At 44.8% G+C, this 60948-nt stretch overlaps 1 protein-coding gene across 1 annotated transcript; it reads right to left on the reverse strand.

The window, feature by feature from the left end:
* Positions 1-25443: 25443 nt before the first annotated feature.
* LOC115480930 (insulin gene enhancer protein ISL-1-like) lies at positions 25444-60159 on the reverse strand. Its single transcript, XM_030219914.1, has 5 exons — positions 60021-60159; positions 45857-46049; positions 35651-35907; positions 26708-26988; positions 25444-25656 (listed from the first exon to the last, which is right to left on the reverse strand). Exons 1-5 carry the CDS (start codon positions 60157-60159, stop codon positions 25444-25446), a joined length of 1083 nt encoding a protein of 360 aa, XP_030075774.1.
* Positions 60160-60948: the final 789 nt, after the last annotated feature.

Below are 60948 nucleotides of genomic sequence, written 5' to 3' on the forward strand. Positions count from 1 at the left end.
GGAAACATTCAGAGTGTGTTTAGAAGCTTTGGTTGAAGTGCTAACGTTTTAGGTTAAATGAGGTTTCAGTAGAAGTTGTTTCACCTAATGTGTTCTATTAGGAGAAGGCATTGCAAGTGCATCTTTATGGGGTGAACTGGGGAACTCACCCCACAGCTTTGATTGTCTGAGGTGACTGGATCCCAAATGTAATCGTCTCTAATCTCCATGGAGAGAGGAAATTATATGGAGTGGGCCCTTGACTAAGAGGGACTCATGACAGTGCATATGTGCAATGTGTCTGGGACTCATCCTAGAAACTAGTAAGTGTGGTTTTCATATTGACAGCAAAGAACAGCTTCAGCTAAGTGAAAAATCTAATAACCGAGACCTTTCCAGACCCTGATAACACTGAGTGCAGAATGCAACTGACTTCAACAACAAATTGCATGGTTTAGTGATATTATCTGATCAGATGGAGCTAGAGGAGCAGGGGGGTAAATTATTTCTGCACAAGCAATCTATATTCTCAGGAAAGCATAAATGATGAAAACAAAGAACTTGATTTTAAATAGTTTCCAACATGTATGCTTGGCTGGTTCAGAGCTAGGTTGCTCTCTGCTGGGAGAACATAGGAAATGCTGCATCCTTCTTGCAGATTACTGGTGCTTGATCCAAGCAACGAAATCTCTGTGTTCTATTCACAACATTTCTCAGGACTGGGCTCTGGAAATTAATACACACTCTTGAAAACATGATTGCGCGGCAGGTAAAACAAAACGAGAATTGGAACAAGTGGTATTATTGTTGAAAGGATGAGAGCTATTGATGCTTCGTAGGTCTCCACACATTACTACTGTCTGGACAAAATGAACAGCTAGGACATCCAATTCTTAGACTGCAAGTTTGGCTCATGGAAACATGAGGTAAAATGGTTGATAAGGACATGAAGTCCATACAGCCTGTCTAGTTGATCCCCTCTCACGTCTTCAAAACTAGAGACCCTCTATGCTTATCCCAGGCTTTCTTGCATTTTTTTACTGCTGCTTCAACCACCTTCTCTGGATGCTGTTCCACTCATCCACTAGCTTTTCTACTCCTTGGCACATCATACTATGCTATTTAACATATATTTATAAATGATATGGAAATTGGAAAGACGAGTGAGGTGATTAAATTTGCAGATGATACAAAAATATTCAAGGTTGTTAAAACACATGTGGACTGTGAAATATTGCAGGAAGACCTTAGGAAATTGGAAGATTGGGCAACCAAATGGCAGATGAAATTTAATGTGGACAAATGCAAGGTGATGCAATTTGGAAAGAATCAGAATCATAGTTACCTAAGGGTCCACCTTGGGGGTCAGCACTCAAGAAAAGGATCTGGGTGTCATTGTAGATAATACGCTGAAATCTTCTGCTCAGTGTGCGATGGTGGCCAAAAAGCAAACAGGATTCTAGGAATTATTAGGAAAGGGATGGTGAATAAGACCAATAATAATATAATGCCTTTGTATCACTCCATGGTGCGTCCGCACCTTGAGTATTGCGTTTAGTTCTAGTCGCTGTATCTCAAAAAAGATATAGCAGAATTAGAAAAGGTTCAAAGAAGAGTGACCAAAATAATAAAGGGGATGCAACTCCTCTCATATGAGGAAAGGCTAAAGAGGTTAGGGCTCTTCAGCTTGGAAAAGAGACTGATGAGGGGAGATACGATTGAGGTCTACAAAATCCTGAGTGGTGTAGAATGAGTAGAAGTAAATTGATTTCTTTTTTTTTTTTTTACTTGTTCCAAAAGTACAAAAACTAAGGGACACTCGAGGAAGTTACATGGAAATACTTTTAAAACAAATAGGAGGAAATATTTTTTCGCTCAACGAATAGTTAAGCTCTGGAACTCTTTGCTGGAGGATGTGGTAACAGCGGTTAGCGTATCTGGGTTTAAAAAAGGTTTGGACAAATTCCTGCAGGAAAGGTCCATAATCTCCTATTGAGACAGACATGGGAAGCAACTGTTTGCCCTGGGATTTGTAGTATGGAGTGTTGCCACGATTTGGGTTTCTGCCAGGTACTTTGTGACCTGGCTTGTCCACTGTCTGGAAAACAGGATACTGGGCTAGACGGACCATTGGTCTAACCCAGTATGTCTACTCTTATGTTCTTATGACCTTTGTTTTATAACTCCTTTCTATTGAAAAAAGGTCTGTTTGTGAGGTCTCTATCATATCCCCCATCAACTCTTTTCTAAGATATGCACATTTAGGCTCTTCAGTCTCATGTCACATGTTTTTTTGTGTAGATTCTGCACTCCTTTGGCAGCCTTTCTCTGACCTGCCTCCTTTGTGCCTGTATCCCATTGGAAGAGTGAGAGAAATACTTCAGGTAAGGCTCACCAGCAATCTGTGTAGGTTTGGTGAGCGTGGCGATCCTGCTTCACACCAGTTTGAGTGTGAATGTTTCAGAGAGAATGGTGTTCAGCTTGGCAGATCTGATGCCAGCTAGGACTGGCTTTTATCCCACTGATGTGCTGTTACCATGGACACTTCCGAGAGTAAGAATCCAGGATGAGAGGTGGAGTCTGTAGGTGTGCTGGTTCCAAGCACAGAACAAAAGAGAATCCAGGTGTTGGAACAGTACAGAGCCCATGAACAGAAAACTGTTTTGTAAATATTCCTGGGCTCCACGCAACATTCAGCAACATACTAAAACCATTCATGGGCATAAATGAGCACATTCCCTAAACCTTTCTTAGCTGCTTCCAAGAAACTAGATTACTTTAGGAACCTCTGCACATAATCGTGTCAATAATTTATTTGTTGCAAACTGTAAAACAAAGAAGCTTGGCAAGTCTGTTCACTGTCTGTGTCTGCATCTCGCATCAGAGACACCTTAAAGCATGTCTGCATTACAGTCACCATTTACTGCTGTTGCTTTTCAGGAGAGAAGCTGTTTAAACCAGTTGGTGAAATTTTCTGTCAATACCACTGGGCACTCGCAGTATTTGGCCTCCTTCAGCATTTTGAGATTTGGCTATCTCCATTGTTTGTTTGTTTGTTTTACTTTTGGATTTCAATGACCATTGCAGGGATCCCTGATGCAGGCGGCATCGGCGAAACACGGGCCGTGTTGGGTCTGTTCAATAAAATTTTGAGTTGATGCCCCCACTCCTGAAGGATCCTTGTGCTTTTGTTTTTGTTCCTGTGTGAGCGTACTTTGGTTTCCCACTCCCGTGTTTCTTGCACTATGGTCAAGGCAGTTCGCATAGCTGGGTTTAAAAAGGGTTTAGATAAGGTCCCGGAGGAAAAGTCCATAATCCATTATTAGCAATGTAGACTTAGGAAATCTACTGCTTATTCCTGGGACTGAGCAACAGGAATTGAATCTACTTCTGGAATGGCTACTATCCGAGACAGACATCTTATGTACTTATACACAGCGCTGCTCATTCACTATAACAGTATCTTCTGGTGCATTAGTTTACAGGATTAAATGTGCCCCCCCCCCCCCAAACACACAAGCAAGAGCAGAAAGAGAATCTGAGATTCTGAAGAAAGTCAAGCAACCATCACTTGGAAAGGATCCAGAGAAGGAAACAACCAAGATGCTAAATGTTGCATCTCCGGTGTGGATGGTGAGGGCAGTAGGAGGCCAACTTTTGACAGCTGTAAAAGAAAGCATCCTCTGCCTCTGCAGAGTCAGGCAGCTTCCGCAGAACCTGCAGCTCTACAGATGTGTCTAAGAATAGAAAGCACTGCGTGTATCCCCTAATTCCACAGTGTTATCAATCCTCTGTAATTAAAATCCACATGAAGTACACATGTCCGCTTTGCATGGAGCCGATGGGCACTGTGGTGGACTCTCTGGTAATTTAAGCTCCTTGGCTATATTGTATTCCAGGTCTTTTTTCATGTTTTGTTTTGTTTTATATATTCTCTCTCTCTCTCTCTCTCTCTCTCTCCCCCCCCCCCCCCCCATTCCTATGGGTTGACAACCCCTTCTCTTTCTGCTTCCCCTCCCCTACACCATAAATGTAATTGCACCTTAATGAAATTCTTATTCTCCATCTCAGATCAAACAGCCTTACCCCCTTCTCCAGCAGCTTTCTCTGCTCCAACTCCCAAGTATAAGGATATCTAATGGGTCATTAACAAGAGATGATAGTCATATAGGACTGAAACACTTGGGGGACAATGACATAAAACAGTGGCAATGGGAAAGAAGCAAGATGATTGTCATGACCCCCCCCCCCCAATCCACCTGTGGACGGGCAGGATGTCAGGGTCGGCTCCTTGGTCACCCAGGGGCAGAGTTCTGGGTCAGAGCATTGGTCTGGCTGCATTCTGTTGCTCCGCTGCAGGGATGCTCCCTTCTGGCTTGTGGTGCCAGCAGACACTAGTTTCCTGGGGCATTAGCGTGTGTGCTAGAAGCATCTTTAATGCCTCGGTTCAAGGACGGCAGTGGGATGCCCTCCAATGATGTCAGGCTTCCCAGACCAAATTGGGCAGTCTGCCCCTTTCCCTGGCACCTTTGCAGCTGCTGCTCTTGTGCCCAGCTTGGCCTCCAACTCCCTAGTCCTGCCTTATCTCCAGCTTCCATCTCTGCCCTGCCTCCAGCTCCTAATCCTACCTTGTCTGCAGCCTCCAGCTCTACCCTGTCTCCGACCCTAGACCCACCTTGTCTCCTGCTTCCAGCTCTGTCCTGTCTCCAGTTCCAGTGTCCAGTCTTCCGCTCTGCAGTTCCTGCCTCTGGTTCCAGTATCCAGTCTCCAGCTTCTGTGTCCCAATCTGGTTCCAGTGTTCCAGTTCCCCTGTTCCAGTCTTCAGTTCCAGTGTCCGCTCGATTCCTCTACTCCTGAGTGATTCATCTGCCATCTATCAGGATCCTCCTAGCCTCCGAGTTGGGCTCACCATCCAGATCTCTGACAGTGACCCATCATAGAGTAAGCAACTGGTAACAACATTTATTGGTTTATACAAACATACTCTCCTTAACTGTTGAATATTACTATAAGAATGATTTGACCACACACAATTTTCACCTGCCCTGATCCAGTGACCTAATTGCAGAGAGCCACCCTACTGCTTAAACTTCCATTTCTGCAGAGATTGAGCTGTCCAGTAATAGAGGAGCGGAAGGGATGTTGCAGCCATCAGGAAAGCCAGCACCCACCAAAAAAAGAGACATTGGGTTGGACTAACAGCATAGCTGTCTGGGAGGCTACGTCCCACCTCACCATCCAGGTTTCCCCTTAGACACTGCCAGACTTTTCTACTGTGAAGAAGGAAAGGAAAACCTGAGCTCAGAGCACCACGAATAAGAAATCCTAGTGACATGGACAGCTCTGCCATTGGCTAGGCAGGGCACCCAGGAGGCAGAAGGCTCTTGCGAGGACCTTACTAGTATGGGTAACAAATTACAGAACTATAGAGCTTTGTAATTAGACATGGGAAATGTGAAAGGTTGGATGAAACAAAAGTGTGGGGGGGGGGGGGGGAGGGATTGGGAGGGATCCTCTTGGGTTCTCTTCAACCCAAGATGGTGGAATACAAAACAGGAAGAGAAAAAAAATTGTCCTGGATAATGAGGGATCTCTATGGTTGGCAGCTATGATATATCCTTAGCAGTGTGGCCTGAATAATTATACCTGTACCTGAATGTAACTGGTCTTGAGCTACCACTGAGAAAGGCATAAGCTAAATCCAAAAATCCCTTCCATTATGAGTAATCTTACTTCTGTTGCAAATCGTGCTGGTACATTCTCTCTAAGGAGAAATCAGTTTCACAGTGGAAAAAAAATGATCTCCTTCCTTCCTTTCTCTCTCTCGCTTTTCTATTTCAACTTAACCCATAAATTTATAACATGGAAAATTTTCATGACAATAAAGTTATCTGAATCTGCATTTAAGTCAGTTAACCCTATTCATTTTCAGGAAGGGGGTGGGGGTCGGATTTTAATGGCAACAGAGGTTATCAGTGACCTAAGGTAGAGATTCCTTATAAATCAGCTCTGTTTTATGAAACAAAGCCATACAGTGACCGCAAAAGATAAAATGTGATGATATCCATAACAGGCAAAGTTCCCTGAGATGCTCCAGCGGTGAGGGCATGAGAATCTACATTATGAACAGAGCCAAAGAGAAGCATGCTTTCTATACCTTTACATCAGTCCCTAGGACTCTGTCTGCATCCACTCCTGCACCCTCCTCCCTAAATAAGGTATTTAAGGTCTTGTTCTGGCTGAAAAACTTGCTGCTCTTACACACAGATCTTTGAGAATCAGAAATCTCGGTTTGGGTTTGTTCGGGCAAATGCAAGCTCTCTACAGATCAGCTGCCAGCGGAGTATAGGAAGGAAGCTACATAATCACCTGGCTGTGCAGTGGGACCGAGATGCTAAGCCGTTCTTCCCACAGAGAGAAGAAGCATTCAGACACCCTCTCTAACTCTCATGGGCCATGCTGGTCTTTATCTGTCGTCATTTACTGCGTTTAGCAAGCACTGAATTGTATGAACAGCGATCAGGGGGGGAAAAAACTGCCTGAGCCTCTTTTCTCAAAATACATTCAGCTGAATTACCTTTTGTGGTGCTTAAAACCTCAGTTACTCAACCAGAGAAATGTATCCTTCAAAACAAAGAAACAGCCTAGGCTACATAGAAGGTTTGGATTTGTTTTCTAAAACAGCAGTTTGACATAAAGAGCAGAGCGCCATCTAGTGGGTATTGTTTAGTATGGCGTTTCTTTCCGGAGGACTAAGATGGGAAGAGATATTACATTTTCACAATTAACTCATCCAGGAGCTTAGAACCGAAAGGCTAATCTGTAGATTAGAAAACACTATAATAAAGAAAAAAAAAACCCAATATTACTCTATTGGTATTCCTTTAGTGATATGAAATCGTGAGGGTAAACTTTGGGTTTTCACCAAGTTAGGCAGAGCTCAATAATGTACTAGGTTTTGTATATGGGGAGAGATTTCCCTCTTTCTTATGTGTGAAAAATCAGACTCACTATAAGACAAGGGTGATCCATACTCTAAAGTGCCATAGACTCAGTCACTAATGGTTGAAGGCACGTTCTTACCTATTTAACCCATCTAAGACATATTGTCTCAAGAAACCCAATGACTATTTCATATGCACTAATATTTATTGTGCCAACCACTGTAAAACACAGCATCATACAATCTTGTAAATGTAATTGAATCAATGTAATCTCTAACAACTGTTAAATGTAAGCCACATTGAACCGAAACTCATTTTTGGATAATTGTGGGATACAAGTATAAATCAATCAATCAATCTCCCTAGGTCCAGGGAAAAGCTCCAATAACATACTGTCAGGACTCTGAGCTTACAGTGTGGGCCCTGGGTCAGCTGCTAGTTTTTAAGCTATGCCTGATCTTTCTCATTCCTACCGGAATAGCCATAGTTACTCCTGAGGTAATTTTGCTCCCCCCAAAAACCCTAAAAGTTGTATCGTGCAAAAATGGCAAAATTCTGAAGCATTTATTTGTTTGCATAGCACTAGTTCTAGCCGGTTAAGCAAGCAAGGAGCAAAATGTGGCATGCACAAAAGGACTGTCTCCTATCAGACAACTAATAAAAATCGTCACATCTTCGACCCCAACCGAACCCCACCAACTAATACACATGGGTTATATAAATGCCAGATCGGTAGTTAACAAAACCACAACTCTAACCAATTGGATCACAACAGACAATCTCGATTTCTTATTTAGCGAAACCTGGATCCATGACCTCAAAGACCCCATAATTTTAGAGCTATGCCCTCCAGGGTACAAAATTACCCACTGGACAAGGAATGGAAAAAGAGGAGGAGGCATAGCTATAATCTATAGATCCCAATTCACCGTCACAACAACAGCCGAATCCATGCTTCCCCAACTCGAAATTGCTTCAGTTAGAATCAACCACCTAAACATTTTCCTGTTCTATAGACCACCAGGTAATTGGCAAGACTGCCAAACACATTTTATGGATTTCATATCAAGCACATATGCTTCTACCCAAAACCTTCTCATAGCAGGAGACATCAACCTTCACCTTGAGGATACTAACCTAACAAATGTATGTGAATGCAAGGACTTCCTTCACCTATGGGAGCTTCACTGGCCAAATATACAACCCACCCATATTAAAGGACACACATTAGACATCATTACACACAAATTCTCAACAGAACTAAATTTCGCACTAACAAATACAAAATGGACAGCTATACCATGGTCCGATCACTACAAAGCTAATCTTACCCTCTACTGGCGAACAAAAGACTCACAACATAAACAAGAACAACTAACCTACACCACGAGAGGCAAAATAGACCCGCTAACATTTTGGCAACAATTCTACAACAACGAATGGACATCACCAACAGACTCACCCCAATTTCTCCATGAATGGGACAACAGATGCAGAAGCATATTGGACAACATAGCACCACTTCAAACCAGAACATCACACAGAAAGAACTCGATACCATGGTTTAATGAAGAACTAAAAGAATTAAAAACACAAGTCAGAAGATTAGAACGAGCATAGAATAAGAAAAGAGATGATTCTGCACTCAACGACTGGAAACAACTACAAAGAAAATACAAATACACAATCAGACAAACTAAAAGATCATATTATAAAACTAAAATTGGACCAGACTAGAAGGATACACATAAACTCTTCCAACTCATAAACAAACTACTAAATACCACACCGGTTACCTCTAACAACATAGACACCCCATCAGCAAACAATCTTGCGAATTACTTCAAAGAGAAAATTATAAAATTACGACTCATGATACCCACCAATGCAACTGACTATGTAAACCTCCTTGAATGTTTAGATTCATTACCTGGAGAATTTCCAGCAGACCGATCATGGACCAACTTTGACACACTCTCGATCGATAACATCTCCCAATCACTTGGAAGATACGCCAAATCGCAATGCAAATTAGACATCTGCCCTAATAACCTCATAAGATCTGCCCCTCAACAACTCAAAACAGACCTAACGAGTCACCTGAACTACATGCTACAAAATGGTCTCTTCCCAAAGGATAAAGGAAATATTTTGCTTACTCTGCTACCTAAAGACGCAAAGAAAAATACAAATGACTTAACCAATTATCGTCCAGTAGCATCTATCCCACTGATAACCAAACTTATGGAGGGCTTGGTGACAACACAGCTCACTAACTACTTAAATAAATTCTCAATTCTTCATGAGTCTCAATCAGGATTTTGGTCGAACCACAGCACTGAAACAGTACTAGTGACTTTGATGAATAAATTTAAACAAACAATTGCAACTGGTAACAACATACTTCTCTTACAGTTTGACATGTCCAGTGTCTTCGACATGGTCAACCACGGAATATTACTCCATATCCTAGAATACTTTGGAGTCAGAGGTAACATTCTCAATTGGTTTAAAGGATTCCTGACCACAAGATCATACCAAGTAACAGCCAATGCGGCTATATCTGCCCCATGGACACCTGAATGCGGAGTTCCTCAAAGATCCCCCCTCTTGCCAACCCTCTTCAACCTAATGATGATACCCTTAGCCAAGCTACTAGCCGATCAAAACCTCAATCCATACATATATGCAGATGATGTCACGATCTACATCCCTTTCAAACATGATCTAAAGGAAATCACTAACGACATCAACCAAAGTTTCCAAATCATGCACTCCTGGGCTGATGCATTCCAGCTAAAACTTAACGCAGAAAAAACACAATGTCTTATACTCACCTCACAACATAATACAAGTAAACTCACCACCATAAATATACCAAACTTTTCCCTTCCCGTCTCAAACACTTTGAAAATTCTTGGAGTTACCATTGATCGAAATCTCACACTCGAAAACCACGTGAAGAATACAACAAAGAAGATGTTCTACTCCATGTGGAAACTCAAAAGAGTAAAACCTTTCTTCCCAAGAGCCATTTTTCGAAACCTGGTACAGTCAATGGTACTAAGTCACCTGGACTATTGCAACGCACTCTACGTTGGCTGTAAAGAACAGACCATCAAGAAACTTCAGATGGCCCAGAATACCGCAGCCAGACTCATATTTGGAAAAACAAAATATGAAAATGCAAAACCCCTAAGAGAGAAACTACACTGGCTCCCACTAAAAGAACGTACTACATTCAAGATCTGCACGATGGTTCATAAAATCATTTACGGTGATGCCACGACCTACATGCTAGATCTTGTGGACCTACCTCCCAGAAATGCTAAAACATCTGCCCGCACATTTCTTAATCTACACTTCCCCAACTGTAAAGGATTAAAATACAAACTAACACATGCATCCAGCTTTTCCTACATGAGCACGCAGCTGTGGAATGGACTACCAACTAACCTGAAAACAATTACGATATAACCCACTTTTGCAAATCTCTGAAAACCTATCTCTTCAACAAGGCCTACCACAATAATCCATAGCTTAATTATAACACTTCACCATTCTTCCCTTATTCTGAACGTCTTCCTTCTATACTGTTTGCCTAGCTCTTTTTTTGTCATCCTCTTTGTAACACCAATTGTATCTTTACCCTGGAATGGCGATGCCATAACAGATCTCTGTAAGCCACATTGAGCCTGCAAATAGGTGGGAAAATGGTGGATACAAGTGCAATAAATAAATAAATAAAATAGAGGGGAGACAAGGAAAAATATAGTAACATAGAGGTCGATATTCAAAGTGATTTAACTGACTAGAAACGGCTCCTGGTCAGTTAAGTTGCTTATTCAGAGCTAACTGCTCATTTTCAGTGGCACTTAACCTTAATGCTGCTGAAAAAGTCCGGTTAGTGCCCAACTCAAAACCAGCTATTTGGGGGGGCGTTCTGAGGGTCAGTGGTGTTCCTTGGTCGGCTGCCACCCGGAGTGGATCACTGCTGCGCACCCCCCCCCCCCCCCCCAGGTGCAGCATCACCCCCCCCCCCCCCCCCCCGGTGCAGCATTGTCCACCCCTCCCTGGTGCAACATCAACAGCCCCCGGGTGCAGCGTTGCCCTCCCTCGGCACATCACCTCCAGCCCCCCCCCCCCCACACTCAGGTGCATTGCTTTTACCTCCTGGGGTGCTGGGAGCAGCTGCGTAGCTGTCGGCTCCGCCGGTTCCCTGTTCCCTCTGCCCTGGGACAGGAAGTAACATCAGAGGGAGCAGGGAACTGGCGGAGCTGACAGCCGTGTGGCTGCTCCCTGCACCCCTCCTGCAGTGTGCACCCAGGGTGGACCCCCCTGCCCTCGATACACCACTGCTGAGGGTGGAGTCAGCACTTGGCTGGTTAAGTGCCAATATTCAGCACTTAACCAGCCAAGGCAACTGCAAGTTTCAGTCTGTGTTTATGCAGTAACCCATGGCTGGTTAAGTGCTGAATATCACACTTAGCCAGCTGTGGTTTCGCCAGCTCCATAAACCTGGAAAATCAATGCTCGGATATGGCCTGGCATTGAATTTCCGGGGATAGTGCTAGTAGATTATCGTCTCCATAGTAAATGACAGCAGATAAAGACCTGCACGGTCCATCCAGTCTGCCCAACAAGGTGGCCAGAGCCGGCCCGCTTCTACATGCAGGTTATGCTCCTTCATGATTGAATACTGGCATCATAAACGGAGCAGTTGGAAATTTAGCACCATACCATCCACATATATGCAGTTATATATGATAGAATCTTAGAACACAATACACAGTACTATGGCAATAGTCTGAAGAATGGTTTTATTATTATGCCTGCAGCATAGTCACATTCATTATTCAACAATATTGCAAATGACATTTTACTCTTTAATTTCAACCATAAGATGTCTTCCGCTCCCCCACGGAGATACACAGCAGCCGCACTCATAGCTTGTGATATGAATGTGATATAAACTCTGCTTACTTGATCCTGTTCTGTCTTTGCCATTTTCATGACACAGACTGTAGAAGTCTGCCCGGCACTGGCCTTATTTCACATCTATTGGCATTTCCACCTAAGCACTGCTCCTGCCCATCATAACACGTCAACAGACATGAGGCCATTTAAGTTTTGTGTTAAATGCCATCCTCTTTCTTATTTAGGGATCCTCTGTGTTTATCCCTTGAATTTTTGAATTCTGTCACTATCTTTGTCCCCACCATCTCCACCAGAAGAGTATTCCAGACATCCACTACCCTCTCCATGAGGAAGTATTCTCTGATTTTACTCCTAAGTCTACTACTCCGCAACCTGAGTTCATGTCCTCTAGTTCTGCTGTTCCCCTGTCTCTGAAAGAGATTTAATTAATTTTGTATTAATACCTTTCAATATATCCTCTATCCCTCCTTCAAGTCACTTCTCATAGGTCTTTCGGCACAAAACCCATACCATTTTGTTGTCTTCCTCTGAATTTCTTCACATCTTTTCCTGTCCTTAGCAAGATATGGCCTCCAAAACTATACACAATATTCCAAGTGGGACCTCACCACCAACAACTTGTACAGAGCAGCCCTGGATTAACCCAGTAGCGTAGCCAAGGGTGGGCCTGGGCGGGCCCAGGCCCACCCAGTAGCAGCACACCTATGGTGTAACTGGCAGGGATTCCCAAGCCCCACCAGCTGAAAACTCCCAACAATTGTCACTCCTACATACCTTGTAAATAGCAGATGGCATGCAGGTGAGACAAGGAGAGACCAAATCACCTGTGGGACAGGGAGGGGTTCTTCTGCCCACCCATCTTGTGTCCAGGCCCACTCAAAGTTGGGTGTCTGGCTACACACCTGGATTAACCATTAAGCAAAATAAGCACATGCTTAGGGCACCAAGGGAAGGGGGCGGGGCACCAGAGTTTTTCTTCCTAGTTATCATGCCGCAGCTGTTTCACTGCTGTCTGCCACATCCATATCCAACATGAATTTCAGTGTTTTTCTAATCATTATAAATATTTATGATGTTTTGTTTCATACAATAATGATATATCATCACTTATTGAGTCTTAGATGAAGATGATCAAATGCCCTGCGCTGTTCCAAACAGCACTCTAAAATTAGTACTGGAACAGTGTAGGGCAATAATGTCCCTATGATCAAAACCAATAGCATGCAAATTTATGCTCACTATTAGCTCTGACCATAGGGGTATTTCTGCAGGAGGATTGTGCCTGTTAGGGTAGGGAAGTCCTGCCCAGCGCATCCAGGATGCACTGGGCAGGGCAGGGTGCCACCATTTTGGAGGCAGCGCTGGGAGTGCTATTCCATCTTCCCTCATTTGAAGGTATAGGGGAGGTTTGGGGGGGTCGCTAGACCACCAGAGGGAGGGGGCGTTAGACCACTGGGGAGAGCTGGAGTTCTATGTTATGTTATGTCTATGTTATATGTTGGGGGCAGGGGGACCAGGCTGTTGTGGTGGGGTGGGGGGTTTGGGACAGGCTCAGGGCAGGGGGTTGGGTCTACTGTTGGGTTGAGCTGTTCTTTTGGGGGGGTCACATTCAGGCTCATTTTCGAAAGAGAAGGACGCCCATCTTTTGACATAAATCGGAAGATGGACGTCCTTCTCCCAGGGTCGTCCAAATCGGTATAATCGAAAGCCGATTCTGGACATCCCCAACTGCTTTCCGTCACCGGGACGGCCAAAGTTCAAGAGGGCGTGTTGGAGGCATAGCGAAGGCAGGACTTGGGCGTGTCTAACACTTGGATGTCATTGACCCATAATCGAAAGAAACAAGGACATCCCTGACGAACACTTGGACGACTATACCTGGTCGTGTTTTTCTTACGACCACAAAAAGTTGCTCGATATGACCACCAGAGAGAATCGGGGATGACCTCCCCTTACTCCCCCAGTGGTCACTAACCCCCTCCGACCCTCCAAAAATATCTTTCAAAATATTGATTGCCAGCCTCAGATGTCATACTCAGGTCCATGACAGCAGTATGCAGGTCCCTGGAGCAGTTTTAGTGGGTGCAGTGCACTTCAGGCAGGCGGACCCAGGCCCTTCCCCCCCACCACCTGTTACACTTGTGCTGGTAAATGTGAGCCCTCCAAAACCCACCAGAAACCCACTGTACCCACATCTAGGTGCCCTCCTTCACCTGTAAGGGCTATTTTAGTGGTGTACAGTTGGGGGTGGTGGGTTTTGGGGGCCTCAGCACACAAGGAAAGGGAGCTATGTACCTGGGAGCAATTTATGAAGTCCACTGCAGTGCCCCCTAGGGTGCCTGGTTGGTGTCCTGGCATGTCAGGTGGACCAGGGCACTACAAATGCTGGCTCCTCCCACTACCAAATGGCTTGCATTTGGTCGTTTCTAAGATGGACATCCTTGGTTTCCATTATCGTCGAAAATCAGAAACGACCAAGTCTAGGGATGACCAAATCTAGGGACAACCAAATTTAAGGATTTGGATGTCCCTGACAGTATTTTCGAAATGAAAGATGGACATCCATCTTGTTTTGAAAATATGGGTTTCCCCGCTCCTGTAATGGGACGTTTTGCGAGGACGTCCATATCAAAACATGGACGTCCCTTTCAAAAATGCCCCTCATTGTGTCACATTGGGCTCTTCTGTAAGGGGACAAGGGTTGGGTCATCTGGTGGTGGGGGGGCTGTTCAGGTGGGGGGATGGGGGCCTGCTAGCATGCAGATGCATCCAAGCTAGTTTGGTGAGCTGCCTGCTGAGCATTGAAGAAATACAGATGTCCCTGTTTTGCATGCATTTGAATGCTATTGTTGTTCAAAGCTGGCGAGCACATTGTTACACACAATGGCTGGCTCTGATCATGGGACACAGGCAAACGCGGGCACTGGTCCAGCACTAATGGCCTCTAGTGGCTGCATTTGCTTTTGATCATCTGGGCCTTAGTGTCTTGTCAGTTAAGAAATGGAAGGGCTGAGGGGTACCATTGTTGAGCTGTGCTTAGGGCCAGGGCAGCAGAGAGGGGGGGCAGGGGGGACAAAATTCCCTGGGCCCAGGCCTCCAAAGGGGCCCCGGTGCCGGGGTCAGGCCGCTGGCGCTGCAGTCCCCAGTCTCACCTGCCTGCCTCCTTGGCTCCGGGCCCCCTGCATTCGAAGCGACAGTCACAGATTGCCTTGCTTTGGGCCTTCCCTTCCTGTGTCCCGCCCTCGCGGAAAGTGGAAGCTACATCAGACAAGGGCAGGACACAGGGAGGGAAGGCCAGAAGAGAGGCGATCTGCGACTCAAGAGAGGCAATCTGCGACTGCCGCTTTGAATGCAGGGGGCCTGGAGCCGTGGAGGCAGGCAGGTGAGACCGGGGACGGCAGCGACAGGGGGCGGCAGCAGCAGGGGGAGCGACGGGGGGTGGCAGCGGCGGGGGCGGAGGCGGGGCGGCCTTGCTCCGGGCCCGGCCTAGTCTCTCGGCGGCCCTGCTTAGGGCATCAGTTGGCCTTAATTTGGCTCTGGTACAGGGTATTGACACCTCGTTTCTTCTGCTCATTATGCCTCTTTGAATGTAAACTAGCATCCTTCTGGCTTTGACCACCAACTCTTCACATTGTTTTGTCAGCTAAAGATCCTCAGATACTATCCCCCTGATAGTCAGCTGGTGGCGGTCAGCGTTTTAAAAAAATGCTGGTAATCACCGGCTAAATTATCCCTTGATATTCAGTGCTGGGCCATGTTTGGGCACCAGCACTGAATATCGAGGAATAATTTTGGGCAGGCTGGGCTTTGGAACTTTTGTAGGCCCGGCCGATATTCAGCCAGGAGGACACTCATAAGAGTTATGCGGCTTGGCTGAATATTGAGCTGGGACCCACATAACTTTTTTTAACAATTTTTTTTTAAAGGTCTCCAAGCTCCCTCCTGCCCTCTCTGGTCAATGACCCCCTCCTTCCCACCCCACTCACCAATAAGAAGCTCCCCCCCAGAACCCTTCAACTCCCCCATTGTCCAGGTAGGCCCCTGACTCCCCCAGGGCTACCTGTATCCCTGGTGGTCTAGTGGTGGTTCTTGGGGGGCAGGAATGCAGCCCCCTTGCTCCTGCCCCTTGCAGCGCCAATGCAAAGTGGCAGCTGCTTAGCTATCCAGGTGCCAGCATTGAATATTGCTGGCACCCGCTTAACCTTGGGCTCCTCCCCAGTGTCTCCCCCAGCGCCACCCCTGACCTGCCCACTTTTTGTTTGGGCGGTCTGTGGGGATATTCAGCAGCACTCTCCGGCTCCTGCCTGCTTAAATCGCTTGGAATATTGGACCGTATCACCCCAAGGTCCCTTTCCTGGTCTATTCATATCAGCCTCTTGCCCCTTAATTCATACAGCAAATTTCTGCTCCCAAGTGCATCACTTTCTACTTCCCAAATGCATCAGTCTGTACTTCTCTGCATTAAATTTTAATTGCCAAACATTAAACAGAAGAACATAAGAGACAGTCTTCTAGCTTTGGTAGATCTCTTCCTTCATGTTTTCTACTCCCTCCAGGGTGTCCACTCTGTTGAAAATCTTTGTATCATCCACTAAAAAGCAAACTTTTCCTTCTAATCCTTCAGCAATTTTACTCACAAATATGTTGACTAGAATTGGTCCCTTTACTGATACCTGAGACATTCTGCTACTCACCCTTCTTTCCTCTGAGTGAACTTCATTTACCGTCGTCGTCTGCCGCCCTATTAGTCAACCAATTTCTGATCCAGTTTACCACCTTGGAGCCCATCCCTAAACCATTCAGTTTATTTATGTCTGCTATGAGCAGTGCTTTTTTTGTGCCGGTACGCACCGGTATGGTGTACCGGCACCTTTTTTCTGACATCCGGCTCACCTGCCCGCTCCCTTCCGTTCGTGCTCCGTGCTCCATGAGTTGAAATCTTTTGTTTACCCGAAGTCACGGCAAACCAGCAATGAAAGCAGCAGGCAGGCAGGCTCGTCTCCTCGTCGCTTCCCTTCCCTCAGCGTGTCCCGCCTTCCTCTGATATAATTTCCTTTCCGCAAGGGCGGGATGCGCTGAGAGGGAAGGGAAGCGACGAGGAGACGAGCCTACCTTCCTGCCTGCTGGTTTCACTGCCAGTTCGCCGAGACTTCGGGTAAACAAAAGATTTCAGCTCAGGGAGCACAGGAGCACGAACGGAAGGGAGCGGGAAGGCAGGGAAGAGAGAATTGCTGGACATGGATAGGAGGGGAGGGCAGGGGAGAGAGGAGAATCGCTGGACATGGATGAGAGGGGAGAGCAGGGGAGAGAATCGCTGGACACGGATGGGAGGAGAGGGCAGAGGAGAGGAGAATTGCTGGACATGGATGGGAGGGGAGGGCAGGGGAGAGAGGAGACATGCTGGACATGGAGGGGAGGGGAGGGCAGGGAACAGAGGAGAATTGCTGGACATGGATGGGAGGGGAGGGCAGAGGAGAGAGGAGAATCGCTGGACATGGATGGGAGGGGAGGGCAGGGGAGAGAGGAGAATCGCTGCACATGGAGGGGAGGGCAGGGAAAAGAGAATTGCTGGGCATGGATGGGAGTGGAGGGCAGGGAAGAGAGGAGAATCACTGGACATGGATGGGAGGGGAGGGCAGGGGAGAGAGGGGAATCGCTGCACATGGAGGGGAGGGCAGGGAAAAGAGAATTGCTGGGCATGGATGGGAGTGGAGGGCAGGGAAGAGAGGAGAATTACTGGACATGGATGGGAGGGGAGGGCAGGGGAGAGAGGAGACATGCTGGACATGGAGGGGAGGGGAGGGCAGGGAACAGAGGAGAATTGCTGGACATGGATGGGAGGGGAGGGCAGAGGAGAGAGGAGAAAAACTGCACATGGATGGAGAAAATAGGCAAAAGCTGGATCCACGTTATACCTCCTCTAGTCAATTCCACTGAGGACCCAGCTTTTACTTATGGATGTAGGGCAAGAAATGAAGAAGAAAGGAGGAAAGTAAAGAAATAAATGGAAAGGAAGCCCTGGAAACTGAGTTAAGAGAACAGATAGAGAGCAGCAGAACCAGAGACTGGGACCAATATGGATAGAAAAACAAAGTCACCAGACAGCAAAGGTAGAAAAAAAATCATTTTATTTTCATTTTAGTGTTTGGAATATGTTCAATTTGAGAATTTACATCTGCTGTCTTATTTTGCACTGGGTATACTGCAGCTGTAACAGCTTACAGAAAATATTTATAATGAAAAAAAAATCACATTTTTTTCTCCTATACTAGTATAATATTTTCAGTGATGTCTGTTTATATGCGCCATGGCTTGTATAAGGGGTGTGGCTAATGTGGGTGTGGCTATCATAGGGGTGGAGCCATATGTGGTGACCCCGCCCATAATGAGAACCGGCACCCTTTTTTCTACAAAAAAAGCACTGGCTATGAGGAACAGTATCAAAGGCTTTGCAGATATCTAAGTAGACAACATCCAGCGCATACCCTCAATCCGGTTCTGTGGTCACCCAGTCAAAGAAATCAATCAGATTTGTTTGACAAGATTTGCCTTTGGTAAAGTCATGTTTCCTTGGATCTTGTTACTCATTGGATTGTAGATATTTGGCTTTTCTTTCCTTCAACAGCATCTTGGGTTCACTGGTCAGTAGCGTCCCACCTCTTCTCTATTACAGCCTTTGTGAAGATGGATCACATCAGCCTTTCTCCCATCCTGTGGTACATCTCTAGTTTTCAAGGATCTATTAAACACATCCTTTAGCAGACCTGCCAAAGTAATAATGAGCACTAATTGCCAATTGAGTTTACGCACATAACTCCCTAAGCATATTCTGTAACGCACTGCACCTAAATTTTAATGCGGGTAGGTAAAAAGGGGCATGGTTATGGGCAGGGAAATGGGCATTTCGTGGTCGTTCCAAAATTTATGCACATTGTTATAGAATATGGCCCTCTGCACCTAAATCTATGTACCGGGATTTACGCCATGTTTTCATTGGTATAAATGGATGTGCATAGTTTTAGGTGCTAGGATGCCAACTAAGTGTATTCTCAGTGGTGTGCTGGAGCCGGCTCGCTCCGGCTCACAAGATCCGGTTGTTAAATTTTGCTCGGACTTGCGAGCCGGTTGTTGGAAAGGGTGAGCCGGCTCTCCCTCCCTCCTCCCTCCGGATTCGGTCCCTCACCGACCCTACCTTGGCCATTGAATTCTTTGGGGCAGGCAGTGTTGCCTGCCCACTGACATCGCTGACTCTCCCCCGCTGCCTGTTCGCGCTTTAAAAATGGTCACCGAGACTTCCAGAGGCGGCCTCGCGAGACTTCTGTAAGTCTCGGCGGCCATTTTGAAGCGCGATCGGGCGGTGGAGGAGAGTCAGCGATGGCAGCGGGCAGGCAACACTGCCTGCTCCGAAGAATTCGATGGCCAAGGCAGGGTCGGTGAGGGACCGGATCCGGAGGGAGGGAGGGAGGAAGCAGGAGAATTTGCTGAACAAGTCGGGAGGGTGTGGAAGGGGAGAGAAGGGAGCCGCTGGGCATGGGTGGATGGAGGGGAGAGAAGGGTCGCTGGTGCATACAGGGCAGGGGAGAGGAGAGGAGGGTCACTGCTGGACATGGGCAGATGGAGGGCAGGAGAGAGGAGGGTCACTGGGTATGGGTGCATGCAGGGCAGCGGAGAGGAGGGTCACGGTATGGGTGCATGGAGGGCAGGGCAGGGGAGAGGAGGGTCACTGCTGGACATGGGTGGATCATGGAGGGCAGGAGAGGGTCACTGCTGGACATGGGTGGATGGAGGGCAGGGGAGAGGAGGCTCTGGGTATGGGTGCATGCAGGGCAGTGGAGAGGTGGTCACTGGGTATGGGTGCATGGAGGGCAGGGCAGGGGAGAGGAGGGTCACTGCTGGACATGGGTGGATCATGGAAGGCAGGGGAGAGAAGGGTCGCTGGACATGGGTGCATGCAGGGCAGGAGAGAGTAGGGTCACTGTTGGACATGGGTGCATAGAGGGCAGGGGAGAGAAGGGTCGCTGGACATGGGTGCATGCAGGGCAGGGGAGAGGAGGGGAGAGGGAAGAAATGCTGGACATGGATGGAGGGACGGGAAGAGTGAGGAAGGAGATGAGATGAGGGAAAAGGAAGAGAGGAGAAAAACTGCACATGGATGAAGAAAATAGGCAGAAGCTGAGGACCAGAAATGAAGAAGAAAGGAGGAAAGGAAAGAAATAAATGGAAAGGAAGCCCTGGAAACGGAGTTAAGAGACAGATAGCAGCAGAATCGGATACTGGGCCAGCATGATCAGAAAAACAGTCACCAGACAACAAAGGTAGAAAAAAATCATTTTATTTTCATTATAGTGTTTGGAATATGTTCACTTTGAGAATCAGGTGCTCAACATTAAAAGTTTATATTTATTTATTTACTTATTTATGGCATTTTATCCCACATTAAACATGAATTAGATTGGAACCTGGGATCATTTAATTTTTTTTCCTGGCGAGAGTAATGTATTGCGCCCCCCCCCCCTCCCCCCGGCTATAGCCAGCTCTGCAATTTTGGGGGGGCGCAGAGGTGGACGGGGGGCGCTGAGGTGGATGAGGGGGCGCAGAGGTGGACGGGGGGGGGGCACCGAGGTGGACCGGAGAGAGAGCCTGTTGTTAAAAATTTACCAGCACACCACTGTGTATTCTGTATACTGCGCCTAACTCTAGGCACTGCTTATAGAATACTAGTGGAACCATGCTCGTTTCCTCAACAATGAAATGGGCCCTAGGTAGGCTGTCCTGCAAGCTTTTTTCTTCTATTTCCCCTGCCCTCCCCTCCATGTCCAGTGATTCTCCTCTTCCCTGCCCTCCCATCCGTGTCCCGCGATTCTCTCCTCTACTGTCCTCCCATCCCATCCATGTCCATCAATTCTCCTCTGCCCTGCCCTTCCCTCCCCTTTCCTTCCTTCCTCCATCCCTCCCTCCCTCCCTCCCCTCAATGTCCCGCGATTCTCTCCTCCCCTCAATTTGTACCTGAATGTTCTCTGGCTGGCTGGCACTGGCTTCCGTTCCATTCGTAACATCCCTCCTGATGTCAGCTTGCCTCCAGCGTTCCCTTCCCTCTCATTGTTCCGCCCTCTGACGTCATTACATTTTGACGTGAAGGCAGGGCAATGATTGGGAATGGATGTTACGAACCCAGGCATCCAGACGTAGAACATTGGAGGTGCAAATTATTATATAGGATGCTTAGTCAGCACTGATTTCCGTGCAGATTATTTAGGTGTCATATATAGAATCTCCCCCTATATATCTAAAAGATGCTGGAATGATGTGCCCTAAGGACTAGATTCTATATATCATGCCTACAAAATTGGCTCTGAAATTAAAAAAGCCTAAGCATATTCTAGAAAGTACACCTTAATTTAGGTGTACTTTATAGAATGAGCCTAAATTTCCACTCAGTTTACAGAATATACTGAGCACCCATCAACATCACTAAATTTAGTCACGACCGGTTATGCCATGTTTTACAAATGGTGTAAATGCCGAGGCCTAAATTACGTGCGAAGCAGATGTATTCTATAACAATGCACATAGATTTTAGAAATGCCCATGATCCGCCCAGTCCATGGCCACACCCCCTTTTCAACTGTATGGCTTAGAATTTACACGCATCATGTTATAGAATACGCATAGTCAGTTTTGCGCGTAAATTATAATTATTGCCAATTAGTGTCAATTGCTTGTTAATTGGCAATTATCAGTACTGACTGGCCTGTTAACTAATTAATTTGTGTGTGCAAATACAAAATATGACAGTATTTGCACACGCAACTTAAGTCGCACTACATAGAATCCAGAGGAAAGTGCCTATTCTATATCAGCAATTGCCATTATGGAATATTAATGTAAGTCCACAGTTACATAGTAACATAGTAAATGACGGCAGAAAAAGACCTGCATGGTCCATCCAGTCTGCCCTACAAGATAAACTCATGTGCGCTACTTTTTGTGTATACCTTACCTTGATTTGTACCTGTCCTTTTCAGGGCACAGACCGTGTAAGACTGCCCAGCACCATCCCCGCCTCCCAACCACCAGCCCCGCCTCCCACCACCAGCTCTGGCACAGACCGTATAAGTCTGCCCAGCACTATCCCCGCCTCCCGCCACCGGCTCTGCCACCCAATCTCGGCTAAGCTCCTTAGGATCCATTCCTTCTGAACAGGATACCTAACTTTAGGCATATGAACTTAAACTACCTTGATGGTTATGTAAATGCTCATGCCTAAATGTAGGCAGTTAGACACATAACTGCTAGGGTTCTAGGCACACCCCCTGACCCACCCATGTCCCTCCCAGGTCTACGCCCCCTTGCAGTTAGACACATAACTGCTAGTGTTCTAGGCACACCCCCTGACCCACCCATGCCCATCCCAAGTCCACACCCCTTTGCAATTGCACAATTGGCAGAATCTTAATAAGGAAAGTTATGCACGTAACTTGTGCCAATTAGCACCAAGTAACACCAATTATAGCCAATGATTTGTCATTAATGCCAACTAGCAGCTAATTATTAAATTGTTATGCACATAATTGACAGTATTTTATAACCGATGTGTACAACTTTGCATGCTAAGTGTAACATTTTGCACACATGTTTATAGAATTAGGAGGGTTACATCTACTTATTTCATACCCAGAATCCTTTGCAATTAGATTACTGTAACTCTCTCCTTTCAGGTCTCCAACTCTCTCAAATCTGATGCTTACAAATGAATCAAAATACTTCAGTAAAACATTTGTATGGTAAGAAGCCATTTGACAGAACATTGGCTCCCATTATCTTATTATAGTCCTTTTAAAGTCCTTACCATCACACATCAAACATACTATACAGGTGTCCCCTTGTTTCTTCATAATTCACTCATTCCATATGCACCAACTCTTCAGTCATCTCAACAAAATCTCATGATTATCCCCACTTACTCAGTTTTTGGTTCGATTCTAATCATTGTTTCTGTCTTAGTGTGGTGGCCCCCAAATTCTAAAATCACCTCCCCTTAGGTATCTGTCTACATGCTTCATTCCAGAGGTTTAAAAAAGCTTTGAAGGCCTATTATTTTGGCCAAGCTCTTCCTCCAGATTGACTCCTTTCCTATTCTGACAGTGTTCCTTGCCTCTGATCTTATTTCTTCTGGCCTCAGTCCTGACGGTGACCACATGCAAGTACCCTTGCCTTTCAATTGTCTGAGTTTTTATGCATGTACACGGACCCAATATCAGAAGGATCTCATGGGGATTAATAAGTTTTCTTTCATCAGGTACTTAACATATGGCATTTCACCAATAGTATAAACTGTACCCAAATTAATCGTGATTGTGAAATAACTCAAAGTCAAAGTGTAAATTACTGCTTACAATCAAAGTAAGTGTCAAATATACATTGTGGGACTTATCTGAATAGAAATAGTTACCAGCGTTTGAAGAATGATTACTGCTGTTTCTTCAAGAGATTGCCATGAAGCTCTGAAGCACAACAAGTTCCCCTCTTCCAGTAAAGATACCCGAAACTGTGGGTTTCCTAATCTAATTGCTTCCAAGGACTTGGGTGGTGACTTGAACTCTTCCTTTACCTGCTAACACTGTTCCTCTGAAAAGAATCACTTTTCTTGTAAAGCGCTGGTCAAGGATTGATGGTTTTGGTGCGAAAGACACACATACCTTGATGTTTGATTGTAACTCTCAATAGAGCACTGGTTTTCTGTATTGGTTTTCCATACAAGCAGAAGTGTATCTTGTTAAAACACACTGGCTGACTCCTGAAGCAGGTGCTTGTGCCGAAACACTGCTCTGTGTCGAGTCTCAGTGACAAATTTGAAAAATAAATATTCTTTGATGTTACCTACGTATGGTCAGCTGTGGTTGCTGTTGGAAGACCCATTGAGTACCCTACTTATTTCATTCCCAAGGATTGATGGGCCACAAAATAAAAAAAGATTGCAAAGCATGGGACTGAAAGACTACATCACATCAGTGGAGGAGCAGCCTGGTGGACTGGGACCTTAAGGTTCTACTGACACAGCTTGTGACCTTGGGCTAGCCATGCCACCTCCATTACCTCGGGTACAAACTTAGAAGCCCTTTTACAAAACTGTGGTAAAAAGTGGCCTTAGTGTGATTTTCAGTGGCATTATCCTGATAACACTGCTGAAAATCACTGCAGACCAACTTAGCATTTTCCAGAGAGTACCAGGGAGGTCCAGGGGCACAGCCTGGACACAGTACATAAGTACATAAGTAATGCCACACTGGGAAAAGACCAAGGGTCCATCGAGCCCAGTATCCTGTCCACGACAGCGGCCAATCCAGGCCAAGGGCACCTGACGAGCTTCCCAAATTTCCTCCTATCCCATGACCCTCCAATTTCCTCTGTAGCCTTTCATGAGGTACCTTGTCAAACGCCTTTTGAAAATCCAGATACACGATTATACACAAATTATCCAGGCAGCAGCATTATTCAGTAACACCATTCAGATAACTACCAAGATAACTTACTGTAGGACAGCAAAAGAGCTGACTCTCAGCATTGTCTGGATTCCTGGATGTTTCAGTGGCGATATCCGGATAGTGGTCAGTGTTGAATGTTGTGGCTGGCAGTTCACAGAAACACTGACTTCACTGTTTAAATATGTATTTTCCCCCATGAACAGAAACCCCCAGATTCTATATATGGTGCTCAAAATTGCTTGTGCAAATTTGAGTTTGCACCCAATTTATGCAAGCAATTTACTTGCGTAATAAACTAATTAGCTCCTATAATTGGACACTAACAATCAATTATTGGCATTAATTGGCAACAATTTGGACTTGCACATGCATTGTGTTAAGTGCTATTCTATAAAGATGCGCACAGAAACTTTTTAGCGTGCAACTGCAAAGGGGGGTGTGGCCATGGGAAAGGCATGAGCGGGTCAGGGACGTTCACTAAAGATGCACACAGTATCATAGAATTCGGGGGATCCGCGTATAACTTACATTTGAGGATTTACACCTGGTTTCAGTTGGTGTAAATCCTCACACCTAAAGTTGGGTGCGGATCCCGACGCTATGCTCTGTTCTATGCATGGTTCCCAACACGCACTCATTGTGCATTTTTTTTGGCGTTATTTACTGAATCCCTTTATTAAATCTGCCCCTTTGATGGTAAGTCCTCTGGGGAAAGGGAAATGCCTACTGTGGCTTAATGTCATTTGTCTCAAGCTCCCAACAAAAATATATAAATAGCAAAGCAAAGTTGGAGGAGCATCGGAGAAAGGAAAGACTCCAGCAGAGGGTCAGGAAGTGGAAGAGCTGCCAGAGAGAAGGGCAGAAGGCAAGAAAAACCAAAAAGCAATTCTGCTATATGTGGGTCTCTTAGTTTGCTCAGTGAGAAGCTTCTGGTTGAGAGGATGGCAATTCAGTCCCAGAGCAGATGATACTGAATCGTGTGATATTTGCATGCTTTTCACCACAGACTCAGTGTGATATGAAATAAAAGATGATGGTTCCCACTGTCTGAGCAGTAAATTCTCAGCGCTAAAGTGCAAGGTCAGCTTTTTCCTCTTCTATGGCAAAGTGTACCCCAGCCAGCACACCTGATCCGGTTCAGTCACACCAATCATCTGGGAAAGTACAGCTCCCTCTGCTGGAAGGAAACTCTCACTTAGCAGTTGCCATGACCACCTGCAGCTGGTTATCTCCACGGGACAGCACTCAAGCTCATCTTGTGGTTCAGGACTCCCAGCCACCATTCGAGTACCCACAACACCTTGCAGGCTCTGCATTCAAAAGAGAATTACGCAGCATTATTACAAAGGAAATGAGATTCATGCCATAGAAGCATCTCGTGCTTTAGTGCTTCGTCGTGCAAATAATAAGCCTGGTTCTGGAACAAAGTTGAGATTTATAACATGCAGACGTTGAATGAGTTGTGATACTGACTCCGGTACTTGAATCACATATGTGCACCACTCATTCCATTTCACACCTGTGCATCACTCATTTCCTTTCACACCTGTGCGCTACTCATTCTCTTTTGTATCCTTGTGCTGCTCATTCCTTTTCACACTTGTGTACTGCACATTCCCTTTAGGACCTACACACTTCTCATTTCCTTTGCTCGTGTGTTCCTATCATTCCCTTTTCTCCTGTGCACCACTCATTCCCTTTCACATGTTGGCACTGCTCATTCCCTTTTGCACCTGTGCACTCCTCATTCCCTTTTGCACATGTACACCTCTCATTCCCTTTCACAAGGGGCACTGCTCATTCTCTTTAGCACATGGATGCATCTCTCATTCCCTTTCACATGTTGCCATCTCTCATTCCCTTTTGTACTTGTACACTCTTCATTCCCTTTTGCACATGGTGCACCCCTTATTCACTTTCACATGTTGGCACTGCTCATTCCCTTTTGCACCTGTACACTCTTCATTCCCTTTTGCACGTGGTGCACCTCTTATTCCCTTTCACATGCTAGTATTGCTCATCCACATTTGCACTTGCACACTCATCATTTCCTTTTGCACATGGATGCACTTCTCATTCCCTTTCACAAGGGGCACCGCTCATTCCCTTTTGCACCTGTGCACTCCTCATTCCCTTTTGCACGTGGATGCACCTCTCATTCTCTTTCACATGTTGGCAAAGCTCATTCCCTTTTGCAAGTGAGCGCAGCTCTCATTTTCTTTTGCATCTTCTCATTCTTTATCAGAATCACACCTTGGCACAGCACACCTCATTTCCTTTTGTACCTAGGCGCATCAGAACTGCGCCTAGACACTGCCCCCTCATCATGATCATTTCACCTAGGTGCTGCCGAGTCCTCACCAGAATCTCACTTGGGTGCTTCTGGCTCTGATGTACCATAAGGGCTCGTTTCTTGTCCTTACAACGTTTATTCTGGAACCAGACTCGGATCACTCTGGGGCTCAGTCCTGTCACTTCCACCAGCTTTTCCTTCAGTATTGCGTCAGGGCGTGGATTAATGGAGTAGCACGTGCGCAAGGCCTGCAGCTGCTGCTCGTTCAGGACAGTACGCATACGAGACAGTTTTTCTGCTGGCTGTTTCAAGACCACCTCAGGTTTAGGACTAAGGTTTGAGCACATCCCTAAACAGAGATAAAAACTCATTACTTAGCCAGGAATCTTCACATCCAAAAAGATTTCCTATTTTATTTCTAAGGGAATATTTTCTTCCTCTGCAGCTGATGTGACCTGGGGCATTGATAGAAAATAAAGCTGACTGTACTCAGTGGGAAGGTCCCATGGGCAGTCAGTGGAATTCTATGGGCCCAATATCCAAAATGATTTAACTGGGCAAAAGAGGCTCCTGCTCAGTTAAATCACACCGAGCAGGTCAGGAAGAGTTTTTCAGTGTCACATAACCGGGCAGTGCTGATGAATATCTCAGAGGGGAACAGCCAGGAATTATGCAGGTGTTGATAATATTCAATGCTGTTGTCCGTATAGCTAACTGGCAGTGGCATATTTATTCAAGGTGCATGTGTTGCATACACTCCCCCATCAGACGAACCCCCTTCCGTGTCTTAAAATAATCTCCGCTTCAGTCTTCACACATAGACTGCCTGCGGCCTGCATCAACATTTTCTCTGTGAACTGTCCCGCCCCTTCTGATGCAACTTCCAGTTTTGTGAAGGGTGGGATGGTTCAAAGAGAATGTCCCGGTGCAGCCTATAAGTGCTGTTGCTGCTGCCCAGGCGATGACTGGAGTGGAGATGATTTTAAGGTACTGGGGGGCGAGGGGCACAGGGGATGGGGGTCAAACCCCCTCTTGCGAACTGGGCAAGTAGGATCACATAAATAGCAGTCTTTTCTTTGCCTGGTTGGGTAGGTAGGCATGGCATCGAATATCGGCCATACCCATGTAACTTCCGAGCATGGGAGCCAACTTTTCAAAATGATTGGGGGTGCTAAACCCAATGGAAATTCTCCCTCCCTGGACACAGTCAAGGAATTTGTTCAATATTAGGGGTGCTGAAGCACCCACAGCATCCACAGAGCTGGCTCCTATGCTTCCGGGTACCAGCAGTGACCCAGATATCCAGCGCTGTACTCGGATATGGGCTGGCACTGAATATCCGGGTCTAAATTAGTCAGCGATTGTCAGTGTTTATAATATTGACCCATATATGTGTGTTTGAGACGGACTCTATAACAACAGGACAAATGTCCTGGGTGGTCTACAGTGTAAATCCCAGGATCCAAGTCCTAGCTTTCAACGCTGTATTGTGAAGACAGCACACCATTACAGGGACCTCCTCGGTCTCCCGTTTATATGACCATTTTCAAAGCAATTAGTGAAAGATTTGCTCAGTATTAGTAACATTTAAGTTTATTGACATACAGTACAGTCTCGCTTATCTGACCATCCAGCATATCTGATAGACCCCCGGTGACATCAGGCGGCTTCTCTTTCCGTTTTCCAAACCCAGGACCCTACTTTTATCACCGTTGAGAACCGGGACCCTGCTTTTACTGCCTTTGTTTCTGCATTGTTTAAGGGGTTACCATTGTTTTCTGTCTTATCCGACTTTTCATTTATCCATCAATGGGTCGGTCCCATTTAGGTCCGATAATCGAGACTTTACTGTACTTTCTATATCGGCTTTTGACTAAATGGCTACAAGGCAGTTTACAATTTATAAGTAGTAGTTAGAGAACTAGGGGAGACAAACAGAAATAAGAGACACAGTGTGACTAGTCATCAGTGCATACGTGGCCAGGCACAAGATAAGACCAGCTCAAGACCCTTGAAATGTCTTGGAGAAAAAGATGGTCTTGAGAACTTGTGGTTACAGGGCACATTTCTTAACAAGGAGACTAATGGGCTTATTCCAGCTTTAGTTTTAGATATATGTAAGGGCTCCCCCCTTTTTTTAATGATGTATTTTAACATTTGTTTTTTAATCATTAGCTTTTTTTTAAATGCCTTTCTTTATGATTTAAACAGTTATAAAACTTTTTGTTTTAGATCTGGTTGGTGCAAAGTTTTTGATCTCTAAAAGTGAATGTCATAACTTTGTAGTTTTTTGTCCACTTGATATTTATTTATTTATTCATTCATTCATTCTTATATATATATTTGACCTTGAACTCTGCTGTTCAGTGTTTTTATGTATGCAATGATACATTAAGAACATGAGCTATTTATAATTTATTTATATTATCATTAACATATATTAACATAGAAGGGCATTTTTGATGAAGTCGAAGTCTTAATTGAGATGTTTTGCTGAAAATGTCTCAAAAACCCCATCTAGCTCACAGATGTAATCAAATCAGAAAAAGTATAAACTTCTGGTTCAATTATGCTTTGAGCTAGACGTTTTTATGCTTAAAACGCCTATCTGTAAGTACCTTTTTTGGAAAAAACAAAATAGTCCTAGGGAAAGAAGAAAAAAAAAACAAGCCATAGGGACATTTGTCTGGCAACGTTCCTAATAAACTGGCTACACAGACATCCCAGCAGCACAGACAGACACTGGTTATGCAGTGGACTTCATATAACAGAACCCAGATACAAACTCCATCTAAACCCCTTCATAGTGTGTTGGTTTACTGGTGGCTGTCCGACACCAAGCATTTCTCTACATCTCTTTGGAACCTCTGTCTCACTAGTAAACTTGTTCCATTATTTAGGTATTATTTTGGATTCACGATTGACATTTTCCTCCCATATAACTAATTTATACAAAACTGGCTTTTTCATTTTGAGACACCTACGATTAGCCAGAAGGTATTTTGATCATGCCACTTTTCATTCACTGATCTTCTCATTACTAATTTCTAGAATTGATTACTGTAATATAATTTATCTAGGATCCCCTTGCTATTCCTTAAAATGCCTTCAGACACTACAAAATACTGAAATTAATTTACTTTGTCACGCAAAGTACAATCATGTTTCTCCCTTACTTCAGCAATACCACTGGCTCCCCACTGAGCAAACAATCACCCATAAGCTCCTAACCCTTAACTTCAAAGCTTTTTGAATGGAATACCCACAATACCTAGCTAACCTTACCCAGGGCTGCCGAGAGACAAAGCTGGGTCCGAGGCAAACACCCTCTGGGCCTGTGTGCCACCTTCCCCTCCGGGCCTGTGCGCCACCTCTCCCTCCTGGCCTGCATGCTGCCCCCCCCTCCAGACCCGCGTGCCGTCTCCTCTATGCCCATGCACCTTCCCAGGCCTACTTACTTGCTTGTCTTCTCTCTTGATAGCTCCACTCTGCTGCACAGGTCCTTCTTCCTGCTGTGTCCCCTCTCCTGTGTAAAGTACTTCCTGTTTGGACGCAGCAGGAAGATGGACTTGTGGCCAGCAGAGCAGAGTTAACGCAATAACTCTGCTCTGCGGCACACAGGAGCAGGAGAGACATGCTAGCACAAGGCAGGTGCCGGGCCCCCCTTGGAGGCTGGACCATGGGGAATTTTACCCTCTGCCCCCCCCCCCCCCAGAAGCCTTGATCTTACCATTCTTATTCTCATATGCGTTTGTTGCGATCTCTCATTGACTACCGTCTGATCCTGCCCAACCCTAAATAAGCTACTTTGGAATCCACCAGACACCACATCTTCTACTTTGCAGCCCCATTCTATTGGAACTCTCACCCTTGCAACATACGAGCAGAAATGTGTTTCAGACCAGCAATAAAGGCCTGGCTGTTTCGCCAAGCATATAATCTCCTATAGGGCTGTTTGCTGGTAGCACCACTGTATCTTGTCTATTCTTTTCCCCTTCCTCTTTTTTCCCCACTTTTCTTGTACTTGTTCTCACCTTAGTCTCCTTTCTCCCCTACCCTTACCCTGTTTTATTTGTTTGTTCTTTGCTTTTGTTGGAACAAATGTTTTTAATTTCCTGTCAAATATTTGGTTCCTTTTCTTTTCTCCTGACATTATGGGCTAGATTCTATATATGGCCCCTGAAAATTCTGCATGGAGAAAAAAAATAAACCTAGGTGCATTCTGTAAAGTACACCTAAATTTTATAGAATATGCTTAAATTTCCATGTGGTATAAAGAAAAACACCAAGTGCCTCTCCACATGACCAAATTTGGTCGAGACCATTTATGCCACGTTTTACTTGGTGTAAATCCTGATGTCTAAATTAGGCGCATAGATTTTAGAAACGCCCGTGGCCACGCCCCCTTTTCAACTATGCAACTTGGAATTTAGGTGCACCATGTTACAGAACACGCTTAGCGAATTGTGCGCATAAATCTTAATGTCAAATAGTGCTGATAAATTGCTTGTTAACATCATATTAGCAGCATTGATCAGCTGGTTAACCAATTAAATTACGCACATTGTTATAGAAATTAAGGCGCCATATATAGAATCCCAGGACATATGTTTTATTTTATTGTAAACAGCCTAGGTCTACTAGTTAGTTGAAGAGGTATAACAAATTATTTTTAAATAAATAAATTGCGAGCCCACCTGAAACAAAGAAAACCTACTGTATCTATAGGTCCACCACTACAATTGCCCTCAGGCTTGTAGATCACTCATATATTTAGGCACAGGAGGTATTTCTCTATTCCAGGAGGGCTCAGATATTTGTACTGAAATGAAAGAGTTATAGAGAGAATTGAACCTGGGTTCTGTTGTTCACTGTCCACTGCATTGACCACTAGGCTACTCCATCCATTTGTTTGCTGCTTTCTTAGGAATGGCCATAATATCTGAAGCTGCCATAGAGCCTGGTATCTACGGTCACTCTCACATCTTTGGAGGGTGTCAGTGACCTCTGGGGGATTAAGGGGGGGGGGTCTTAGCTTAATCCCTCCAGTGGTCAGCTGGTCAGTTGGGGCACCTTTTTGTGACTTAGTTATGATTGAGCAGCACAACAGAAGCAAAACACTCTGCAGATCACTATAAGCAACAGCATGAAGCAGAGGTAGTCCAGAGAAGGAGCAGGACTCAGGATTATCCACAAACAAGTTTATTAATCAGATTTGTTTGTGGAGAATCCTGAGTTCTGCTCCTTCTCTGGACTATCTCTGCTTTGTGTTGTTGCTTAATCATGACTGAAACAGGTCTAAATAAACACATACTTCTTTTTTGCCCTGGACGTTTTTTCTGTTCCATTATCGCTGAAAAACATCCAGATTTTAAGCCTGCCCAAGTCCCACCCACAACATACTTATGACACAACCCCTTGTGATTTAGATAAACTGCAGAGTAAAACATCCTAATTCTGAGTTTTGAAAATCACAAGAAAAACATCCACCTGCCGCTTTGTGCCACATTGAGACAGGGGCGTATCTGCGTGGGGCCACAGGGGCCTGGGCCCCCGCAGATTTCGCCCTGGACCCCCCTACCGCCATCAACCCTCCCCCGCTGCGTCCTGCAAGTACAACGTGCTGCGACGTCAGACTCCGAACTGGATTCAACAGCTTTCAACAGCAACAAGGCCACGGAGGACGAAGAAGAACTTTAAAGACCTCAGGTCGGCTGGCGGGGGTTGGGGTCCCCCGCCAGCTGAAGAAATATTTTTAAAGGCAGCAGCAGGTGGAAGCGGACCTCGGCTGGTGGGGGTTGGGGTACCCCGCCAGCAAAGGTAAGCAACGGCAGCGGGGGAGGGCTGACGGCGGGAGGGGGGGTGGAGAGAGTCGGTGGCGGGGGGTCTGGCAATGGCGGGGGGATCGGTGGGGGGGCTAAAATGTGCCCCTCCCTCTGGCTCTGCCCCCCCCTACCGCCATAGTCCAGATACGCCCCTGCATTGAGACATTTTTCTCTTTTGAAAATGAGGACCATAATTGCTATTTATTATATATAATTTTTAAATTTGTGCATATTATGTACATACTGTCATGAAATGCCTAGCCACCTGCCTGGGGTTACCCCCGGCCACTCAGAGGGTATATCCCCAGCACAGCTCAGGTCCACCTACTCGCTGCTTGTGCTCTACACTAGCACCCTCCTCCCACTGACTGGGTCACAACTGCCTCTGGGCGAGTCTCCCGCTCCCAAATTATCCCCAGTGATTTCTAGGTTACTGAGGTCATACTCCCAGTGGTCCCACAGTTCCCAGAAAGCACTCACAGACCCAACCCACAAACCACCAGGATTCTTTATAAGTCCAGACAGGTAGAGTCAACAAACTAAACAGGTTTATTGTCACACTTGAACAACGAACAAAAAAACCCAACTGTGCAGTTAACAAACACTAACAGGTAACTGAAATGTGGATCAATTATAACACTAACTAAATATTTGGTTACTTCCTAAAAAGTACTTGGGGAGATGAGGACATGTATAGCTGTTCACCAGTTATCAAATATAACTATTTTTTACAGGGCTTCAGCAAAGAGCTCTCTCTCTCTCTTCTCCCGGGCTGAAACTGAAGCAACAGTCAGCAACTGCTGGGTAATTTCAAACTCCAGGCCAATCAGAGCCCAATCGACAAGTTTTAAAAGTATACTACTCACAGTACTGTAGATTCACTTCTTAACTGAGGGCGTCTTTTACTAAGGCGTGTTCATGTTTTTAGTGCGTGCTAAAATTGTGGGCACGCTAAACGTTACAGACGCCCATAAGAATGCATTGGCATTTCTAACGTTTAGCAGGCCCACAATTTTAGTGCGCTTCAAAAACATGAGCATGCCTTAGTAAAAGACCCTCTGAGTGAAACTACAATAGGGCATTCACTTTTCTATAACAGCTTTAACATAAAACATGCACCACCTGCTGGTCAAAGTACAGAAATGCACTTCAGAATTAATTTAGGCAATTCTACAGGCTTAAAACACACAGTTTCTTCACACATACAATTAAACTTCTTTGGATTATCTATTTTATTGTTTCCACAGTTGTACTGGTGAAACATGATCATGTTGGGTTTGATTGTTTAGATTTGTCCAAGTGTGACAATTATTTAAGAAACTGAACTTTAATTTCTTCCATTTTTTTCCCTGTTTCCAGACAGGAGTAATTTGTGATGGGTTTAGCACCTACAATCATATTGGAAAGCTAGCTCCTATGACACTGGGGTGTAAGAAAAGTCATGCTGAGTCAGACCAAGGCCCATCGAGCCTTGTATCCTGTCTCTACAGAGGTTAATTGGGGTTACAACTACCTGGCAGATCCCAAGAAGTAGCTATTTCTCATAATTAATTTCCAGGGATAAGTAAAGTCTACCTGACTCATAATTTGTTTAACTTTTCCTCCAGGATTTATTTATTTGTTACATTTGTACCCCACATTTTCCCACCTATTTGCAGGTTCAATGTGGCTTACATAGTACCATAAGGCGTTCGCCAGTCGATTGATGACAAATACAAGGTTATATTGTGGTCGAGTGAGGTAGTTGTGTATCAGGCACCATGAGGGTCGAAGGGAATGAAGATTGTATATTGTCTAAATATACAATCTTGTTCAAAGTTCTTTTTAAACCTGTTATGTTGGTCATCTTGACTACATCCTCTGGCAAAATATCCCATAGCTTAATTATGTGCTGTGTGAAAAAAACAAATTCTATGATTTGTGTTCGGTCTATTGCTCATTAGTTTCATAGTACTTGTGTTGTTTAAGAACATAAGCACTGGCATAGTGGAACATATCAAAGGTCCATCAAGCCCAGTATCCTGTTTCCAAAATGGCCAATCTAGGTCACAAGTACTTGGCAAGATCCCAAAAGAATAAAACAGATTTTATGCTGCTTATCCCAGGAATAAGCAATGGATTTTTCCAAGTTCTGGCTTATGGACTTTTCTTTTAGGAATTTGTTATAACATTTTTTAAACCCTGATAAGCTAACCGCTTTTACCACGTTGTCTGGCAATGAACTCCAGAGTTTAATACACATTTGTTTTAAATGTAGTACTTAGTGTGCCCCTTAGTCCTTGTATTTTTGGAAAGAGTAAACAAGCAATTCATATCTACCCATTCCACTTCACTCAGTATTTTATAGACCTCTATCAAATCTCCCCCAGCTGCTCTTCTCCAAGCTGAAAGCCCTAACCTCTTTAGCCCTTCCTTATGGGGAAAAATTTGAAAGGTTAAATAGCAGCTCCCTATTAAACCACTTCACCCCATTCATGACTTAATATACTTTTATCCTGTCCCCTCTCAGTTGTCTTTTCTCCAAGATGTAAAGCCCTAACATGTTTATCCTCTCTTTAAAAGGAAAGTAATTTATCTCCATTAATCATTTTTGTTACCCTGAAATGATAAAAATATTATTTATTTGAAAACAATTTCAGGAATCAAAGGAGTTTGTCAAACAGAACCACAGCTCATGGAAGCCTTAAGAGGATTGAGAGAAACTGCCCCTACTCTGTGGCAGAAACTCAAGGTAGTACCTTTCCTAGGAGCAGGAGTTATTAAGAAGTGATGCATAGCATTGAGATGGATGAAGTGCTGGTCTGCAGGCTGAAGACCTGCCATCACCTGGCCTCATGGATGGAGGGCGGTGGGGGTGGAGTGTAGACTGGTAGCCCTAGATGGCCATGCTGGTTGCAACAGCTGCTTAGCTGGTACCAGCAGTTGCTAGACCTGCAGAAGTAGGGAAAAAGCAGGTTGAGAGACTGGGACTGGCCCAGGACCAGGGTATCATGTATTTTCAAATATAATAAAGCTGAGACCAGTGGTTTTGCCATGTTTGGGGAAGAAGGCTTGGGGGTGGTAAAGCTTGTTGTGGGGGGAGGGGGGTTAAATGTGAGGGAGGAGTTAACGGCTGCCTGAATTAGTGATCAGAGAGGAGATTAGCTGTTAGAATAGCATTGAATGAAGTTAATAGGGTTAACATACCTGGGTACTGTTGGTTGTTCTGGTTGCCCTCTCGGGCATCTGAAATTTCATTTCTTACTCTTTCTTGCTCAACTTGCCGATGTGTTATACAGTGCAATCCCTGTGGCCGAAAGGTGAACAGGTCACCAGGCAGCAACTGACAATGACAGTCTGAACAGCGGAAACAACCCTGGTGATATACTTCCCCTTGGGCTCTCAGAACTAGGTCAGAAGACTGTAAAGTCTCTTGGCAATGAGCACATTTCATTGAGAAGAGCCTGCAGGTGGTAGAGAAAGAGGAGCTTAGCCTGTCCTGAACAGAGAGCTGTAGTATCCTAAAGGTCAGATTTTCTTCAACACATTAATAATGAAGAATCACTGACAACCTACAGGAAAACAGGGTAAAAAGGTGTGGAATAATAATCTAAGAAACAAACAAGCCATGATAAAATATCCAGGAGAGACAGAAATGAGAAAAGACTTCAGCCTGGAAAGACGCCACCTGCTTGAGCCATGTACACAGGGGCGGCCCATGACAATCTGACACCTGAGGCGAGCAATAAACTGCCGTCCCAACTCCTCCTCTGCCACCGCCCTCTGCCAAGGTTTGATATCTCCCCCTTTCCTTCCCCAACCCCATTCCCAAAATTTATCTTTTATTTTCTTGTTTTTCAAAAGGTGGTGGCAGCAGCGATTCTCATAGGCTGTCCTGCCACCGGTCTTGGCCCCTTCTCTACTGCAGACTGCCTCTGAGGAAACAGGAAGTTATGCCAGAGAGGCGGGCCACAGTAGAGAGAAGGGGCCAGGCCCGGCTGGAGAGCAGCCTATGGGAATCACTGCCACCTTTTGAAAAACAACAAAATAAAAGGTAAATTCAGGGAAGGGGGTTGGGGAAGGAAGGATGGCGATGCACCTCAGAAGAGTGCTGCCTGAGGCTCCTGCCTCAGTTGGCCTAATGGTAGAACTGCCACCGCATGTACATGTACCCCCAGGTTCTATAAGTGGCACACAAATTTCTGTGCACAAAATTGGGCATGATCCCAAGACGTATGCACAACTTAATTGGCTAACAAGCCAATTAGTGCCAATAATTGGGTGCTATCAATTATTAGCGCTAATTGGCAATAATTTGGATTTGCGCACGCATCTCGTAAAGATCTGCGCAAACATTTTGTAGCGTGCAACTCAAAAATGGACATGGGCATTGATGGGTCAGGGGCGTTCAGTAAAAATGCACACGATAATACAGAATACCAGGGATCCGCACCTAACTTACACGCCAGGATGTACATCTGGTTTCAGTTGGTGTAAATCCTCACAGCCAAAGTTGAACATGGATCCCAGAGCGACGTGCTACTCTATAAAGGGTTCCTATTCTGGAACATCCTTTACAGAACACCCAGAAACGTAGCCAGGTTGAGGCATCGGGGGGGGGGGGGGGGAGGAACAGAGAGCGGACTGCCAATGGCGCCTATTTTTCAGATGACAGATCACGTGAAAAATAGGCGCTGGAGCTGTCGGAAGTCCATTTCGGGTTGCTCCCTGGTGACCCACCTAGCTACACCTCTGAGATTACTGTTCAGCGCCGATTTTTTTCAACGCTGAATTTGAGTGCCACAATGCCTTCTGAGGTTCTTATTCAAATACCAGCTGAGTGGATAAGAAAACCAGCTAATTTTATGCTGTCATTTAGCAGAGTTTCACTAAATAAGCCTGTTGTCACTCAATAATTGGACTGACTGAACCAGGGGCGTAGCTACGTAGGGCTACGGGGGCCTGCCCCCGTAGATTTGGCCCTGGACCCCCCTGCCGACGACCTTCTTGACCCCCCTCCCACCGTCAACCCGCCATCGCCGTCACCCACCTTTGCTGGTGGGGGACCCCCAACCCCTGCCAGCAGAGGTCCTCTTCTTCCTTCATTCTGTTTCTGAGTCTGACGTCCTGCACGTACAGACTCAGAAACAGAAAGAAGCAAGAAGAGGACCTCGGCTGGCGGGGGTTGGGGTCCCCCGCCAGCAAAGGTAGGCAGGGGAGGGTTGGCGGCAGGAGGGGGAGTCGAGAGGGTCATCGGCGGGGGGGGGGGGTCAAAGTTGATGGTGGCGGCGGTGGCGGCGGCAATGGCGGGGGGGGGGAGTGTCAGCGGCGCTGGGGCGAGGCTAAAATGTGCCCCCTCACCTCGAGCTCTGGACTCCACTCCCGCTGAAGTCTGGCTACGCCCCTGGACTGAACTGCAAAAACGTAGCCAGACACGGCTAGATTCTATATATGGTGCCTAAAAAATCAGTGCCAAAAAAACCCCTCGCTTAAGCAGTATTCTATAAACCGCGCTTAAAGTTTGGTGCAGTTTATAAAATTAACGCTTAAGTGGAGAGGTCACCCATAAATTTAGGCATCGGCATTTGTACCAACAAAAACGTGGTGCAAATACCCATGCCTAAATTCATGCACGGAGCACCCATATGCTATAATTACACATGTAACTCAAAACCATGCCCTCAATCCACCCCGAATTCCCATAACCCTCCCATTTCCACACCCCCTTTTCGGGCTGCACGTAAATTTTAGGCATAGAGGTCCCAATTAAATCTAAATAGTGCCAATAATTGCTTGTTAAAAAGCCAATTATTGGCACTAATTGGGTCGTTGTTCTAATAATTGCATGCTCAAATTGGGAATGTGCCTATAATCGCAAGCAACTTTTATAGAATTAAGGGGATAACCTGCCATCACAAACAATACCTCCAACCTTGTCCCATTTTTGTCCAGCTAACGTTACACAAATGTTTTGCAGATAAAGTTACCAGATCAAAGGAAAGAGATTTTTAAAGAAGCAGATTTTATGTGAATAAAAGCCAATTTTACTTGCATGGATCATTTGAACAGCGACCTCATGCTAAAGGTGAGCTACTCAGTGCTGAATCAGCATCTAGTTTAGGGTTTTCTAGTATATCAGTGGATGCAATTAGTAATTTATGATTATCCTTTACCCCTCAAGGCAATGTTATAAGAACATATGAACTGCCATATCGAGTCAGATCAAAGGTCCATCTTGCCCATCATCCTGTTTCCAGCATAATCTGGCAGGATCCCAAAAAGTAGCAAGATTCCATATTTGTTGTTCACTGTCAGCAGAATAACGATATATTTTTTAAAACTTTTGTTTTCTATTTTTTTTTTTTTATTTATAACTTTTCAATAGTTTACATCATGATAATAGTACATCAAAATGTATAAGAATTTGAAACATAAATCTTTTAAAGAATTCTAATACAATGAAACATTCCTTATTATTTTGTCCACAATGAGAGGATCCAAGAATAGGAAACAAATTTTTTCTAAGAGAATTTAACAATTCACATATAGACTGGAAGGATGTCGGAAGCCTGCAGCCTAGACAGTGCAATTAACTGGGAGATGCCATCTCAGGGACATCTTGCATACTCTCCTTAGCTATAATGAAATCACGAAGTTTCATAGGACAGAAAAAAAGGTATTTAACATCACTTAAGGAAATCATACATCTACATGGATATTGATGAGTAAAAGTACCTCCTAGGGAAAGGATTCTTGGTTTATATACCAAAATTTCCCTTCTCCTGGTCTGAGTTTCCTTAGCTAAGTCAGGAAAGATTCAAATTTTCCCGCCCATGAAAACAGCATTCATTTTTCTGAAGTAAGAACGCAAAATTAAGATTTTGTCTATCTCCAATGCAAACGTAACAAGTAAAGTTGCTCGATCTGAAATTTCAGATCGTTCTAGAAAGTCAGTTAGATTATCTTGTGGAGTTTCTGGAACTGTTGTTGCAGATATAGGTTTTTTAAGATTTTTTTTTAAACTTTTATTTGAGGAATAGATTGAAGCTTCAGGTGCAATTTAAGCCTGTTTTGAACCTGTTTGCTGAACTTCTTGGGGGCAGTATTCAAATTCACAGTGGATGATTTATTGGCTTATCTTTATGTGTGATGATCAGTAGCCCTCTCAGTTTAGAGGGAACTGCTGAATATGTGATTCAAAATTTAATATAATACCTTATCTATTTACCACGGAATTTCTATTTGTGTTATGTTTATCTGGATAACAGTTTGATATTGCCACTATCCAGTCTTTACTGAGGAAGGAACCTGCACTGGGACTGGTGCTATTTAACATATTTATAAATGATCTGGAAATCGGAACAAGTGAGGCGATTAATTAAAATCTGCAGAAGACACAAAACTATTCAAAGTTGTTAAAACACATGCAGACTGTGACCATTTGCAGGAAGACCTTTGGAAACTGGAAGACTGAGCAACCGAATGGCATATAAAATTTAAGTCAGGTCTAATTTATTAAAGTACAAGGGAACAAACAACTCAAACAACAATGAAATACATACTTCAGCATTATAGATCTGTAACCCCGAGTCCTTACCGCCAGCCATTGACCTAGTGGTAATGACCTACATGCGTCAAATGCCACTTGGCGCGTGTCCATTACACGCGGCTGAAAATAAAAAATATTTTTCAGATGCGCATATTAGACGTGCGCCAAAAATGAAATTACGGCAAGAATCACACAGTAGTTGGGCGGTAACTCCATTTTGGCATGCATTGGGCGCGCGTAAATGCTTACGCGGCTTAGTAAAAGGACCCCTGAAAGAGTGAATGATAGAGGTTTATAAAATCCAGAGTGGGCTGGAACAGTTAAATAGGGAATGGATGTTTAATCTTTCAAACACTAAAACAAGAGGACATGCCATGAAACTAACAGCCAGCATACTGAAAACAAACTACAGAAAGTTCCTTTCCCCACACAATACACAATTAAACTGTGGAATCTGTTTCCAGAGGGTGTGATCAAAGCAACTAATATAGCAGGTTTCGAAAGAAATTCAGACAAGCTTCTGGAGGAAAAGTCCATAAAAAATTATGGTGGACTTGGAAGAACCATTGTGTAGCCCTGGAATTTACAATCTATTTTTGGGGGATCTACCAGGTATTACTACTAAGGACAATGGGACGCTGGGCTCTTATCAGAATAAATTTTGAGCCCATTCCCAGAATGCCCTGGCTTCTCCTAATTTTAAGCAGATAAACGATAGCCATACATCAAGTTGTCTATCCAAAATGTAGTCATTAGCTAGTATGATGCTGATTGAATAAGTGTTTTTGAATATTGACTTGGCTGTTAATTGTACAAATACCTAACATGATTGTACAGTAGTAAAATATAATTTGTTCCAGTTAGTAAAGACACATCTAATTTCCCAGTGAGTAATCAAATTCAAAATCAAGAAATCCAGATCTCCATCTTTGTAAATCAGCTTCCAGATAAATGATTCATTTCTACGAATGGGTAAGTGGATGTGGACATACAATGCTGTAAAATGACTAGGTGATGTACAGCAGTTGTACAGAATAATTGCAGGAAATGATTATTTTAATAGGTAAGTGGGCAACTTTGAAAGTTGATTTCTGTGGAATAAAACGTTTTTCCCTCTTTAACAATGCCTCAGCATTAATAAGGGTAAAACTATGTGCACTGTTCTACATAAGAGCATGGACAGGAAACATTCCCGGGCGTGTTTAGGTCAGGGATGGAAAGTTATGTATTTCAAAACCGTGTTCATGATTTTCTTTGAAGTTTTTCTCTGCATAAAAAGGAGGCACAATCTATTTTGAACCTGTGGCAATAGTCAAAGCAAAACTAATGCACCTCTGCTATTTGCCCTAAAGTGGGCAGTTTGAATACTGCCCCTGAAGCATTTTTTGATGAATATGCAGAAAACAGCTCTTGCATCATTTTGTGGTTGAATATGCACATATGGGGTTGATATTCAAAGCGACTTAAATGGCTATTTAATGGGCCCTTTGTCTATAAAGTTTTAGCTATAATGTTCCACTTCAGGTATGCTGCACTATTTCCCATCCCCCATCTTTTTTTTCTGTATGTGGCTGTCACACCTTTTACTAAGCTAGGCAAGCATCTACGCGCACTCAACGTGCACCAAAATGGAGTTACCACACAGCTACCATTTGGCTTTTGCGGTAATTTCATTTTTGCCGCGCGCCCAATACGCGCGGCCGAAAAATCATTTTTATTTTCTGCCATGCGTATTGGACTCGTGCCAAGTAGCATTTGGGGTGCGTAGGTCCTTACTGCCCGGTTACCGCTGACACTTTACCGCTAGGTCAATGGCTGGCGGTAAGGTCTCAGACCCAAAATGGACACGCGGCAATTTTCATTTTGCCAAACATCCATTTTCGGCAAAAATGTTTAAAAAGGCCTTTTTTACAGGTGCGCTGAAAAATTATTCTGCACACGTCCAAAACCCACACCTACACCACTGCAGGCCATGTTTCACTGCACCTTAGTAAAAGGACCCCTACATCTCTTGCTCAGGGCTAATTATTACAAAACTAGTAAAAAAAGCCCCGTTTCTGATGCAAATGAAACGGGGGGGCTAGCAAGGTTTTCTTCAGTGTGCATGTGGGAGTGTGTGTCCCTGCCCTCTCTCCCTCCCCCCCCCTCCCTCTGAGTCCAGTCCTTCAGTGTTAAGTTTCCTGCTGTTCTGTGTTTTTGTTACAGAGAGAGTGAGGGCATCTCTCTCCCCTCCCCCCTCTGAGTCCTTCACTGTGTGAGATTTCGTGCTGTGCTGTTTTCCTTCACTCATGGGGAAACCGGATATCTCTGGCGCTTCACACTTCCGGCTGGAGGCTTCATAGAACGTTAGTCTTGCCTTTTATATATATAGATATTGCAGCAAGGATTCTACTTTACAAATCAAAATTTGATAGCGTAACTCCTTTATTAAAAAGTTTGCACTGACTTCTTGCTCCTGATTAGTTTTTTTCTAATATTGCATGGAGGGATGTCCTGACTATTTTGTCTCATTAGTTTCTTTAAAGATAGGCCACGGCTCTTGTGGGAATAAACTTACTGTTCCCCATCTTCTTTGAGGTTGCAGTTGTCTTGTAAGAAGCTATTCTCGCTTTAACAGCTGTTCTTGTATAGAATTCTCTGTCTATAGAACTCTGATTAGAACATGATTATCTAAAGTTCCAAAAACAGCTGAAATTTTGGCTCTTTCAGAAATACTATAATTCTTGATATTTAGATTGATGTTCCCCTAAATTCTATATATGTCGCCTTAAGTTGTGAGCGCTAATTTGGCTGGAAGGGGAAAGGGAAGGAGAATAATTGTCCTATTGTGTTTTTTTTGCGTTATGGATGGGAATTGTCCTCCCTGGTGTGGAGGGAATTGGTTCAGTGGTAATTGTCCTAGGTGGCAATTGTCCAGATGGGAATTGGTGGGTGGAAACTGTCCAGTAGGAACAGACCTAGAACCTTATAAAGATACATAAACAGCTACAGTATGGTGCCTTTTCAGAATGTAGGTGCTTCATTATAAAATTAATCTTGGCACAAAATGTAGCTTTCTCTTAATGTTCCTTGTTGCTTTGGAAGGGGTGCAAAGCCTATGGGTAAAAATATGAGAATAATATTCAGTCCACAGCAGTGACCCCCAGATTCTATTACCCATTACTTTAAAGAGGCATGCGTAAATCAGCACGCATAGCCGATTTGCATCTGCAACCTAATCAGCGCTGATAATTGGTCACTAACAAGCAATTATCAGCACTAAATAGAATTTAAATGCATAAATTTCCAAGCGTATTCTGTAAAGTGGTGCATGTAAGGCCCTCTTACTGCTCGTTAAAAGGGAAGTACTGCCAGGCGGTAGTTCCCTCCCCCAGCACACGCCATTTCCAGCACTGCAAAAATATTTCACGTTTTTTAGCGCTGGTGTGTACCCAGCGGTAATTGGGTGGTGCCACGCAGTAGCCAGGCAGTAATGCCAATTTGGCGCATGCTAGACATGTATAAGCCCTCACATGCCTTAGAAAAAGGGCCCCTCACTGCATTAAGAGTCTGTTTTACCAAAGAGTGTTAAAACCCTAACATACCCTCGGTGTGGGAAAAACCAGTTACTGCAACATGCTCGAAAGTGTTTTGCAGTATTTTGCCTGTTTGCAAATCCTAAGCACACATTAACTGTTTTAAAAAAATATATTTTAAGAGAGCTCTGACATGGGTGCAGTTGTTATCTAGCTAGTGGAATTACATTAGCGTCTTCTAACTACATAACACAGAGTTAACAAGGGAGCACTTAGCCCTTTCTAAATAGGACATGGTAAGTACTGTCATGTTACTTTTTTTGTGTACATGCCATGTGCTAATGAGAATATTAGTAAATCTGGGCTTAGCGTGTGGGAAAGTCCTGTGTAAGAATGCACTAAGCCCAGACTGCACTGGACATTAATAGAAGGGCCCCAAAGTTACGGCAGCCTTTTTGCTGGCCTAACTTTATGCACTCGGGGCCCCTTTTACCAAGCTGCGGCAAAAGGGAGCCTGTGCTAGTGTTGGTGCGTGTTTTTGACGTGCGCCAAGGCCCCCTTTTACCAAAGCGGGTAAAAGGTAGGCCTACCTTTTTTTTGAGGAAATGGCCATGCGGCAAGTGGTGGCCATTTTGTGGGGGGAGCTCTTACCACCACCCATTGAGGTGGCGGTAAGGACTTCCGCGCTAACCCAGTGGTAACCAGGCAGCGCACGGCACTGCTCAATTACCGCCGAGTACCCTCTGGATATGACGGCATGCTGGGGGTGGGAACTACTGCCGGGTTGCTGCGGTAGCCCAGCGGTACTTCCACTTTTAGTGAATGGTAAGCCCATGTTGGGCTTACCGCCGCTTTGTAAAAGGGGCCTTGCTTAGCCAGTTAGGGGTAAATTCTATAAGTGGTTCCTAAAAATCAGCACCAAACATTTTATGCAACCATGCCCAATGTTAGGCGCCAGCATTTACGCCTGCTAAAAGCTGGTGTAAATACTGGCAGCTAAATTAGGTGCAGTTGGGCCGAATTCTGTATTTATGCGTGTAAAATTTTGGAACTCCCCTGAAATGCCCCAAGCCACACCCCCCAATAATTTACCCAAGATAGAATTTACATTCAAATCCTTATAGAATACGATCTGCACGTAAATCCTAATTAAGGCCAATTAACGCCAATAATTGGTTGTTAGCAGCCAATTACTGGTGCTGATTGGCTTGTTAAGCAATTAAGTTGAGTACACAGATCGGCTATGCGCGCTGATTTGCGCATGCAACTTTAGTCACTGTTTATAGAATCCAAGGGTTAGTGGACTGCACATTGTCGCTATCTGGCAAAGTGGCTCTGCCCAAGCTCCGCCCACAGACTGCCCCTAACCTAGCCAGCTACGGAATGGCTGTTTAGATATTCAGCGGCACTACTCAGGGTCGTCAATAGGGGGGACAGCAAGGCAAGATTCTCTCAGGCCGGCCTCCATGGGGGGCCCGGCGCCGGGGTTCTCTCTCTCTCCTACTCCTACTGTCTCTCTCCTACTCGGGTGATTGCATCTCAACAAGAGCAGGAGAGAGAAAACTCCGGCACTAGGCTCCCCTTAGAGGCTGGGGAGGAGCAGACACAGTGTTTTAGGGCCTCTGGTTTGGCTGGCAGGGGTCCCCAAGCCTAGGGTTACCATATGGCTCCAGAAAAAGGAGCACGCCTTGATCCAGCCCAGGTTTTGCTTCCATTGAAAGCAATGGAAGTAAAACCCAGACTGGCTCAATCTGTCCTCCTTTTTCCGGAGCCAAATGGTAAACCTACCCAAGCCCCGCCAGCAGAAGCCTTCCTCCAGCGCTGTTCTCCGCCACACTGCGATATGAGGGGAAAAGCAGCCGCAGAGCAGGCTATGCGGCAGAGAACAGTGCTGAATATGGCTTCTGCTGGCGGGGCTTGGGGACTCCTGCCAGCCAAGGTATGTGGAGTTGTGGGGGGGCAGGGAGGTAGGGCAAAATATGCCCCCCCCCCCACACTTTGGGCTCTGGCCCCTCTAATTTTTGTGGTCTGGCTAAGCGGCGGTCCGGGGGGGGCAGCAGCGGAACTGGGGGGCCCGACAGCAGCAGCCTTGCCCCGAGCCCGGCTCAGTCTCTCAGCAGTCCTGGCACAGCTCAGTTAAGTGTCACAATATCAGTGGGTGGCCACCTCAGCAGGGTGCATCTCTTGCCTGGTTAAACCCTCTCGAATATTGACCCCAATGTGAGGTCTTAGTCCCACTGTGGGTCTTTTGCAAATTTCCGTCCATTAAGCAGTAACTAACTAGGTTTTTGCCTTTTCCTAGAGTAACTTTCTACAGGCCCAGACTAGGATTTGAAAGTGGAGAGTTACCTGACATAGTCGGTCTTGCAGTACATTTTGCCATCACGAAGGAAACAGGTGGGGTTATCCGCCAGGTTGCAGTGACAGTCACTGCACTGGAGACAGGCAGCATGCCACACCATATCGGGAGACACTTGCAAGATAAAAGCATCCTTGATCTTCTGACCACAGCCACTGCACACAGGCGCCTTCCCTGCAGAAACTGGAAACAGAAGAATAGACTGGTCTGGTGCTGCTTAGCTGAGCTGATCTTTAACTAAGCACATTGAATGAAGTGGAGAAAAACATGTAACTTCAAATGAAGTTGCCACACTCCAGAGGATGTACTGTAGGAAAGGAAAGGGTAGTACAGGTGATATAGGGTTATAGAAAAGGTATGTCCACTTCACCTTGCCAGTAGATTCAAGGACCAAGATACAGCAAAAAGCACCAAGAGCCTTCAGAAACAGGACACAGTTCCTTTAATTATAAAAATCGATTTCCCAATATCGACCCGACACGGTTTGTTCCTTTATCAAAGAATGAAGGGACTTTTTGCTCACAGTACGTTGAGTAACCACTTTATAGAGTGGACAGAATTCCTTTTTATTTCATAAGGAAGAAGTTTGGTTGCTGCACACAGTATTTATTTAATATTTGACCCCTGACGCAGGCACTGTGTGCTGAAACACGGCCTGTGCTGTGTCCATATTGGAAGATTGACTTTTACAATTAAAGAAACTGTGTCAGTCACGTGATGCTATGAGGAAGGGAGGTCGCAACTGAGCGACGCTCTGACCCTTATTCTAAACCTCCGAAAATCGCACTGAATTTCGGCCCCGAAAAAACGTGCACAACGAACCTGAAGCAGCAGCAGCACGTAGGGGTAATAGTCTCCATAAAGAAAACGGCTCCGATGGCGGCAAAATCGGCACAGAAGGAAAAACTTAGGCAAATCGGCGGAATCCAAGATGGCGGCGTCCCCGGACCCCGCGGGATCAGTTTCATCGGCCTGGGTGGCGGAGATCACCACAGAAATGTCGATGGTTTTGGAAGAAATGCTGGAGAGACGTCTGACACCTATAAGTACAAGGCTGGAACAGCTGCAAACGCGGATGGAGGATCTGACGCGCGAGTGTGTGGCCTTTCAAACGAGGACGAGTGAGGTGGAAGATAGAGTGACGGAAGTGGAGGAGACACAAAAGACAATGCAAAAGAAAATGGAGTCGGTGGAGCAAAAACTAGAGGACATGGAGAACAGATCCAGACGGAACAATCTGAGACTTGTGGGGTTCCCTGAAAGCGTGAGAGACCAAGATCTAACAGCGGAGGTTGAACGCTGGCTTGCAAAAGCGGTTGCATTTCCGGTGGAGATGGGCCCAGTAAGGGTGGAAAGAGCACATAGAATAGGACCCCGCAAGACTCATATGGACAAACCCCGAGTGGTTATCATGCGGATTCTTAATTTTGCCCACAAGCAATTTATATTGAAACACTCCCGTGTGGACAGACAACTGTCATATGATAATAAGCGGATCCTGTGTTTCCAGGACTATTCAGCAGGAGTGGCGGGACGCAGACGGGCTTTCTCGCCAATATGTACAAAACTCTTTGAGTGGAAAATCAGATTTGCTTTAATATATCCTGCTAACTTAAAGCTTACTCACAAGGGAAAAGACTACTCTTTTGACACAGTGGCGGAGGCGCAGAAGTTTGTCTCACAGTTGGAGGAAGAGCAGGCAACCGGATCGGGCTGAGAGACGACACTTGGAGAGAGTGAATGAAGACAGGAAGCTCTATCGGACTGGAGGTTTGGCTGCAAAAGGCAGCAACAAAGGAGTATTAGAGACAAGTAATCAAGGGGACTTTACATGGGCGATAGGGGTTGGAGAGATGGAGGTTGGGACATAGACATAAGTTATCTCTCTCTATCCCCTATTACTCCGGGGGAGGGGAGGGAATTGTGCAGGATGTTTAAAGTTTATAGGGTATACTTTGAAGGGGTTCTGTTAATAAGAGTTGGAGATTTGTTTTAAAAATTTAAAAGAAAAGAAAAGAGGTTGTTAAGTTGGATATAGGAGGGGGAGGATGAGGGGGCGTCTAGACGTGACAGTTTCCATACTGGGAACAGAGATAAAGGGGAGGCAGGGTTGGGAAGGGGAGGGGGGAAGGGAGGGGGGACAGGGGGTGGGGAAGATAATAGGAACGGTATGTGTGATAAGATGTTAAGGAGAATAACAGATAGGGGTGACCAGGTTCTATGTAATGGACACAGAATTGTAAATGCAGAATTAAAACCAGAGAGGCGCTGGCTGGGAGGCCTCTCTGGGGGAGAAGTTTATGGAAATAAGTCTGCTGTTATCTTGGATGGGTGGAGCTCATGGTAAAGCTGGTATCTTGGAATGTCGGAGGCATTAGTTCCCCAATAAAGAGGTCTAAAATATTACAACAGCTGCAGAGATATAAGGTTGATGTGGCACTGCTGCAAGAGACGCATCTTACACAAGCAGAACACGCGAAACTTAAAACATGGTGGGTAGGAGATTGCATAGCAGCAGCAGCTATAGGAAAGAAAGGAGGGGTGGCGGTGTTGGTCCGTAGAGGGGTAGCAGCCGCCATTCGTCCCATATTCATAGACCCGGGAGGTAGGTTTGTAATAATTGAATTGGAGATGCAAGGCCAAAAAATTACACTGTGTAATGTCTACGCACCCAATCAATATGACAAAAAGTTTTATGCTAGTGTGATTAATCAACTAGTCAACTGCACAGGGGCCCATTTGGTGGTGGGGGGTGATTTCAACACGGTTTGGGATCCACAGATGGATAGTTCACAGGGGATGCGTAGAGATATGGAGGCATCTGATAGGGGACTGCGCCGTATGGGGAGCTTGCTAGACCTGGTTGATGTATGGCGAGTTCTCCATCCTACGGAGAGAGACTACACACATTTATCAAGAGCCCATTCCACACAAGCGAGGATTGATTATGTGCTGGTATCCACAGGATTGTTCAGCAAGGTTCTCAAAGCAGAGATAGGGACCTATACAATATCGGATCATGCTTGGGTATTCATGGAATGGTCCACGAATTCTCAAAGGGGGGGCAGAGGCGGATGGAGGTTCCCGATGGAGTTATATAGGGATACACGCTTTAAAGAGAAAATTGTGGGTTGTTGGCGAGATTATGCAAATTTAAATGGGGGACATGTCAGTGACCCAGTTTTGTATTGGGACGCTGCAAAGGCGGTACTAAGAGGAGAAGTCATAAGTTACTCACATTTTGTAAGGGTGGCTCGTAATAGGGAAATTTTGAGACTGAGTGCGCAAATTTGCAAAGCCCGTAAACAGTTTGGTCAGACACATAGTACAGCCCATAGAACGCGCCTAATGGAATTGCAAGTGGCATTAAATGAACTTTTACATCAGAGAGCAGCTAAATCCCAAGCCTACTATAAATACCAATTATATCGACACGGTAACAAGATGGGCCGCATGTTGGCTCGCTTGGCAAAACCTAAAGGGGGAGGAGGAAGGGTGCTTCAGTTGAAGGATAGTCAGGGGAAGGTAGTACGGAAAGATGCGGATATATGCGAGGTCTTCCAAAAGTTCTATAGCAGACTATATGATAAGCCGCAAGACCAGGGGCTGCCGGGACATCTCTATTTAGAAAATCTTAACCTGCCAACTTTGAGGCAGATTGACATAGAAAAGCTGAATAGGCCAATAAGGAAGAAGAGGTGGCATTGGTGATAACAAGAGGTTCACTTGGTAAAACCCCGGGACCGGATGGGCTTAGAATGGAATTTTATAAGACACTGGGAGAAGAAATCATACCGACGTTGACTAGATATCTAGATAGAGTGGTGGAAGTGGAGAAACTGCCACATACATTATCATCGGCGCAAATTGTAGTCTTGCCAAAGCCGGGTAGGGATCCCTCTAAACCGGAGTCCTACCGCCCCATTTCTTTGTTAAATGTGGAAGCAAAAATATTGGCCAAGATAATGGCTAATCGGGTGGCAGGAATGTTGCCGGGACTGTTACATGAGGCGCAGGTGGGATTTGTGGAGGGGAGGACCGTAGCAAAAAACCTGAGGAGGATACTGATGGCGATAGGAGCTCGGAAGAGGAATGGGATCCCGTCAATGCTTGTCAGTTTCGATGCTGAAAAGGCATTTGACAAGGTACGATGGGACTTTATGTTTACTACGCTAAAGGCGTATGGGTTTGGGGGGCGCTTTATGTCGGCAGTTAGAGCCTTATATCATGCACCTCAGGCCACAGTTTTGGTAAATGGTGTAGAATCAAAATGTTTTCCTATACTTCAAGGAACAAGACAGGGATGCCCACTATCGCCCTTGCTATTTGTCTTAACTTTAGATCCTTTTATTAGGGACGTGGCAGATAATGTTTCAGTGAGAGGAGTACGGGTGGGAGATAGAGAGTTTAAAATTGCAGCATTTGCGGATGATTTGCTGGTGCTGTTGACGGATCCGAGGGAATCATTTCTAGCCTTAATGGAAATCATACGGGAATATGGCGAATTTGCGGGCTTACGTATAAATTTAGCCAAATCAGAGGCGTTGCCCTCCTCAGAGGAGGTGCGACAGATATGGGGGGGAACATTTCCACTAGTCTGGGCAGACGGCTCATTTAGATATCTGGGCATCAGACTGACATTGGAACTGGAGAAGTTATATGAACTTAATATTAAAGATTTGATGAGAGAAACTAAGAAATATCTGGAAAATTGGGGAAATCTTCCATTATCATTGAGAGGCCGGATAAATTTAGTGCAGATGATGATATTTCCCAAGTGGCTCTATGTGCTGCGGACACTACCGCTTCGTCTGACCCGGAAAGATTTGAAGCGGCTCTATGGAATTTTTGGCAAATTCTGTTGGGCAGCAAAGAAGCCAAAGATAAGGTTTTCCTATTTGCTAGGGAATTGGAATCAGGGGGGCATGGGAATCCCAGACCTATATGTGTATAACCAAGCGTGTTTGCTACGTCATCTGGGGGACTGGGTTTGTAAGACTGACATGTATACTCCGACTGATATGGAAAGGGAATATTTTGCCCCATATGATTTCCTCACTTTGTTGCATATGACCCAGAAACAACTTCCGCGACAATTTAGAGGCTGTGTGATACATCAATGAGGGAGGCATGGAAAGGATTGGCGAGGAGGTTGGGGGGGAGCTATACAGTGTCTGACCAACTGGCAATAAGGGGGAACCCAACTTTCCAACCGGGCACAGATAATCCAGTATTTATAAAATGGGAAAGAGAGGGTATTAGGAAATTGGAACATCTCCTGGGGAAAGAGGGAGAACTAATTGGTTATGAAGAATTGCAGAGACGAGTAGGAGTTTCTTGGGGGAATAAGTTCGCGTATGTCCAAATTAAACACTACATATCTGCTTTGGAACAACCTATGCTGAGACAGGGTTTGGGGCAAAAAGTAAGGGACTTTTTTCAAGAAACAGAAGCAACAGGCCTGTCAGTGTCGGCACTTCATAAAGCTTGGACCCGTCGGGGACCTCTTGCAAAAAATTATGAAGGTATAAAAGGTAGATGGGAACAGGAGGCAGGGAGAATCTTGGTGGGTTGGGAAGGGAGAAACATGCTGAAAGGAATAGCAGCCCTTACGTCAGATGAAAGGTTACGTGAATGTGGCTATCGGACAATCATGCGGGCATATATGTCAGGACAACAGTTGTCACATATAAGCTCCCCACAAGGAGCGAGTTGCATTAAATGTAACCAAACCCCACATACATTATTTCATGCATTTTGGACATGTCCAGGGGTAAGGGCATTTTGGACACAGGTTGAAGGATTTATGTCCCGGATGCTAGGTTTATCAGTAAAGGGAACTTGGGATCACTTTGTATTGGACACTAAAGGGGCCTTCCGGACACTCTCAGCGGGGGCAAGTACCTTATGCCGTAAGCTTAGCTTGGTGGCGCGGAAGACCGTATTGCAGTATTGGACGGCTCTGGAGTCGCCGGCTTACTGGCACTGGAGAAATCAGGTACACCTCTTAGTATCATGGGAAGCACGAGAGGCTAGGGGCTCCCCGAAGAGATATGCAAAGTTCAAGCGGATATGGGGCCCTTATCTGGAGGCATTAAGTCCCAGAGGACGTAGCTTACTACTTAATAGGCATAATGCGACACCCTGAAGGTTAAAGATAATTCTGATCACACAGATGCTATAGTCAAAGACAGTGGGGGGGAGGGGGGAGAAGGAAGGGGGAAGGGAACTCTCAGGGATCTCAGAATACAAGCTAGGAGGGAGATCGGGGAGAGAGGAGTGAAGGAACACACAAATGGTTGGTATCATTGGAAAGAAGAGGGAAGGGGGGGGGGGGAGGGTGGGAAAGGGGGAGGGGAAATAATGTTGGATGCTGATAATGAACACAGACGACAATTGGCTTTGTAGATTCATATGTGTGAAAAATTTTATTTTTGTATCGGTTGTTCCATAACAAAATGTTGAAACATAAAAACAGTTGAATCTATTACTACTACTAGATATCAGGACAACACTTTAAAGGAAGGGGGGTGGGAGGGAGAAAAGGTAAAATCTGGATGATACAGTTGAATGATTTATATCTATGTGTATAAACATGGTTATAACAGGAATGATATGGTTTTGTTTGACATTGTTGAAGATCATCAATAAAAATTATTGAAATATAAAGAAACTGTGTCCCGTTTCTGAAGGCTCTTGGTGCTTTTTGCTGTATTTTGGATTTTGTTCTGTACTTTGAACTCTCTCTGTGCTGTTACAGTAGATTCAAGGACACCATTTAATTTCATTTATCTGTTCAATATTTTGTAGCCTCTAATCTATTCCAAAGTTTCCCTCCATCCAGTGCCCTCAAATGTATATGAATAATTTGGGAAAATGTAACCATGAACGTGAAAGAGAACATTCAGAGAAGGCTTTTACATTCTAGTTTTAAGTCTGTTAGCTAAAGAAGGGTTTTGTTTATTATTGTTATAGAGAAACTTCAAGCTTTCTTTTTTGAGGAAACTTTTAAATTATAGTTTTAACTATATCTGCCAGGAATTGTTTATTATTGTTAAGTTGAGCATTTTATTGGCACATTATATGTATTGTTACTGTTTGTGACCTTGAATATAATCCAGCCGATATTCAAAACCATTTAACCGGCCAGGAACGGCACCTGGCCAGTTAAATGGTATTTAGCCGGCTAGCCTCCAGTATTCAGCGAGAGATAGCCAGCTCTCTCCGTGCTTAACGGACAGCTGGTTACATCACTGGTTAAGTTTTGTGGCTAACTGTGGCTGCATCAATAGCTGGAATATCTTTGGCCGGTTTAGTGCTGAATATCGACTTGGTCGGTTAAGTTCGAACTGGCCAAAAATAAACCAGATATTCAATGACAGTCACCAGAAATGGCTCTGGAACTCTTTGCTGGAGGATGTGGTAACAGCACTTAGCGTATTTGGGTTTAAAAAAGGTTTGGAGAAATTCCTGGAGGAAAAGTCCATAGTATGCTATTGAGACAGACATGGGAAGCAACTGCTTGCCCTGGGATTTGTAGTATGGAATGTTGCTACTCTTTGAGGTTCTGCATGGAATCTTGCTATTCATTGGGATTCTAATGTTGCCATGATTTGGGGTTCTGCCAGGTACTTGTGACCTGGCTTGGCCACTGTTTGGAAAACAGGATACTGGGCTAGATGGACCATTGGTCTGACCCAGTATGGCTATGGATACTCTTATGTTCTTATGACATTGACTATCCGGGCTCGGCGATGGCCGTGGGATGCAGCCTGGCTACCTCCCATGGTCTGAATATCAGCCCCCAAGTTTTATTGGTATCTGCTGAGAACATTGAATGAGCAGGCTAGAAATGGCTTCTAAATAAATACAATTTTAAGAAATAAATAAAATGAAGGAGAGAGGACCTTTCAGAAGGAAGAGCTGAATATGTGGCAAGAGAAGGTGCTCAGATATTTAGTTCTGGAAAGGTTTTATAGTCAGAGGAAAGATCAGAATTCGCAGCATTTACAATGTACCCCTAGCCCTTTTCTGAGGTGCTTCTAGCATTTCCCTAACCCTCCTCCTCTTCCTCAGAGCTATTCACAAATCTACTAGATTAGTTTAATTAAGAAAAAAAAAACATTTGACCTACGAATTTTGTTGCTACTTATTTCTACCCATCAAAATAGAATGCCAGTGTTTTCCTGGCACTTGGGTAACTTACACTGTAAGCCGTCCCCATGTCCTGTTGCATGGCTTGGATGCCCATTACTTCCGCCCTTCATTCCTGCCAAGTGCATTCCAGAGTGTTGCTCGCTCTTGTTCTCCATTTCGGCTGCTACTCTCCTTCCTTGGTCTGTTTGCTGATGTCCTTGAAGGATGTCTCTTACTCTCTGCTCCTCTGTCTGATCAGGCATAGCCTGGAGATCTCTTCTCTTTGTACAGTGGAATTAACTGTTCTTTATATCTTCTGTTCTCTACCTTTCCTTACTTATTTCTCATCCACTGTCTTCTTTTTTTTTTCTCCAACCTTATTTTCACTCTCTCACGCTTTCTCCATTCCCTTCTGTCTCTTTCCCCTTTTCTTTGCCTGCCCTCCTCCTCCTCTGACTCTCAGGGACAGTCTATGGGGTTTATGCATTGAGCTGTTTATATCACAAGCCATGGAACATCCCCTCCCCCTACCACTATTAGGCTAACTTCAGATGCAATCTGCCCACCCTTTCATTAAGCAGACAAAGCCCTGGCACAGCCCCCTCTTATTAAAATGATACTTCATTTCACACAGAACATTTCACACTTTTATCCTCTCATGTAATGCATCCCTTTCCAAGTCCCTCTTCACATACATCGCACTCAGTTCCACCACAGTGCTGATTCACAGAGGAGCAGGACGTATTTGGAAGGCATAGAAGAGTAGCCTAATGGTTAGAGCAGAGGGCTGAGAACCAGGGAAGCCAGAGTTCAAAGCCTATTGTGACTTTGGAAAAGTCACTTAGTTCTCTGTTGCCTTAGGAACATACTTACAGCTAAAGCTAGTAATGTGGATTATTAGTAAGTTGGTCCCATTGCATAAGATAGAACTTGTAATAAAATAAGGCACATTAATGGTATTAGCAAACCTAGGGCCCTGCTTACTAAGCTACGCTAGAGGCGTTAGCATTTTTAGCGCACGCCAACCGTGTAGATGCCCATATGGTCATCTACACGGTTAGCGTGCGCCGATTTTTAGCAAGTGCTAAAAACGCTAGCGCACCTCTTAGTAAACAGGGCCCCTAATAACTGGTAGATTCTGGGCCTTTCAGAAGCAAGGAATAACCTAGATTACCTGAACATAACTTGCCTTGAGGAAAAGGATTTAAAGATCTACACGGTCCATTCAGTCTGCCCAACAAGACAAACCCACAGCACAAGGCATGATTGACTCTACACATCCTGACTTGTTGTCCCCCCTCCACCTTCAGGGCACAGATCGCAGAAGTCTGCTCCGCACTGTCCTTGTTTTCCAACTTCTGAAGCTGTCTTCAGGGCATAAACCGTAAACGTGGCAGCTAAAAAAACAAACAGAATTTTAGGAATTGTTAGGAAAGGAATAGATAATAAAATAAAGATTATCATAATGTTTCTATATCGCTCCATGGTGAGACTGCACCATGAATATTGTTTACAATTCTGGTCGTCACATCTCAAAAAAGATATAGTGGAGCTGGACAAGAAACAAAGGAGGGTGACCAAAATGATTAAGGGGATGGAACGACTCATATGAGGAAAAGCTAAAGCGGCTAGGGCTCTTCAGCTTGGAGAAGAGATGGCTGAGGAGAGATATGACCGAGGTCTATAAAATTCTTCATGGAATAAAACAGGCAAACATAAATCAATTGTTTACTCTTTCAAAAAGTACAAAGCCTAGGGAACACTCCTTGAAGTTACATGGTAGCACATTTGAAACAAATAGGAGAAAATATTTTTTCACTCAACATATAGTTAAGTTCTGGAACTCACTGCTGGAGCAAGTGGTAAAAAGCAGTTAACCTAGCTAGGTTTAAAAAAAAAAGGTTTGTACAAATTCCTGGAGGAAAAGTCCATAAACAGTTATTAAGGTAGACCTGGGGAAATCCATTGCTTACCCCTTGCTACTTTTTGGGAATTTACCAGATAAGTACTTGTGACTTGAGCTGCTTACTGTTAGAAATAGGATACTGGGCTGGATGGACCCTTGGTCTGACCCAATTCTTATGTTCTTATATTAGTGAAAAGGAGTGAGCTAAAGCCAAATAATACATAACTAAATAGGTAAACAGCCCGGATGGTTGTAGTGTACAGCTGTACTCGCTAAAAAGTAATGGAAAGAAAGAAAGAAAGAAGAAGCTTTGCTAAACTCCCAGGCTGCCCTTTCATGGCATTTCCAGATGACCTGGAATGTCTTTAGTGCTGCACAGTAACCTCAGCAGGTTAAATCTAATGCAAAAACAAAACAGAGGATGCATAAAACTACCACAAGAAAAATGAACATAGCAAGTTCACTGGTCCCTACTCAAAAGAGCTTGAAATGCAGCTAAAGTAATACAGATAGGGAGTGGAGGAAAGAGTAATGCAGGGGCCGAGCTGCTGACCACACAGCTTCTAACGCAAAATTCCTGTGAAAAGCTACCACCGCAATGCAGAAATCGATGAGCATACAAATTACTGCTGTGTCAAACTCATGGCTGTAGCTCATTGCAAAATGCCCCTCTTCTGTCAGCGAGTGAGGAATGGGGACATTTAAAAGAAACCAGGTCTGCAAAATCCCTGGTAGTCCAGCAACCTCCCTCCACTTCCCCCCTAACGCGTAGCTTTCTGCATCAGCCCCATAGGCAGGGGTAGCAAAGGGAATTTGAAGAGATTCTGAAACCCACTGAAATGAAACTGGTGACATGGGGAGATTCTGAAAGATGATCAGATAGCCAAGTGTGTCCTGTGAAGAAAGAATCAATTACTAATGGGGCCTTCTGATGGGCTAGCAGAAACACACCTGCTCACAGAGAAAAGCTGTCTGGCAGAATGGCAGTCGTCCTTTTTAGGGCGACTCTGCCACGCTGTGCACATTATTATAGAAGAATCCATTGCCAGTTTCTGAGTAATATAGCACTGACGTCCCTGACGAAAAAGGTCTGAAATGGGGATCTCTGTTGGACATCTTGGAGCAGTTTATGAAATAGCGACAAAGTATCATGTACTAAATATTGAGATAAGGTCGCATCTAATTGCTTTTTGGAAAATCTGGTGCTGTTTATTTTGGATTTTTGATGAATGCTACTTTGAAAACTATAATTTTTTTGGTCGACAGACATTGTGCTATTATGCTTGTTAGATTCCTTGTGGACCTTTTTACAATCATTGTTTGATATATTAAAAATAAATAAAATATGGAAAGGGAATAACTAGGAGTATTAATAAAGTATAAAGCTTTTTAATTGAGCCAAATTGCTCGGCTTTACTCACTGAGCTTAAGCTCAGCTGAGGATTACATCCTATACTGGAATTCCCCTTTGTCTCCCTTTTCAAAAAAAGTTTATTGAGATTGTAAGCTCCCCCTCCCTCTGAGTTCCAGGCCCCCTCCCTCCCTCCAAGTTCCAGGCCCCCACACATCATCCCCTCTCCCCGAGTGCCAGTCCCAACCTCAGCCCTACCTCTTCTCCCACAACAGTCCTCCGCTGGTCCGCCCTCGCCTTCCTGCGTGCTGCCCAGAATTTTAAAAGTCATCTTACCTCGGGGGTCTCAGCGGCAGCAGTGAAAAGCTCGCAGGCTCGCGCTTCAACCTTCCCTTCTCTCATCTCTGGTCCTGCCCTTGCAGAAACAGGAAATGAGGGCAAGACCAGAGCTGAGGTAAGAGAAAGGAAGGTTGAAGCATCGAGCCAGACATCTGTATATAGTTCTACACATGGAACAATGCTATAGTCAAGATTAAACATGCCCCTCAGAACAGAGCCAAATTATTCTATGCAATAGACACAACTCCTAGCGTGCCTGTGCTTCAGATATAGGAAGCTGCTATTTAAATATAACAACCACCTGCCTCAGATAAAAGATATACTGGCAAGGTATGCACTTATCACCCCAACAAGATTATGTTTGAAACCCAAGCCCACCACCACAGACAGCTGACTCCCTAACTAAAAACACACTTGCAATACTTCTTCCCTCTAGTACTGATTAGTTGAAATGCTCCTGAAACAACTTCTATAGAAACCTCGATCAACCTAAAACTTCTACAAACAAAGCCTCCAAAATCATTCACCATAACCACAAGTACACCACAAAAGCTTTACTTCTAAGAAAAATCACAAAATCAACTTATAATTGCGCATACATTCAGAGTTAGGTATAGAGGTCCTCCTTACACTCAGGGTGACTGCTATCAGCCAGCCTGTCCCTGACCCCCTCCTTTTGATGCTTCCCTTAGAACAGGTTGCAGTCTCGATATGCTTGTGGCATGCGCTCCTGGCAGCTTTTCTGGAGGACACAACATTGCACTAGCAGGCTTCACCAAAATATGCAAATTAAGCCACTTCTTAGGCAAATTATACTTCTTTTAATATTCCTTAATCATGCAAGCAGGGAATTCTTTCAGCAAACAGTTCATCAAAAGGTCTTCAACAGAGCCCACTTTATGGGAAACCTGGAACTCAGTTTAGAACAGCCACCACCCCTTGGACAAGACTTTTATTTTCACTCTAATTTTACAGTCCTGTCCTCCACCCCCAGCTGTTAGTTCAACTATTATTGAGGATACAAAGTTGCTTTGACAAGCAGAATCATTGTAGTATACCTTATTTGTCTTTTAGGAATTCTTTTCCTTTGGGGACCAGGCCCTGAGTTTTCTAGCCTGCTTTGATCCTTTCTTTCTCTTTCTTATGCTTCCTTTCTTCTTCTTGGGGTCAAATCCCCTGGGTTTTCAGCCCACCTTGTTCTATCTTCTACGAGTCTGCTCATGAGTCATTTGGCATCCTTCCTTCTTACTTACTTTCTGGAGATTCCCTTTCCTTTTTTTTTTCTAGCTCCTCCTGGAAGGTGCTCTTTATAGGGCTGCTAATAACCCACCACACACCCTCTGAGCCCCGCCTCCTGGTTCTGGAAGGGTCCAGTACCTTCTCCAGTGTGCTTCCTTCTTAAAGAAAATCCACTGCTATGGGCCCTTCCTGGTCCTATATTCCTGGTCTTTACTGGAGCTCCCTTTAGTGGCTCCTTTACAGCATTTTACACTGGTGTCCCCATTGGAGCTCCCTCTAGTGAGCAGATCATGGCATTTTACAGGCTTTTCACCGAGAAAGCTTCCCCTGGTGGCCTCTTCAGGTCATTACCCTGATGTCCCCCTTTTGGAGTTCCTTCTAGTGACCACTTCCTGGCAGGGCATGTCCTATACTTTATCACATACCTCCACCCTTAAGATATTGCTGCTTCCTCAAATACACCTTAGTCTTTCTTCTTTGACAAGCAGCAATTTCAGCCATGAAGCCTGCCCCCGAGGAATGGGTCACCTCCCGACTCCCATGGCCTTTGGGCTTCCTCTTGCCTGCCATGTCACTTAACCCCCACCAGCTGACTGTAGGATTTCCTCTTTCCTCCCAGTTTCTCCTTTCATTCTCTGAACTTGATACCACCAGACACCACTCTCCAATATGGCCTATTTCCCCACAGTGATAACATACTGGCTCAACCTTTTTTCTCCTCCCCAGGGTCCTGTCTTCCCCTGACACCCCTTCAGGCATTTGCATAGTCCCACCAGTATCTTGATAAAGTCCACTCCCCACCTAAGTCCCAGATCCTAGATCATCGTGTCCCATTTCTGCCATGTCCATTCCTTCTGCACTTGACTTGAGCTCTGGCTCATTTGGTCTCTGAAGGTCTCCAGTCTGGGCTGTCTCCATCTTCCCATGGCTCTAACATTCTCCTCGACCATCTGATGGGTGCAGGCTGTAAAACAAGAGAAAAAAATCTAAGTGCAGACTGCCTGTTTCCTCAGTCCTACACTTGTGTTACTTCTTGGAACTCATATCAGAACTCCCAGAAGAACAAACCTTTGTACAATTTTACAGGTACTACTGCTTCTCAGTCTATTGGATCCTCCCCCACCTCCCCCTTAAGTACCCTTTACCTGGGATGGGTAAGTAATGCGCCTCTGTCAGCACTAACCCCCTTGACGGCCTTCCAAAATCTCCAGGACACCACCACCTGGCTCAGAGTACTCTTGGTCTGGAACTTCTCCAATTTGCTTCTTGGGCATGACAGATCCCACCACTGCCACCATTATGTAATGAATGACAGATCTCATCACTACCAGCATTATGTAATGAGCCACTTGCACTCAAGGAACTTCTCCAGCCAAGTGCTTCTTGCACTTGAAGTTATGATTGACACTCCATTCTACTGAAAAAACAACTCATAAATAAATTTACACATACCTTTAGACTTAGGTATAGAGGTCCTCCTTACACTCAGGGTGAGTGCTATCAGCCAGCTTGTCCCTGACCCCCTCCTTTTGATGCTTCCCTTAGAAACAGGTTGCAGTCTTGATATGCTTGTGGCATGCCCTCCTGGTGCCTTTTCTGGGGGACACAACATTGTACTGACAGGCTTCACAAAAATATGCAAATTAGCCACTTCCTAGGCAAATTATACTTCTCTTAATATTCCTTAATCATGCAAGCAGGGAATTCTTTCAGCAAACAGTTCATCAAACAGTCTTCAACTGAGCCCACTTTATGGGGAACCTGGGTCTCAGTTTAGAACAGCTACTACCCCTTGCAGGACTTTTATTTTCACTCTAACTTTACAGTGCTATTTTCCCCCCTCCCCTCACCTCCCCTACTATTAGTCCAATAGGGATCCTTTTTTTTTTTATCTTATAGGGGCCAGGCCCAAGGATTTTCTGCCCATCTTGATCTTTCTGCTCTCTTGGGTTTTCTACTTTTTCCTTGAGGCCAAATCTCTGGGGTTTTTAGCTTATCTCCTTGGAGTCTGCTCATGAGTTACTTCTTTCTTACTTCCTGGAGGTCCTCTTTCCTTTTTTTTCTAGTTTCTCCTGGCAAGTGCTCATTATAGGGCTGCTAATAACCCACCA

The sequence above is a fragment of the Microcaecilia unicolor genome, chromosome 11 (genome assembly GCF_901765095.1).
Source record: "Microcaecilia unicolor chromosome 11, aMicUni1.1, whole genome shotgun sequence".
In the NCBI taxonomy this organism is placed as follows: Eukaryota; Metazoa; Chordata; class Amphibia; order Gymnophiona; family Siphonopidae; genus Microcaecilia; species Microcaecilia unicolor.

Bases quoted from the DNA above. Each gene is read 5' to 3' on its own strand.
- LOC115480930 (XM_030219914.1), bottom strand. From the start codon at position 60,159: ATGAGATCTGTCATTCATTACATAATGGTGGCAGTGGTGGGATCTGTC. The intron at 35,908-45,856 runs GTAACTCTCCAC...TACCACCTGCAG, and splicing joins TGCAAGACCGACTATGTCAG to GCTCTTCTCAATGAAATGTG. The intron at 25,657-26,707 runs GTGAGGACTCGG...TTTTGAATGCAG, and splicing joins AGCACCCAAGTGAGATTCTG to AGCCTGCAAGGTGTTGTGGG.